The 71,328-nt window shown below is 44.2% G+C and overlaps 2 protein-coding genes and 1 non-coding gene across 3 annotated transcripts; 2 read left to right on the plus strand and 1 right to left on the minus strand.

The window, feature by feature from the left end:
* The first annotated feature begins 17,603 nt into the window (after positions 1-17,603).
* Gclm (glutamate-cysteine ligase modifier subunit) lies at positions 17,604-41,456 on the plus strand. Its single transcript, XM_057793404.1, has 7 exons — positions 17,604-18,147; positions 26,874-26,939; positions 30,908-30,992; positions 32,810-32,869; positions 33,412-33,614; positions 35,788-35,902; positions 37,117-41,456. Exons 1-7 carry the CDS (start codon positions 18,022-18,024, stop codon positions 37,284-37,286), a joined length of 825 nt encoding a protein of 274 aa, XP_057649387.1. The 5' UTR covers positions 17,604-18,021; the 3' UTR covers positions 37,287-41,456.
* A 3,110-nt stretch (positions 41,457-44,566) lies between these two features.
* On the plus strand, positions 44,567-55,051 carry Dnttip2 (deoxynucleotidyltransferase terminal interacting protein 2). Its single transcript, XM_057794207.1, has 7 exons — positions 44,567-44,668; positions 46,187-47,766; positions 50,015-50,153; positions 50,629-50,724; positions 52,349-52,513; positions 53,795-53,904; positions 54,797-55,051. The coding sequence occupies exons 1-7, from the start codon at positions 44,600-44,602 to the stop codon at positions 54,888-54,890; spliced, it is 2,253 nt and encodes a 750-aa protein (XP_057650190.1). The 5' UTR covers positions 44,567-44,599; the 3' UTR covers positions 54,891-55,051.
* An 8,020-nt stretch (positions 55,052-63,071) lies between these two features.
* On the minus strand, positions 63,072-63,156 carry Trnar-ucu (transfer RNA arginine (anticodon UCU)). The gene is given in 2 exon segments: positions 63,072-63,107; positions 63,120-63,156. It is a non-coding gene; the product is annotated as a tRNA-Arg (tRNA).
* Positions 63,157-71,328: the final 8,172 nt, after the last annotated feature.

Here is a 71,328-nt window from a genome sequence, read left to right on the forward strand (position 1 = left end):
TGAGCCTCAACATCAAAGCACAGACCCCAGCGGGACCCAGATGTGTACTGACACACAGTGAACAAATGACTCTCTGCTACATCTGTCTGGAACCTCGCATCCCAAGTCTGCTTAGTTAGGAGACAAGAGGATAGGGAGACACCTCCTACAGCATGGGCCTTTGGCCTCCATGAACTTTTTCAAGCCTCAGCACAATGGTAGGATCAAACATGGGAGAAGGACAGAGAAGTGCATGCAGAGTTACAATCAAGGACTAGACATGTAGATGCGTGTAAGCCTCTGTATTAGGGTTTCTATTGCTGTGGAGAGGCACGTGACCACAGCAACTCTTATAAAGCAAAAACCTTCAACTGGGGTGGCTTACATTTGCAGAGGTTTAGTCCATTATCATCATAGTACAACATGGTGGTATGCTGGGGTGAGCTGCTTGTTCATCCCAGCTGCCCAGAACCAAAATAATCACACAGAAACTGATTAATTAAAACACACTGCTTGGCCCATTAGTTCTAGCTTTTTATCGGCTAATAAATATTAATTTAACCCATTTCTATTAATCTATATATTGCCAGGTGGCTGTGGCTTACCGGCTAAAGTTCCTAGCATCTGTCTCTGGCAGCTCCATGGCTTCTCTCTGACTCTGCCTTCCTTTCTCCCAGCAGACAGCCTAGCTTTTCCTGCCTAGTTCTGTTCTGCCCTTGCCATAGGCTCAAAGCAGTTCTTTATTCATTAACCAATAAAAGCAACACATAGACAGAAGGACCTCACACAACAGTGGTGTGCAGGCAGACATGGTGTTGGAGGAGTAGCTGAGAGTCCTTACATCTTGACTCATAGACGACAAGAAGTTGTCTGAGACACTAGGTGTGGCTTGAGCAAACATGAGACCTCAAAGCCCACCTCCACAGTGAAGAAGACCACACCTACTACAACCTCCTAATAGTGCCACTCCCTTTAGGGGCTATTTTCTTTCCAACCACCACAGCCCCATCTTGGGATGCTTCTAGAAAGTACTGGAGGATATTTTGAGACCCTAGCAGGGGGTCTGGTTTTACCTACCTAGAGGGGCAAAGATAATGCCGTGAAAAATGACTAGACATACAATACAAGCATTTCTTTGAAGTTCGGAGAATAATGTTTGGGGGAGGGATGGTAAGAGGAAGCATGGAATTCTCCTTTCTGTTGTATACAATTCTGGGATGCTTGAGTTTGTATAAGGAATTTGTATGATTTGCATATAACCCATAAGAAGGTAGTCTCATTTAGAAAGCAAAAATTACCCAGGCTACAGCTTCTGCTCCCAGGGTCTGAGCCTTTCCCTGCAGCAAGACTCAAGTAGGAGCCCACAGTTGTGCCATGTAGGGCATGGCAGACCCTTGAAGAGGAATGAAGCTCAAAACAGCAGGAGGCTCACAAGCTCCCCTAGCTCCAGGGTCTGAAATGCAATCATACCTGAGTGCAAAAATTAGTTTGGTGACCATCACGAGGTGCCATGCTGAGAGCTGTCATCTCTAGCATAGACACCTGCTTCCAGAACTCTGAGCAGACACCCTCACACAGTAGCCCCCATGCAATTTCGAGTTTCTCACTCACATATGCTTAGGATGCAAGCGATAGAATGCAGTCTTGTGCCCTGCTGCTGCCATGAAAGCATCCGGTCTTGACCGTGGCTAATGTGGTCTGTTCCACTTTCCTCCCTGCCTCTCTGGGCTCCTTCCCAGCTCTCGGGTCAACCACTAACTGAGGTGCAAACATTTTGCAATCTGGAGTTCCTTGATCCACATCTATCCTGCGCCTCATTTTCCTACTACCTCTGTGTCATTGCCCTTTGCAGAGTCCTCTCCCTGGATAGCCTCTGAGTTAAACACCCTCAGCTCTCCTCCCAGCATACCCTGGGGTCATCCTGGGAAACATTCCTATGGAATGGTTCCCTGACTGCTTGCAGTGATCCCTATAAGACTGCTGGCTTGCTGTTGACAAGGGCTGTAATGTTTACCACCATTGCCACTGGTTCTGGGCAAAAGACTCAGAAAATGTGTACTGAATGAGTTAGCTGCTCTTGGCATCCTTGTCAAGTCTGGAGCAGAGCCACCATGGCTATAGCCCTCGCCTCCCTGCCTCTCCACCTAGAAGTGCACACTTACTCAACTGCCTTTTTCTGAAAACTTGCACACGGGAAGAGTAGACGCTGGCTGGGGTCCTGAGACTGGAGAGTCAGTCTACCAGAGCTGGATAAGGCTTGCACAACCCAGATAAATAGGTTTGGGGACTGAGGTTCTTGTCTGCAACCGTGAAAATCCTGCCGCCTTGCAAGCCTGAATGTCCCGAGCGTAAGGTTCAGGGCTGGGTGACTAGCTGGCTAAGACCCTCGGAAGAGGGGAGGCAGAAGAAAACTGACCTATCTAAATAGTACACAGGGCCCTGTACTGAACCCTCGGCTCAGTCATGGGTGCAGCCCAATCCAAATACCCCTGCCTGAAACAAGCTCTCTGGAATCACAGTCACGTTCTAAGTTACAGTGTAAAATCTCACAAAGGTCCTTGCAGTTGGTGCTTTTTATAAACGATTAATTCTAGATCGTTTAGGAGCCACTTTCCTCTAACGTGAAGGAAAGGGAACCATGCTTCCCCTGACCCCACTGGCCAAAGTTTAGACTTTACTCAGGCCGTGTTTCTTCCAAGATCAAACAATAACCAGCACCAGGTACTGGACTATGTCAGGAGCCTAGAGACCAAGTCCCTGGAATTTCTACGCTGGAGGAAACCCTCACTTCCTGCCTAAGACAATGGAGTTAGCAGGCTTCTGACTGTCGTAAGGGGAAGAAAACACATTTATGAGCCTGGCGGTGGTGGTGCTCGCCTTTAATCCCAGTACTCGGGAGGCAGAGGCAGGCGGATCTCTGTGAGTTCGAGACCAGCCTGGTCTACAAGAGCTAGTTCCAGGACAGGCTCCAAAACCACAGAGAAACCCTGTCTCGAAAAACCAAAAAAAAAAAAAAAAGAAGAAGAAAACACATTTATTAGCTCTGATTTCTCTCAGCAAGGGAAGGAGAGGGCATGTGGGGTGTTTCTTTTCTGCCTGTCTTTACCTTTACTGCTCATTTTCTTCTTGACTGGATACTACCTCACCCCAACATCCTGAAGCTCTTGCCTGAGAACTCTAGATCTGTTTTCAGGAGACTTTCCTCCTGTACCTTTTCCACTCAGGATTTATCCAGACCTGGTCACGCAGTGCAGGATTCAGGTCTTTTCATGTCACCCTTCCCACCTCACAGTTCTAACTACCTTTAGTAGATAACAAAGAATTCGGTTACAAAAGGGTGACATAGAGCCCTCTGCAAAGACTGGCCCATACCCATCACAATCCCTGACTTCAAACTCTACTACAGAGCTACAGTACTGAAAAGAGCCTGATATTGGCATAAAGACAGACAGGAGGACCAATAGAACTGAATTAAAGACCCAGATATCAATCCACACACCTATGAACAGCTGATTTTTGACAAAGAAGCAAAAAATATAAAATGATAAAAAGAAAACATATTCAATAAATGGTGCTGGCATAACTGGATATCAACGTGTAGAAGAATGAAAATAGATCCATATCTATTGCCATGCCCAAAACTCAAGTCCAAATGGATCAAAGACCTCAACATAAAACCAACCATACTGAACCTCACAGAGGAGAAAGTGGGAAGTACACTTGAACGCATTGGCACAGGAGACCACTTCCTAAATATAACCCCAGTAGCACAGACACTGAGAAAAACAATTAATAAATGGGACCTCCTGAAACTGAGAAACTTCTGTAAAGCAAAGGACATAGTCAACAAGACAAAATGGCAGCCGACAGAATGGGAAAAGATCTTCACTAACCCCACATCAGACAGAGGGCTGATCTCCAAAATATACAAAGAACTCAAGAAATTTTTCATTAAAAGAACAAATAATCCAATTTTAAAAAATGGCATAGAGACCTAAACAGAGAACTCTCAAATGACTAAAAGACTCTTAAGGAAATGCTCAACATCCTTAGCCATCAGAGAAATACAAATCAAAACAACTTTGAGATTCCATCTTATACCTGTAAAAATGGCCAAGACCAAAAACACTGATGACAACTTATGCTAGAGAGGATGTGGGGTAAAGGGAACACTTCTGCATTGCTGGTGGGAGTGCAAGCTGGTACAGCCCCTTTGGATACCAGTATGGGGATTTCTCCGAAAATTAAGAAACAACCTTCCTCAAGATTCAGTAATACCACTTTTGGGTATATACCTAAAGGATGCTCAATCGTATCACAAAGACATGTGCTCAGCTATGTTCATAGGAGCATTGTTTGTCATAGGCAGGACTTGGAAACAACGTAAATTCCCCTCTACCGAAGAATGGATAAGGAAAATGTGGTACATTTACACAATGGAGTACTACACAGCAGAAAAAAATAATGACATCTTGAAATTTGCAGGCAAATGGATGGATCTATAAAACATCATACTGAGTGAGGTAACCCAGACCCAGAAAGACAAATATCATATGTACTCACTCATAAGTAGCTTTTAGACATAAAGCAAAAAAAAAAAGCAGCCTATAATTCACAATCCCAGAGAATCTAGACAACAAAGAGGACCCTAAGAGAGACATACAATGTAATGGGAAGTACATATAATCTCGGTCAATTGGAAGCATAGGGACCATGGGAAAGGGAAGGAGGGGAGGGGAGAAGAAGGAAGAGGAGCGGAGAAAAAAATATAGCTCAATAAAAAACAATTAAAAAGACTGGTCCATCCCCTGACCACTGTGGCAGACAGGAAGTTCCAGGTCCCCTACAGCCCTGTGGTCTCTTTTCACCCTTAGAGCGCAAGCTCAACCATCAGGCCGCCCTCATTCAAGGCCCTGGCTTAAGTCTGCTCTCTGCCTTGGCAAGTGTTTGTTTACTCAGAGCAGAACCTTTGCAATGGTTACATTTTAATCTCATTTTAAAAAAGTCCCTGTAGCCTGGGGGTTGGGGCATGAATATCAGGAAGTTGGGAGCAGCATCAGGACATGTGACAATGGGTGGCATCTGGAATGAAGAGGCAGATCCTCAGTTGTCCATGCCAGCGCTGGGGCCAATAAACTTGGCTTTGTCTTTTTGTATTTAGAAAAAAAAAACAAAACAAAAAAAAAACCTAAAGGATCCAGATGGAGCTGGCAACAGGGTAAGTGAAGATTAATGCCCCAAATGTTAAGTTAGGGTCCTCAGCTCAAGTTTCCCTGACTCGGTTAATAAATAAGCCAATGATTAAGCTGTTCTGGCACATTCCATCCTGCAGCCCAGAAAGAATCTTCCTTATTGCCAACAGACACAGAGACTAGATTAGTAACTGCAGTCTCTAGCCAGCCTCATGGCTGTGGCTGCTGCACAGGGTGCATGGCAAAGCCACTTGCAACTCTGTCCTGCTGCCTTACATAGGTTTCTTTAGTTACCCTCATGACAAACAACCCTGTGTCACAAAATTGCTGGCTGGGATCTCCGTAACCTCCAGGGAACTTAGAGCTCAGAAGGGCTAGATAATAAAAGCAAATTCGCAGAAGCAGAGGTCCCAAGTCCCATGACCTGATGTCAGAGCATGGTGTACAATACCACCTTGAAGGAGTTAGTGCAGATCATAAAGGCTACTGCGTTTTTCCCAAACGAGGAGATTAGTGGGCAGTGGAGATTTCGTGAAGTTCAGTAAGTCAAGGAGAAGGATGTAGAGGGACCACAGGAAGGGAAGAAGGCCGGAACCTACAGACAGGGAAAGAGACTGCAAAGTTTCTCTGACATCTCGGCTGTGAGGTGTCTAACATGTAAGTTGAGACCTAGCGTAGCTTGTATGAACGCAGGCTGTGGACTACATCCTGGCCCAGACTCAGGGGGACTGGGAGCAGGCAGGTGGTCCCCACATGCATTCTTGATCAGCCTCTAGACTTTCTTTCTGATATCTGGGGCGTGGAAAACTGGGCCAGTTCCTGATACTTCCTCTATGCAAGAGCTTTAGACTCAAATATTCTTTCAAAAAGACATTGATCTTTTCTTCTACTTTGAACATTTTGTTCAGGTAACGCTTCAAGTTTCATTTTGTCACTCTTGAAGAAAAACCCTTTTAGTTTTTCGAGATGTGGTTTCTCTGTGTAACCCTGGCTGTCCCGGAACTCACACTTGGTAGACGAGGCTGACTTTGAACTCAGAGATCCCCTCTCCCCTCTGCCTCTAGAGTGCTGGGATTAAAGATGTGCACTGCCACCACCACCTGGAAGTTTTTTTAAAAATAAACTTCTACAAATCAAATATATAGTTTCTTAAAAGTCTTTTGAGTGTCTTGTTCAAGATCCAAAAAAAAGATGCATCGAAAGTGGTTCAAAGTCAACCAAGTGAGCCGGGCGATGGTGGCGCACGCCTTTAATCCCAGCACTCGGGAGGCAGAGGCAGGCGGATCTCTGTGAGTTCGAGACCAGCCTGGTCTATAAGAGTTAGTTCCAGGACAGGCTCCAAAACCACAGAGAAACCCTGTCTTGAAAACCCAAAAAAAAAAAAAAAAAAAAAAAAGTCAACCAAGTGTTCCAGCCATGAAGTCTTGTGGGGGAACATTGAGCCCCAGACAGCAGGACTTTCCTGCTCCTCTCTGACCCTCAGCCCAGGAACTGGCGTCCTAAAACCTCTGCTTGATTGCAGACCCTGGGTCTCTGTGACAGAACCGCGATACTGAAGTCTCCTAAGGTGCCCTGGGCTCCATCCACTCTTCCTGTGAATACACACCAATGCCTGCTAAGCGCCAAGTGAATCACCCCGCTGGGGCCAGTGCTCTAAGACAGCTCTGCCTCGGAAAGCCATCTGATTTGACACTGCAGACTTTGGCTAGGTTTCCCAGCTTGCTAAGATGTATGGCCCTAGGTATATCATTCTGTATCTTTGCAGAGGTAACAGCAGCCCCTTTCTCTTGGTGACAGGAAGTATCTATGTTTACATATGCAAAGCGTATCAGTATTTACCATTAGGATCAAGTGAGTCATTTGTGCGGTCACTGTGACATAGCACAAATTAGCAGTAGTGAGCAGACTAACACAATAGGAACACACACTTCTGGCAACAGTAAATAGAAGATGTTTAAGGAGAACACAAGAGGCATGTGGAAGACTTGCCAAAGATTCTCATCCTAAACAAGGTTTTAAAAAATCGGTATAATAATAGGAAGGGTCTGCAATGATAGGGAGAAGAATGTTCTAGATTGCTTGTAAAGACATTGAAGAAAGAATGCTTGCTTCCTATGGTGTGTCTGTACAAATCGTAAGTCACTAGGAACCCTGACTACAGAGTTTGTAACGTGCTTTCTGTTCTGTCTGTCATTGCGTCTAAAATGCCTTAGAATACAGCTGAAAATGAGGAAAGATTCCCTTTATGTCATGATTCCAGAAGGTTCAGTCCAAGGATGAAGATGCCTACAAAGGCCTGCCCCTGATGCCCTACTTCCTCTAGCTAGTCCCCCCCTCCAAATGACCACAACCTTCTAAAACAGCATCCCCAACAGGGGACCAAGCAAGGTCACGAGCGTGTAGAAGACACTTCATGTTCAAACCAGGACACTAACTATATCCATTGAACCACTAATGCACAATCCACAGAGAATTCAGATTTAGGGGTCAAAGAACAAGTCTAAACTTCATCTCCAGCAAGGTCCAAATGGCTCACAGATTCTCTTTTGTCTTCAGTGGCAAGCAGGCACATATGGTTCTCAAACAGCAGGTTAATTCCCCGGTTCCTTGGAAGATTTTCACTCGAGGCTCCCTGAGACGCAGTGTGACTGCTGTTTTTCTCTCACCACAGTGCCTTACACACAAAAACCTGCTCAATATTGTTTTCTTGTTTATACCTAAAAGTATTCAGTTTTAGTTTGCGCCCTAATTTTTTATTCTTTAAAGAACACCCGCTTTTATGGCCGATGTTCAGATGGGTCCTGCCAACCCTCACTGGCTCCTCTCTGTCCATGAAACTCACCAAAGGCAAGTTTGGGCCTGGCTCCAACCTCCGACAGTCTGCCGATCTTCAAGCTGAGCTCGCCACGGGGTTGTATTGTAGGATCAGCCAGCAAACTCAGCATGAAAAGAGCCAGTGTGAGAAGGACAATAAGCAAACTGGGTTGTGCACATCCAGAGTCCGTGTCAAGAGACCTCAGGGAACCCACCGGACCTGTGATTAAATGTCAGTTTTTAAAGAAGGGGAAGAAAATTTCCCAGCATGTAATAGCTCTTCTTAGAAGGCCAATAAAACTTCTTAATAAAAAAAAAAGCCCAGGAGATTATTATTTCGAGATAATAGGAGGAAAGGGGTTTTGTAATCCATCTGAACCCATGGTTTTCAAACACATTTTGGCTGAGGAATCCTTTGTTTAAATCATTACGAAGATGTGTAAACAAGCAAAAACACCACCCGCTCTGACTGAAAGTAGGGCCAGGGTTGCCTCTCAATCCCCTAAGTACATCTAAACCCACATTTTAACCTGCTAAGAACTCAAGGAGGAGAAAGGGAGATAATTCATTTAGCAAAGGGATCATGAAAGCAAACACTGAGTTCAGTCCTGGACACCCATGTAAAGTGTCAGGTACAGTGACAGGCATTTGTCCTCTCAGGGCAAGCGAGGCAGGGACAGGTCACTGGCCAGTCAGTCTAATCAGCAAAACCCAGGCTCCAGTGAGAGACCCTGGCACTTAGGGTAGAGTTCTGCTCTACTTTCTCGGTCTTGTGTGCATCTTCATATTTTCTATAGAAAATAGACCTTAGTTTTCTCCTAAGAAAAGTGGATGCTTCAGAAATCTTAGCAGGCAGATAGAGGTCGAGGTGTTACCCAGTTATCATCCCCCGGAGTCGTCCGTGGAGACTATTCTTTAACAGTTATTAGTGTAAAGTCAGATGCTGCTCATCCCAGCCACTCAGTTCTGGGGTTCAAACCGAGGCCTGGAGCATAGCAGGCAAGCGCTCTTCCATGAGGCAAACTCCAGCGCAGTCCCTCATACCTGGGAGGCCAGGACAGGAGAATTGTGAGGTCAAAGTCATCCCGGGCAACATGGAGAACATGGTAAGACCTTGTCCTAAAGAAAAAAGTTACTGAAGAATAATTTTAATAGTGTATGAGGAATGATTTGTCAAGATGTTAAACTTAAAAAAGAAGAAATGCAGTTGCCAAGACTACGGACAGTTGTCACAAAAATATTTATTTTTAAAAGATGACTGTCTTTGAAATGTGTTGATGGGTTTTCTTTTTTCTGCACATTCCAGATGTTACAATAAAATTAGATTATTTTGTAACTGGAATATGGGGCAGGCCAGATGGCGCAGCCAGTAAAGCATTTACCACCTAAGCCTGGTGACATGAGTTTGATTCCCCAGGACCCGTGTGAAGTGTGGAAGAAAGAACTGGTCCGTGAAAGCTGTGTCCACTGACCTCCACATGTGCAGTGGAACGCCCCCCCCACACTAAATTTTAAAAGCTAAATTTTCTCAGTTAGTGTCTTGTTATGTTGCCTAAGCTTGTCTGTAATGCGAGTGGTCCTCTTGCCTCAGCTTCTCAAATAGCTAGGATTATAGGCGTGTACCGCCACACCTGACTCAGAAGATATATATGTATGTATTTAAGGAGAAATGTTGGGCAAGACAATTAGACTCCTTAACAAATCTGTGACTGGGTGTCAAAGGAAAAAAATATATATGCAAGATCAATGGTTCTCAAATTACAGAGATTATAAGAGACACCAGCAAACTTGTTTTAAAAGTAGATTTTTAATCTTTGTTTTCCAAAAGCTAAGACAATCCACCTAGATTTTGCCAATCTCTGCTTCTAATAGTTCAGATTATATTTGATAATCCATATCAGGATTAGCTCAATATGTGAATATTAATATCTCAACTCAACCTTCTAATGGGAACAATTTCTCATTTTACCTCTAAATATTGGAATACAACTTATATATTTTAATCTTCTTATGAAAATAGCCCCTTTATAAACCTTGTTTTCTCAATTGCCAATTATTGAGAAGATTCTTTGGGGAAAGTAAGCTAGCTATGGAGAGTAGTATCCAGCTTCTTCACTTCACAAATGAGACTCTGAACATTCCCGGCCTGCCTGAGCTTTGTCTGCTATCTACTGCTTCTGCCCCTGCTGTGACTCTAGATTCTGGTCCCCGCAGCCTGGGGTTCTCTTTGATGGATGATGATGATTCTTCGTTTAATGGCAAATATATTTTCTGACTTTATATTCATCTTGAGGGGAAGTCCTATTTAGGAACGATCAATAGAGAATCCAGGTTTCCATATTCCTTGACCAATTTCGAATGGTCAATGGTAATAATCACTCCCTCCCTCCTTCTGTCTCTCCCCGATTCCTACTGGGTACCCCTGACTAGCTTAGAACTCACTGTGTAGACCAGCCTGGCCTTGAACTCACAGAGATCTGAGTGCCTCCCTAGTGTCTCCCTAGTGCTGGGATTAAAGGGATACACCACCATACCCAGAAATTTTTCTCTTCTCTATAGCAATGAAAGACAAAAATATTCAATATTGATTATTAATGAACATTAATTATTCTGCAAATATTCTTTGCTTCAAAGAGTGTTGTTTATTTCTATTTGTTTGTTTTTTGAGACAGGGTTTCTCTGTGTAGCCCCAGTTTTCCTGGAAATCAATCTGTAGACCAGGCTAGCCTTGAACTCAACCTCCAGAGTTCTGGGTTAAAGGCACGGGTCACCATGCCTGACTTTTTTGTTTTGAAAGTGAATCTCATGATTCTCACAGTGGCCTCAAACCACCTACAGAGACAAAGATGACCTTGAACTCCTGCCTCCATCTCCTAAATGCTAGAATTACAGGCATGCACCGCCACATCCAACATCTACAATTAACTTTTCCAATATAATATTTTTATTGGTTATTTGAGAATTTCACATAATACACCCTGATCACCCTCACTTGCCAGTCCTCCCAGGTCCAACCTCAACCTTGTGATTTCCCAGAAAAGAAGAAGAAAAATATACCAAGTCCAATTTTTGTTTCCCGTATACTCTTATTGGGAGCATGCTCAAACTCCCAGTGACCAGCCTCTAAAGAAGACTGAGTTCGTTCCCACCCTGCCTGGAGCCATCAACTTCACAGAGCTGCACGCCAGCATTTCTATCAAAATTGTGAAGAGTTCTTTACACATATTTGTTTGTTTTTTGAACAGGATTTCTCTGTGTAACTGCCCTGGCTATGCTGGTACACCCTTTCTAGACCAGGCTGGCCTTGAACTCATAGATATCTGCCTGCCTCTACCTCCCAAGTGGTGGGGTTAAAGGCGTGCGCCACCACTGCCCACCAAGAGATCTCAACAATTTTTTTCTCTACATATTTTTAATCATGGCATTTATTGCCAAAAAAACCTAATCTAACCCTATTCTATATTCTCTTTGAGACACTAATTCTAATTTAATTATTATCACTCACTGAGGAAGTTAAACTGGATGATTAGACAGGATTTTCATTTCCTATCTTGTACACCGATTGACTACTCAAGGTTTAATCTATACAGAACACTCTCCACATTGTTTGACAAGCTACTCCTGAGTTACCAAGCTCCTCATCTAAGTCGCCTATCATCAATACAACATTGACTCCTAAGTACAATAGAGTCACAGTGAAAACACCCTGCACGGCCTCTGCTTCGGCTAGCACCTGTACAAGCCCCAGTTACTCTTCAATCCTTACAGCTGCATCACTAATAAAGACAGGAGACTACAGCCTAGTAAAAATCACTATCATTCCAAACACCGACAGAACATAGAGCCTATTCATTCTTAAAGAATCCCAATGAAGGGTCCTCAGGCTCTACAAATATCAAGCTCTCCTCTTTCCCACCAAACAGACTGAAAATCCCCAGTCATGAGTTTGTCAAGTCATGAAGAGGTAATTGCAGTCATTCTTAGTCAAACATCATTAAGGTTTTATGGCGCCTCAGTCCTGATAGCCCACGGTCATGAGCTCTCATTGCTTTGTCTCATAAACTCAAACTATGAGCAAATCCATAGTCAGTCTGTACTACCAGCTTGTCTCTTACAGATTACATCCTTCAATAGCAATGTGATGATCTAGCTTCACTATTATCCTAGCAGAACTTAATATACTAGTTATGACCCTGTATCCCCACTACATGTTAGCCACACCATAAAAAGTATTCACCTACGACCTTAATAACATCGAGGCATCCTTCACACTAGAAAATACTTTGATGGTCATGCATCCACCTCCTATCAATTGATGCCAAAATTATTTGAAGATTTATGTGCCATAAATATAACTTAAAGTAAGCATTTCTTTGTAAGTCCAATAATAGAAGCTTAAAATTCCGAATTAACTGGCCAAGAAAGTATATAAGAACTGCTAAGACCATACCTCCATTTATAACAACGTGGCCATACCACCTTTAAGAGGAAAGTGTTGATCTTGGAGCCAAAATATTGGTGCAGCTCCAAACAAAAGCAATAGATTTATTCCCTTCCTTTATCAGCTACCACCTTAATGCTGCCAACTATTACAACATAGCAGCTCTCCAGTCAATCTTACATGACCATACTTGACAATGGATTCATTTATTACTGGTATGACTTTTATTATACTCAAACATATGGGATTATCAACAAATTTTCCTCTTTAATCCCAACTCGCACATTGTGCTCTTGGATCGTTCCCGCTTTGAAGCTGTGATTTTTGGGAAAATAGACTGTCTTCTCTCTTGCTTGATCTAAATCATAGTGCTTTTCAGCCCCGTCATGGCAACGTTACTTTCTCCTTTCTAACTAGGGCAAAGTGAAGGCACACACTGTTTTGGTGCATCTTCTTAGCTTTTGTATCACCATGGTTCTGGTTAAGCCACGTTAGATAATGGCCAAAGTCTTCTTGCGGGACTCCAGCTCAGCATTCCCTCCTATAATTTTACAAGTCACTTGTGGGTTTAATATGTTTGCGCCTTTCTCTGTAGCAGCAACCGCTGTGTAATTTTGCCTTGCTTCTAGTCTGTTACTAGCACCAGCCTCCTCTAAAGGGTTGCACATTACAAAAGAACAGGGACCAGTGCACACTCATGCAGACTTTGCCTACTAGCCTCCTACTGACCAGTTCTGGACACTTGAGACACAGCTACTGAGTAGTGTTTTTAAATAGAGATGCTTTGTCTGCTGATTGATTTCTGTCAGCTCTGCTTTCCTCAAGTGTAACAGGCTTCCCAGTGCTTCAGACACCAAACCCAAAGCCTCCTTTGCGTAAGCTCCCCCGTTAGCCGTAGTCTAGTTCACACGGATGAAGGGAATGGCAACCTCTCCCATCTTCAGTCCAGACCGACTCCATGGCACTTGCCTAGCTCTGGCACAGACCACATCCTTAAGGTGGTGTCACTCAGTGACTCCTGAGCACAGAAATAAACACAAGGTCACTGAGGGAGTTAAAATAAAAATTGAGAATTTAAATCTACTTTACTTTATAAGAATAAATACATCGGGCTGGAGAGATGGCTCAGCGGTTAAGAGCACTTCCAGAGGTCTTGAGTTCAATTCCCAGCACCCACAGGGTGGCTCACAACCATCTATAATGAGATCTGATGCTCTCTCCTGGTGGGCAGACATACTATATACATAACATTAACTCTTAAAAAAAAAGAGTAAATATATCAGGTAGCTATCTAATGCAAGAAGTAAGTTGGAGGGTCACAAAAAAGGTGACCACCGTTCCACGTTTGCAAGTTAGAAAAGATTCTCACTTGATATTTCTTACACCCGTTTGACAAAAGGAATTTAATTTTCAGATGTTGTTTATTCTTATGTATAGCAAAACAAAACAAAACAAAGACAGCAAACAAAAAACTAGAGATGAAAACGTTATCTCTTTCTCCAGCAAAGCATTCACCATGAGCTTCTCTTCTCGTCTCCTTTGATCTAAATACTTAGAACTTGGGAGTTTGTTGGACTTCCCAAAGAGCTCCATCTTCCACGCATTGGGGATGTGGTAGAGATTGTTACAGGCCCAGCAAAAGGAAGGGGTTTGAAAGAAAACCGCAAACAATGCTACCAGGTTCTACCAATGTCAAAGAAAATAAAAAGTAAGTGCTGAACAGCCCTGGGTGTTAGTGACTCCTGTTCACTCAGCTCTGCTGGCATAGAAGCCTGTGTTAACCTGAAAACAAAGCTTGTGGTGCACCTGCAGGAGGAAGTATGGTGAGCACGCCCCACGGGAGACAAAAGAAAAGATTCACAATGACCAAGCAACCAAGTTCTTCCGGTTTGTATTCCTTCCTTTGCACGCAGAATAAATTTAGAAGATTACATTTCTCTTTTCCCCCCATTCCACCCCAAGCTGTGGTGTTACAGCAACAATATCATTAAGTAAAATATGTAAGGCATTTAAAGCATATAAATCATGCACAAACACATAAAAGAATTTAAATTACCTGTAATATGGAAGAGTAAAGAATTTAAAAGGCAGCATCCTGGTTCTCCCCTCAACCTCGTCGTTGTTTGTTTTGAAATAGGTTTCTCATTTTGTAGCTCAGGCTACCACTGAATTCCTGATCCTCCTTGCTTCGGCCTGCTGAGTGGCAGGATTGTAGGTGTGTGCTGCCGCATCTGGTCAAAGGGTCTAGGTTTGGATCAGGGCTCACTGGGAATTTTCAACAAGTCTCTTAACTGAGTTGCTAAGAGTTGCTATGAGTTTAAACACGTACATCTCAGGAACACAATGTGTTATGGGATATTTGTACACTGTGTGAAGATATGTATCGTGGTTGATTTACTAAAGAGCTAAATGATCAATAGCTAGGCAGGAGAGAAGAGGCTGGGCTTGGGAGGAGGGAGAGAGAGAGACTGACTGTTAGTATCTGGTTCAGCAAGAGAAGCCAGCGGGACACCCTTCCAGAATGGAGGGGAGGTTAAAAAGCCACATGGCTTAAGATAGATTAATAGAGGCAGGCTAATTTAAGTTATAAGAGCTAGTTGGGAACAAGCCTGAGTGAAAGGCCAAGCTTTCACAATTAATAAGTCTCCGTCTCATCACTTGGGGACTGGTGGTCCAAAGGAAGTCTTGTTACAACAGTGTGATGGCTGCCGTGTGCTCATGTTCTGAACCTGCCAACCTGTGATAGCCAGGCTGTGGCCGGAGAGAGTAGAACAGGACAGACTGTGTGTGTGTGTCTACCAGGCATTTTCTCTTGGGCCACCAACCAGTTCCCAAACCATGACACAGAGGCTTATTAATAGTTATGAACGCTTTGCCCAGCTTAGGCTCCTTTCTAGCTTGCTCTTTTAACTTATTAATCTGTTTCTCTTTATCCACCTTCTGCCTCAGGGCTTTTTACCTTTCTTCCTTCTGCATGCCATATTTTTTCTTTTCTTTCTTTTTTTTTTTTTTTTTGATTTTCGAGACAGGGTTTCTCTGTAGCTTTTTGGTTCCTGTCCTGGAACTAGCTCTTGTAGTCCAGGCTGGCCTCGAACTCACAGAGATCCGCCTGCCTCTGCCTCCCGAGTGCTGGGATTAAAGGCGTGCGCCACCACCGCCCAGTTTATTTTACTGCTTCTTGTGTCTGGCTGGCAGCTGCCTGGCTGACCCTGGGCATGCCCTTCTCCTCCCCAGGCTCTCTTCTCTTTCTCTCTGCCCACCAACCCTGCCTATCCTTTCTCTGCCTAGCTATTGGTCTTTCTGCTCTTCATTAGAACGACCAGGTGCCTTAGGCAGGCAAGGCAAAATAGATGCACCACATCTTTACACAGTTAACAAATGCAGCAGGCACAAATGGGACACACCTTTGCACAGTTAGAGTCCACAGCGGAAACAAATGTAACATATCTTTGCCTGATTCAATAAATACGCCACACCACTCTCGGGCTAGAGGTGCAGGACATGAGGGTTAAGGCCCTGGTTTGTGTCCCAATGCCACAAAGATTAATTCTTACTTCCTGAGAATTTACTGTAAGCCAAGTGCTGAACTAAGAATTCCCCGGACCTTCCCTTATTAACTCATCACACCTACCCAATGCAGGAAATATTATTTGGGAAAATGGGAGAAGCATAGATCTATACAGAAGCATAGATCTATTACAACTATCAACAGTCCTGTGATAGCTAAAGTTACTGTCTTCCTGCTTTAGAGAAAGTGAAACTGAAATTCAGGTAAAATAACACAGATGGTACTTGTTGATGTGAGATTTAGAAGCCGATATTTCTGAACAGCACGCTGTATTAATATAAACTGGTAGAGGAGAGTGGCTACAGAGAAGGATCTGTGGTTAAGAGAGCTCACTACTCTTGCAGAGGACTGGGATTCAGTTCCCAGCACCCACATGGAGGATCTCTCGTCTGGCCCCCAGAGGCTCTGAACACATATGGTGCGCACAAACTCATGGAGGCAAACATATACAAGCATAAAGAAACATTTTTTATTTGGGCCTTTTTCTCTTCTTTTGAGACAGAGTCTCTCTACACAGCTCTGGCTGTCCTGGAACTCATATATGTAGACTAGGCTGGCCTTAAATTCACAGAGATCTATCTGCCTCTGGCTCCAAAGGGCTGGCCTCAAAGACATAGGTTAATCAGATTTTTTTAAAAAAGATCCTAGGAAAGAGAGAGAACTAACAGTTTAGGGAATATGACCACTAAGTTTTAACCAAATATTTTTACACAGGTTTAAGAGAATACATAAAAAGTGAACTATGATATCTCAGCAAATTCAGCAGAAGAGGCAGGTGTTTCTATGTATGAAGTAGGTCATGTTAGGCCTGGCTTCCGGCATAACCCTGTTTTCATCCACAGACTCTTATTCATTGGGCCCACAAATATTTACTCCACTTCAGCCTCACCTTCTTTGGTCTTATCTTGCCTTCCCTATTTCTTACAAGTTTACCAACTCCGATTCGTTTTTCCCTTTAGAAGATTTTGCCCCCTTATAATGAAAAGCTCAAGTGGTTCTAATATACCTGACCCGTGTCAACAGAAGCGAACGTTTCTTGAATGAAGCTTTATAAACGGTCCGTTTGATAGGATACCCTGTCTGCCACCCAAGGGGATGGAGAAGAATCACTGCTTTTAAGAGTGTAGGTGATAAAGTTTTCTCTGTCATCATCTGCTCCTTTCGCTTAACTTATCTGGAAACTAACCGCCCTTTGGTAGTCTTATTTAATGTTTTGTGGGTTTAGGCCTATAGGCTTCTGAAAGGGAAAGATAAAGTGTATTCTCTGACTTCATACAGTACCAACAAATAGAGTTACCAGTTCGGGAGAAACATTCTTGAGCAAAGCAAAACAAAAGCATAGCCGGGCGCCGGGAAGGGGACGCCGGCACGTGCACACCCGCCTAAGAGACATAAAACCAGGCGGGCTCTCCAAGATGGATCTCGGGCTGTTTAATCAAGAGGCCGTGCCGAGAGCAGCCATTGGCTGGGGAGCGCTTCCCGGGGGACGTGAACTCTACCGAGGCGCCGGCGCCGTAGGCCGCGCGCCGCGCTCTGGCCGGCAGGGGGCGCCCTTCCGCGCGCTGCGCTCCCCGCGGCGCCTCCCGCCCGCGCCCCGCTCGCCCGGCGCCACGCCCGCCGCAGGCCGAGGGCCAGTCACCCGCGGGCCTGCGCCCCGCCGGGCCTCCGCGCCCCGCCCCTGGGCCGCCGCGGGACGAGTAACGGTTACGAAGCACTTTCTCGGCTTCGGTTTCTGCTTAGTCATTGTCTTCCAGGAAACAGCTCCTTCCTGGCGGCGGTGGCCGCCGAAGCCGCAGCGGCCGTCCGCGCCAGCGCCTCCCTCCGGGACCGCCTCTCGGTCGCCGCCCGGCCTCCTCGGGCCCGAGCGCACACACCGGGCTTTGGCCGCGCGGAGTCGGCAGCCTCGCGCTCGCCTCTCGGGCCTGGGACACCGCGCCCTGCGTGGCCGCCGTCTTCCAAGCCCGCCCCCTGCGCGGCTTCGCCGCTCTCCGGTCTCCTCCACAACCCCCTTCAAGGCGGCAGCTGCCATGGGCACCGACAGCCGCGCGGCCGGGGCGCTGCTGGCGCGGGCCAGCACTCTGCACCTGCAGACGGGGAACCTGCTCAACTGGGGCCGCCTGCGGAAAAAGTGCCCGTCCACGCACAGCGAGGAGGTGAGCGCGGTGGGGCCGGGCCCCGGGGGTAGGGAGCGGCGGGATGTCCCGCAGGCCTCGGGCAGGTAGGGACGGGCTCGGCCCGCCCCGGAGCCTGTCCCCGGGAGGGGGGGGGGGATCGCGGTGAGCTGGGTGCTAGCCCGCGGTAGCAGGTGCCACTGCACTTTGGCGAGAGGCGAGGGACACCTTTGCCAGTCTCTTGGTTGATCCCCCAACTCGCCAGCTCACCAGGTCCCTTGCCTGGCTGTGGAAGTTGGACAGAGCCACTGCAGCCCGGCATCCTCATCGTCCTTCTCTCTCCCCTAGCCAGCTAAAGGAATATTTAGCTGATAGATGAACCAACAAGTACTCTGGACTTTGACATCATTGACTTTAGTTTCTTTATCTATTTTGCTGAGTTCGGATTTGGGGTACTTACTTTTATTTGCTTTAGAACTAACAGCATGGTGACACACGCCTTAAATCCCAGCCCTGGGAAGGCAGAGGCAGGAGGATTTCTTAGTTTGAGGCCAACCTGGTTATAAGCGAGTTTCAGGGCTAATCCTGTCTTAACCCCCTCCCCCAGTAAACCGTAATTACTGGAAGCGACAGAGTTTAATGTAGAATTTAAAACGTGTGGCATTTGTGTTAATGGCCCGTTCCTGGGCCAGTAGTTCTCCATGGACCTCGCAACTAATTGCAGAGGCATATTGCATATGGAACACGTTTGCACTTAAAACAAAACAGATGTGTTGGAAGTAATAAGCTGGGAATGGTGGTGCGCTGCTCCAATACCCAGACTAATGGGCTGAGGCGAGAGGCCAGCCTGGGCTACGATGTGAGACCCTGTCTCAAAAACTAAATAAGATAAATAGAAACGCTTTAAAAACAAAACTTTGACATTTAGGAGCTGTAGATTTTTGAGAGCGTCTTCCTGTCTGTAACTTTAACCCTGAGTAATATCCTCTCATCGAGTTGTGGGAAGTGAAAGATGGTATATGCAAATCCTCAGGCGTTTAATCAACCACACCATCAGAAAGGCAAACACATCCTGAGGAAAGAATACATTTCCGAAGTGATGTCATACTGTAACGTTAGTGTCTGTGATGGGAGACAAGCCCCGGATCTTCTAATGAGCAGACTATACAACGGCACCTGGCATCCTTCTCACTGTAAGCTGAGAGCCTGCGCAGTCAGATTTAGGAACCTGAGACCCTAGCCTAGGCCGTGTGTGTTCAGGTTCCAGCTAAGTGTATGTTTTGTTTGAGCTGCCCACTTTGCCTGTTTCTCCGGAAGGTATTACTGCACATTTGGTATAGAGCGCCCTCATTTCTCCCCGCCCTGAGTTCAGTAGGGCATTTCGCCATGAGTGCCAATGTACTGGGTGAAACATTCTCTTACCTTATCTGACCATAACACACTAGTGACTTTCAATTTTTTTAATGTTTTATTAATTCTGCGAGAATTTCAGTACCTCTCTCAATCATCATCAGAGAGGCTTTCAAAAATTTTTGACTGAGAATAATAAGTAATTTTATCCATTCAGTTCATAGGTTTCTGTTTCTATGTGCGTTGGGGAATATTTTAAGGTTTGTGACTTTTGTTTATGCTGCATTTGTTTAACTCTGTGATTCTTTGCCTGTCTAAAACACCTGATGGTCCTAATAAAGAGCTGAACAGGCAATAACGAGGCAGGAGGTGGGGCTGCCAGGCAGAGGAAATAAATAGGAGAACTGAGGAAGAGAAGGCAAACAAGGAGGGGAGGACATCAGGGGCCAGTCACCCAGCTACACAGCAAGCCACGGAGAAAGAAGTAAAGAAAGGTATACAGAAATAGAGAAAGATAAAAACCCAGAGGCAAAAGGTAGTTGGGATAACATAAGTTAAGAAAAGCTGGCAAGAAAGAAGCTACGATCAGGCTTTCATAACTACGAATAAGCCTCTGTGTGATTTATTTGGGAGCTGGGCGGTGGGCCCCTCAAAAAGACAAAAGAATAAAACATTATACAACATGTGTGTTTATCCCCGCATTAGGAACAGGTTGCACAAAAGATTATTAATCCCTGCATACTGTGTAGTAGACATTTTTTCAATCCTGTTGAACTTTGTAAAACTTGATTTTTTTTTTTTAAGCCGGGCATGGTGGCACATGCCTTTAATTCCAGAACTTGGAGGCAGGGATCTCTGAGTTTGAGGCCATCCTGATCTATAGATTGAGTTCCAGGACAGCCAGGGCTACACAGAGAAACGCGGTCTCAAAGAAACAAAAACAAACAAGCAAATAAGTAAATAAATAACCTGTGCTAAAGTGACCCAGCTAGTTCAATGACTCTTATTCCTCAACATTATTTGCCATTTATAAAAATATTATTGACTTTTATGTTCTGTGTTTGTGAATGTGAGTGTGTCAGATCCCCGTGGAATCACAGGTGACTGGGAGCTGCCTTATGGGTGCTGAGAATCAAATCTGAGCCATCTGCAAGAGCGGTAGGCGCTCATAACCACCGAGCCATTCCTCCAGCTCTTTAAAGATGGAGTCTTAAGTGCAGTCATGTGCGGTGTGAAAAGCACTATTCAGAGGGATTTGTTATGGTCTGTAGTGTTTTACTCAGGATGTTTCAAGAAGAGTCGGACGGAAGCTAAAACTTGAACATGTTGAGGAGAAGCCCCTAGAAGGTCAGCATGTTGTGAGGAAGCCATAGCAGATTCGTTAGAATACGGTGGGTGTGTTCTGTTTCTACACAGAATTCTCTCCAGCTCAGAGGCTGGTGGCTGATAATTTCCTCTATTACTTTCAATCTTGATTTTTAGACTGAGCCCAGAGCTCACAGATTGGTTAGACTAGCCTGTCTCCACTCCCTCATGCCGAGCTCACAGATTGGTTAGACTAGCCTGTTTCCACTCCCTCATGCCCCCCCCCCCCCCAGGTTCTGGCCCCCACCACCACGCCTGGCTTTCACCTAGGTGCTGGGATGTGAGTTCAGGTCCTCACGCTTGTGCAGCAGGTATTTACCTCCAGAGCCGTCTCCTAAGGCTCCGCATGAAGAATGTGCTGTTTGAAACATTTCTGCTTCACTGATGAGATTAAGGAAATTGGAAACAATAAAGAACCACTATTGTTTTCAAGACCTGATCATTTTTTTTACTTTTAAAGATTCTTAATTTTTTTGAATTTTTTAAGATTTATTTTTTATTTTTCAAACAATGCATTTTGATCATATTTCCCTCTGTGATTGCTCCTAGATCCTCCCCATCTCCCTACCCATCCAACTTTGTTTTCTCTTCAAAAAACAGAAAAGCCCACCAAACCTCAAAATGAACAAACAAAAGACCAGTAAGACAAAACATAGCAAGACAAAGCAAAACAGTCTACAAAAAAAGCCGAGGAGTGTGGGGCCTGCCCTGGAGCTGGGTTGATATTCCCAGGGACACTCCGTCGGAGAAGACGGGTTTTTTTCTCTTTGCCAGTTGGTATCAACTGCGCATAGCTTCAAGGTCCACTCCCTCTCAGTGCTGGGAACCCGTCTGGCTTGAACCTGTGCAGGTCTTGTGTGCTGCCACGGTCTGTGAGTTTATGTGTGTGCCTCAGTCCTGCTGTGCCGGGAAGACACTGTGTGCTTAGAGTCGCCCATCCCGCTGGCTCCTCCAGTCTCTCCACCTCTGCCCAGATCCCTGAGCTTTGAGGAGGTGAAGTCATCACTTAGGGCTCTGGCTCCAAGTCTGTACTCTGCAAACATTGTCCTGTTTAGTCTGTTACTTCCCATCTGCTCTCAGAAGTGGCTGCTCTGAGGTAAGCTGAACGAGGCACTCATCGCCAAGAGCTTTGTGTGATAGCCTACATTTTTCATTTTGAGTTTTATTTTAGTCTGGGTTGTCATTAGTGATTCTACTTCTTTGTTCAGTTCTACTTTAATATTCTGTGCTGTTTTCATATTCAGCTGTATTTTACCAGTCTTCTTCATTTTAAGACATTTACTCACATCCTCTTTAAGGTCCTTGAACAGTTGCTATTTTCAAGTCTTTGTCTTGTGCTTCAACTGAATTCCTTTTCTCAGGGCCTCTTGCAGGAGAGGTGGGCACAAAGGAGATGGGCTAGGAAGGAAGGCTCAGAGATTCTCATTTTGTCCAGACTCAGAAGTAGAAGCTCTCAGCGAGGACAGCCGCATGTCTTGGCAGTCTGTCCCTGATGTTATTCCTTGGCGTTCTTCATTCTCTTGTCCAAAAGCTTAGTGTATTCTGCAGCCTCATTTTTCCTAGTTATTGTTTCTTCAGAGCAGTTGGTGATTGTGTTCCAGGTAGAATGACAAGATGGCGAACCGTGGGTGCTTCTTGCCTTCTTTGTGTAAGGGCTTTATGACAGCGTTAGTGGACCTCATCTTCACAGGGCTTCAGAAGGCTGAGGGCTCTGCTAGCTCTTTGGGCCTCAACTGCCACAGCACAGTAGGATCTGGCAGTCCGGGAATAACTAACTCTCTCTCTCTCTCTCTCTCTCTCTCTCTCTCTCTCTCTCTCTCTCCAATATCCAAATTGAGAATGCTCAAATTGGCATCCAGAATGCACCCCAAACAGACATGTGCTTTCTTGCTGCAGTTCTCCTCGATCTATAGTAAGAACGCCCCTTGCTCAACAGCATGTCCACACTGATGAAGGTCAAGACAGCCTGCTTCTTGAAGAGACCTCATTTGCCATCCCCATCACTAATCACACCTTATTACCCTTCCACTCTTTACTCAGGGCATCGGCAGTAACTTTCTGTTTGTTTTTGAGACAAGGAATCACTATGTACCTGCCTGGTCTGAAACTCACTATATAGAGCTTGCTGACTTCAGACTCTTAGAGATCTGCTTCCACTACCTCCCACATGCCAGCACGCCCTGCCTCAACTGTCCATTCGAGTTTTTAGTAGGATTGAATAATAGGTACCACCAACCTCATATATCCAAAACTCACTTCTACAATTCTTTTTCATGCTTTATTCCCATCTCAGTGGTACGTGTCACCTAGCAGCTGTAGCTAAAAGCAATATAATCTGTCTCTACTCCTTCCTTTCTTTTCTCCCTTCCCTTCCTCTTCTTTCTGCTTTGCTTTCTTCCACCTTTCCTTCCCTCTCCTACACCCTCCTTTCTCCTTTATTTGTTTACTTACTCATTTCGTCATTCATTCTTTGAAACAGAGTCTTCAAATATGTTGCCCAGGCTGGTCTCAAAATCATGACATTCCTGTCTCAGACTCCCCAAGATTACAGGCTTGTGTCACCTGGACTAGGTAATTGGAGCCACTTTTCAGCTCCCTACTGATGCCATGAATGCACTTCCAGGACGTCCTGCTTCCCTCCACTGCTGTGGCTCTTGGGAAGCCATCACTATTTTTGAATTGCTGTTACTGGTGGGAATTCCTACTTTATCTTGGACAATTCAGTGGATTGTAGTAGAACAGCCAGATAGATCTCTTTCAGCTTAAGTCAGAGAGACACTACTTTCCCCCTAAAAATACACCAAGCTTTCAGGAGCCACAAGGAATCACAGGCAGATTTCTCTGTCTGCCTGCTCCCACTCCTTCTGTAACCACTGTGCGCCGGTCAAGCGCAGTCCACACTGCTTCCCTGCGTAGACTATACTTAAATACTCGGTTTTACTGCTCATCTACCTGAGTTTCTTCCACATAACCTCACTGCTCACTTACTTCCGCTCCGTCGTCTTTCTTCACAGTCGAGTCTTTGTGCACTCTCTTTTAAGTTGTGTTCCTGCCCTCGGGACATTCTATGCTCTTCTGGATTTTCCCACACTGCCCACAATTTATTTCTTTTAACTGTTGTCACTTCTAGAACGACAACTCAAAGGGTCAAAGGGCAGGAGGTTTTAGTGCCGTATCTGGGCCTGGTGTCCATTTACTAAATACTTGTTGCAAATATGGTTTCAGAAAAGAGGCCACTTCTTTAAAGGTGAGTTTGTCTTCTTGGGTTGGGGGATTCATCAGCAGGGCCTTACTGTATGAACCAGCTGTCTTCCCAGAGGGAAGGACCTTAGAATACTTCAAGATGGGAGCTAAAGCGCTGCTCATCGGTTGTTCACCTCTAATCCGTCCTGCTGTGTCGGCGCTCACTAGTTTGTAAGAGGACATTGACTTCTTCCATACATATGCTGTGTAAATAAGGAGCTGCGAGAGAAGATGGGCCATGAGGAGGACAGGAGGTGCTGAAGACGGCAGAGGTCATGTGTAGCAAGAAGTGGAGAGGAGTTGAGGAAGGAGGGTATGAGGGAAGGGGAGGAATGGGAATAAGGAGGAAAGGAACAGCAAATTCTGTTCTGAAAAACACAGAAATGAAACTTAATTCTTTGTAAGTTAAAAAACAAAATAAAAGCCTCCAAAACTTAAACAAACATATATAGTAATTGTGTGGAAAAGATTGTCAGATAGTTTTCATCTGACTTTAATTGTGCTTTTCATAACAATACAGATCTTGTAACTTGAATCTAGATGAGTTATTGTGGGTGGCACAAATATTAACCTAAGTGGCTCTGTTACCTTGAATGGTACCCTCTTGTCTCTTGTAATTATCTGTACTAAGTGGTAAAATGCATGTCATATTAATCTTTATCATAGGTGAAATAGTGAGTTCCAAAGTTTGGTCCCTATTGCCATTAAGAAAATGCTTTTGCAACTCGGACTTTTAGTTACTGATTTCCCTTTCCATTGATTGCCACGGCATCGGAACCTCTGTGCCCTCGCTGGCTTTAAGGTGGTAACTTTTAGCTGTAGAGTTGGTTAATGAGTGATCAGAAGTAATTTCAGGGCCAGGCCACACGGTGGCTCAGTAGGGCTTGCCTCCAGGCAAGACAGCTTGAGACTGACTTCTGACACACTGCTGTAGGAGAGAACTGCCCGTCAATACACAATAAAACAATATAATACATTTTAAAAATGAGTTAGGTGAGGGGTTGCAGAGATGGCTCAGCAGCTGAGAGCACTTGTTCTTGCAGAGGACTGGGGCTTGATTTCCAGCACCCACTTGGTGGTTCACAACCATTGTAACTCCAGTTCCAGGGGACCCAATGCCTTCTGATCTCCACAGGCACCATGCACATACATGGTATACATATATATATGCAGGCAAAACACACATAAAATAAAATTAGTAAATCTAATAAAAACTTAAAAGTAAGTTTAGTGAATAATGAAATGGCATATTTTTTCTAATAGATATTAGATATATTACTATATATAGTAATAAATAGCATTTTCTAATTTTTTCTGTTATGTGTATCTAGGTCTTTGCTCATTAAATAAATATACATCTTATATGAGACCACTATAACTGACATTGAGATAAATACAATGCATATTTTAATTTAGTTTAAAAATTATAAAAACACTGGAGATAAGGTAAGAAGTGTCCGGTGTATTAGGAGATGATTTACACATTGTCATGATGCAAGGTGATTCATGCTGACAGCTTTTCAGTCTGTAGAATTATGTAGCGATTGGAATGTTAAAATGAAAGTTCTGGTTGTTCTAAGAGTCTTTAGCAGATCCGTGATTAAGCTTGGAGTCTGAATGTTTACTTGTTTTGGTGCTGGAGACAGAATCAAAGGCTGGCCTCAGGGATGCTGGGCAGCTGCTCTGTTACTGCACTGTGTCCCTGAACCAAGATTGATTTAAAAAAAAAAAGTATATGTGTGTTTAACCTGTATATATGTCAGTGCACCACTTTGGTGCCTGATACCGTGGAGGCCAGAAGAGGATGTTGGTTCATCTGAAACTGGGGGTAACAGACACTTGAGAGCTGCAGAATGGGTCCTGAGAATTGAGCCTGGATCCTCTGAAGAATAGCCAGTGCTGTTAGCCACTGAGCCTTTTCTCTAGCCCTAGGTTTGAATTTTTAATAATCTAACTTAGGTAAATCTAATTTAGAAGTTCCTCTGGCCATACTTACTCTTTGTTACTTTTTAAATTTTTATTTACGTGTGTGTGTTTGTGCTGCTGGTCTGTGTGTGCACCACATGTGTGCAGTCGCCCACAGGCCAGAAGCAGGCATTAGTTCTCTGCACTGCAGTTACTGCTGGTTGTGAGCTGCCTGATGTAGGTAACCGACAAGTGCTCGTAACTGCTGAGCCTTCAGGGCAGCACAGTATTTGTTTTTGAGGAGCGTAGCGTAGGGACAGGGACTTACGTGATTTGTTCACACTCCACGCTTAGATCCAAAGGCTCAATTATTTAGTTCAGAGCTTGTCCTCCTGCATGCTGGAATTAGAGTTTTGTGCTCTACAACCTGGCCCAAGTCTTTTTATAACTTTATTCTTGAAATAAAGTCGTAGTTTACTTATAAATACTTTAATGTCTTAAAGTTTCACTGGTACAAAATCACCATCAAAATAATGAGATTACCACTTTCAGCCAGGAGCAAATCAAGGTCCAGGTGTGGTGGCACATGCTTTAATACAGTATTCAGGAGCAGAGGCAGGAGGATCTCTGTGAGTTTGAGGCCAACCTGGTGTACAGAGTGAGTTCCAGGATAGCCAGGGCTATGTGGACTCTGCCTCAAAAATAAATGAATGAATGAATGAATGAATGAATGAGAGCAAGGTTTGACTTTATAGTGTAGGAGACAAAAATCTTACAGGATTAAGCCTGGGTTGCTTAGTGTTTTCTATTAACACCTCCTCCCCTCCTTCACTTACTACTGTATCTTTACTGAGTACTGGGTATGGAGAGCTGTTGATTAACTTTGAAAACGATGCTTTTTGCAGCTTCGAGACTGTATCCAAAAGACCTTGAATGAGTGGAGTTCCCAAATCAGCCCCGATTTGATCCGGGTAAGTGGAATGTGAATACGGAAATCCTGCAGGCCTAAGCAGATGTGGTGTAAGCAGGAAGTTGACTTTCTCAGTTTGTTGAGTGAAGTCCAGTAGGCAGTTCGCCATAAAGCCAGCCCTTTGTGCTCTTCTGCTGAAGCAGCCATGGGGCCGAGCATCCAGCAGAAGTCTGGTCTACAGTCGCTTCCCCATTTGGTTTTTCCTGCTTAGTTCCTCACTCACCAGTGTCTCGGTCTAGTATAAGAATGACAGCCCACCTTGGCTGGTAGGTTGCTTTGGTAAAATGTCACCCCAATAATATAGCTAGGAACAACTTTTTTTTTTCTGGGGCAGAGTTTCTCTGTGTGGCCTTTGCTGTCTTGGAACCTACTCTTTTTAAAGATTTATTTACTTATTATGTGTACAGTGTTCTGCCTTCATGTATGCAAGTAGGCCAGAAGAGGACCCCAGATCTCATTATAAATGGTTGTGAGCCACCATGTGGTTGCTGGGAATTAAACTCAGGACCTTAGAGCAGGCAATGCTCTTACCATTGAGCCATCTCTCCAGCCCCTAGGAACAACTTTTTAAATGTCAGTTTCTCATGAAACAGTAAGGGACTATATTTCATTAAATGTACCTGGCCATTTCCAAAGAAGTTACCGGTCCCAGTAAGTATCTGCATCTGCTCTGAAATCCAGCTGAGACAAAGACTTGTGTTTAGTCATGCACTAGTTCAAAGCATGGAAGAGCAACCAGGCACATGTCTATGACTCCAGTCCTTGAGAAACTCAGTTCAAGAGAATTGAGTTTGAAGCCAGCATGGGCTATAGCAAAACTGTTTTAAACAATATATATATATATATATATATATATATATATATATATATATATAGTGGTTCCTTTTGGACTTTTTTAACCATCTAAGTGCTGTACAGAAATGGTTAATGTCTGTTTATCTGAAATAACCATTGCTATCTGTCTGTGTCTTTGTCAACACTTTGTACTGATTGTGATGGATATCATAATGTGTGCAGGAGCCACAAGGAAGGCATTGTTTGTTTAGTTAAATCTTAGGCAGTATGTTTCTGACTGATAGATGCTATCTTTTTATTGTTATCTTAATAGATTATTCATTGTAATGTATTGGAGTGGTCCTTGCCATTTATAAAATTACACTGAAGAAGACTGTAAACAGAGACTGTTCTTTCATTTTGCGGCCACCCAGACCCGAATAATCACGCAAAAACTATATTCATTACAACACTGTTTGACCAATGGTTCAAGCGTATACCTAGATAGCTCTTATATCTTAACCCGTTTCTATTAATCTGTGTATTACCAGTAGGCTGTGGCTTACTGTTGTGGGCATGTTACTCCTTCGGTGGTTACATGGTGTCTCTCTGACTCTACCTTCTTTCTCCCTGCATTCAGTTTAGTTTTCCCGTCTACCTACATTCTGCCCTGCCATAGGTCAAAAAAAGGCTTCTTTATTAACCAATGGTAATAAAACATATTCATAGCAAACATAGGGGAATCCCACATCAGAAAATAACTATTTTAACTTAAAATATTTGCAATTACAAAACTGAATATACTATTTATGCTTTGGTATCTGCCCAAAAGACCTGAATATTTATGCTCACAAAATCCTATACATGGATGTTTGTGCCAGCTTTATTAGCAGTTGATAACAGTTTGAAGTAGCTTAGATGTTCTTCAGTAGACAAATGGAGATACAAAGTGTGGTGCATCCAGGCAGTGATACATTACTGAGTCCTGAAAAGCAGTGAGCTCTTAAGCCAGAAAAGACATGAAGGAACTTGAAATGCAGTCACTCTGGGAAGGCTTCGTACTAAGTGACTGCAGGAGACGCACTGGGATGGGACTGTGGATAGTGGGGAGGCAGAGTATGTGTAGAAGTAGGAGGTGAACGAGAACTCTCCGCTCTTCCTGTTCAGTATTGCTATGAACCTGCAGCTGCTCTTTAAAAAAATCTAGTGAAGGAAAAGCAGCTAAGTTACCTTAACAGGTTAAAGCTTGATGACTTTGAAGTCCAAAAGAATGTTAATATGGTTTATTTGTTTAAATTGGTGTGGTGATTTGAATGAGAATGCCCCCCCCCCCCATAGGCTCTTATGTTTGCTGGGAAGGATTAGGTATGGCCTTGTTGGATGAAGTGTGTTCACTGGGGAGTGGGCTTTGACCTTCAGAAGCCCAGACTAGGCGTAGTCTGTCTGTCTGTCTGTCTGTCTGTCTGTCTGTCTGTCTGTCTCTCTCTCTCTCTCTCTCTCTCTCTCTAATTTTAGGGCTCACCACCAAAGCCTATAGGTACATACATGGGAGCAGAAGGCGTTGTAGCCAGAGTAGAAACCATATACATTTGGGAAACGTCTTCATGTAACTTGCTTGTGCTATGAGGGCCTTCTCGAACCTGATGATGTATATACACGCTTCCATTTGATAGTAGATTGGTGCTGTGCACTTCCTACTTTATAGCTTGGTGGTTCCGATAATACTTAGCTCATGATGGGCACTCAGATCTCATGGTAACTTGGTTACCCATTGTAAAACAGTCTGTTACCACCAAGGCTCAGGAGCTGTCTTTTCAAAAGGAGAACAGTTGTCTGAAGATGATGGCAGAGCCTTGCTCTAAAATCCCAAAGGTCTCTTCTTTGATTCACCTATAGGAGCCTGCCAAAGGCCCCAAACAGCATCTCTATCTGCCACTAACACAAATGCCATAGGGTCTGCTGGGTCATGTGGTTCAAGTGATAGAGCAGCCTGGACCCTCTGGCGAGCCTTCCCCTGTTACAGTCCCCCCCCCCCCCAAAGCCAGCAGCTTTCCTTGTCACTTGGTACAAGGGCCAAAGTCACACACACCCAAGTGAGGAATTTGCTGTCTCTAGAATCCAGATAAGCCCACCAACTGCTGTGCTTCTTTCTTGGTGGTGGGAGGGGCTGGGTGCAATGCTTCCCCTTCCCCTTAGAAGGGACATCTCTGTGTGGTCCACACCACAGGACTCCTAAGAATTTCACTGAGGTAGGAGACCCTTGAATTTTGGTTGGTTTTATTTCCCATCTTCTGATATACATAGGTGCTTCCAAGTCCCAAGTGTTGCTGCTTCCTGCTCACCTGGTCCAATCAGCATAATGTCATCAGTGTAGTAGACCAGTCTGATGTTTTGTGTAAGAGAGATCAGGATTCCTTCTAACTAAGTTATGCAGAGGACTGGAGAGTTGGATTTGTAAAGGTATACTGTCAACTGAAAGCACATGCTCCTGGTGGTCCTTGCAGACAGCCACTGAGAAAAGGCATTTGCTGGATCCATAGCTGCACATCACTAGAAGATGTGTCATTCCGCTCAAGTAAGGCTACCAAACCTTTGGATTAGGAGGTGTGGCCTTGTTGGATGAGGTATGTCGCTGGGAGTGGGCATGGAGGTTTCACAGGCCCATGCCAGGCACAGTCTCTTGCTCTTCCTGCTGCCTGTGGATCAGGATGTAAAGCTCTCAGCTGCTGCTCCAGTGCTATGCCTGCCAGCTTCCTGCCATGATAGCCATGGATTACCTCTCTAAAACCGTAAGCAGCCCCCAGTTAAATGCTTTCTCTTGGTCATGGTGTCTCTTCACAGCAATAGAATAGCAACTAAGACACTTTGTATATCAAAAATTTTTAAAAGATTATAATATGCCATTATTCAAAATAGGTAATTTTCATTGATTTTAAAGTAAAATTCTCTTCTAACACCTCACATAACTCTACACTCTTCTGCTTGTTTGCTTTTTTAATTTTTGGTAATACCTGGTCAAAATGAGACGTTTTCTCCAGAAAATAGATATTCTCTCTCTCTCAACATCTGCACTTTATGCTTATAAAGTACATTAGATCTCAAAAAGATCTTAGCGTCTGAAATGCTTAGGACAATCAGAGACTTTACCACCAGTAGGACTAACTTTATATCCATTGAACTTTGTGTTTCCTGCAGGAGTTTCCAGATGTCTTGGAATGCACCGTGTCCCACGCAGTTGAGAAGATAAACCCTGATGAAAGAGAAGAAATGAAAGTGTCTGGTAAGCGCCCCCTTTACCAGTCACTCTCCTGTGCTGTGGACCGAGGGACATGAGAGCGAATACTTCTGACAGCCAGGGGTCGGTCATTAGTGAGGAAACCAGACTAAGGCCAGTCTAATGTCAGCTCTGAGGAGTGGGTCATAGGAAATCAGAGCTGAGGACCATGGGGTCCTGATGTTTCTATTTCTTGTGATTTATGTGTACTCAGCAATGGAGAGGTTCAAGTAGAAAGCGGAAAGGAGAGGCGATGGTTAGGAGCAGCGTCTGCAGAGAGAACAGATCTCCCCTTCCGGGGTGCTGGTGAGCAGTGCAGACGCTGCCTGGAGTCCAGAAGGAAGTCTGGGCAGCCAGCTCTGCGGGGAGAGTGATGTAGGCATACATCCAGCAGTGTCCGTGACTGCTCTGGGTCAGCAGTGGGGAGCTAACACTTTCTGCGCTCAGCTTACAGGCAGCGTAGCAGAGCTCAGTAACTCCTGATCTTGCCTAGATTCAAGTTCCTGGATGTGTAGGTTACTGACTAGAACAGTCTAGGGTTAGCAAGTGTTCAGCCCCTCTGAGCCTCAGTTTATCTCTACAATGGGATTCAATTGTTTTACAGGCTTCTTTATAGTATGGATGAAAGAACAAAAGAGGCTCATAGCTAGGGCAGTGTTATTACTAACATTGGCAGGGACACGTATGACGGGATTATAAAATAGGAATGGCCTTTTTGTTCCAATCATAGTACCATCTGTGGAGTCCTGCTTTATGCTAAGCACTGAACTGTCCCTTTATTATTATATTTCCTCATATTTATCAAAACAAACCTATCAGGACTATTATCCCCATCACACCAGTAACATTAATTAGCATGAAAGTTAGCACATAACAGTAGTACCAGTTACTTGGGAGGCTGATGCGGGGATTAGGAGTTTTATCCAGCCTAGCAACATAATGAGACCCCACCAGTTACGAAAGAAAAAGACAGCTGTCTTTCAGCCAGTGGATTGATGAACCAGCAGACTATGAAGGTGTGCCTGACTCTGAAACCTGTCTCTTCTGTTACCTTCTCATCACTGCTTGTGTAGGAAATGAAGTAAAGCCAACATTTCTGTGTGGTTGACTGTATGTAGCTCATTACTGTATTGAGCCTTCTCCAGGTTGTCCTCCATTCCTGTAGCGTTTGAGAATCTTCATAGGTGATCAAATTCTTACCGTAAGAGAAGCTTGCCTCTTTCTATCTCGGTGTACCCTACATTTCAGAGAGAGAAAAAGCCATTCCAAATGGTGAAATATAAGAACCAAGGATTAGTAATGGGGGGATTTTCTTTGTTGCAAAAGGAGGAGGATAAGACCTAGGGCCTTACACACGTGAGACAAATGCGTTACCATCAAGCTGAACCCCAACCAGGGAAAGTTTTTCAGCGTGTATCGTGGACTCTTAACGCTAGACTTCTCTGCTAAGGGAGCTCCAGTGGCTGCTTGTCAGGAGTAGCAACAGGACCTAGATGTTTTAGGAAGATCTGGTAGTATAAAAGAGGGGACAGATAAACATATTCACAAGGACATTTGTTGCATATGTTGAACGCTAGTCACTCTATAAGTGTTGTAGTAGTTTGAATGTAATTTGCCCCATAAGCTCATAGGGAGTGGCACTATTAACTGGTGTGGCTTTGTTGGAGTAGGTATGGTCTTGTCAGAGCAAGTGTGGCACTGTGGAGGTGGGCTTTGAGGTCTCAGACATGCTCAAGCCATGGGAGTGCACAGTAGGATGTGGACACATAAGTAATAATGAGGTGTGGATACATGGGGTAATCAACTTTTTCTTTGTTACCCAGCAAAGCTGTTCATTGTAGGATCAAATTCTTCATCATCAACTAGAAGTGCTGTTGACATGGGTAAGCAAAAATTTATCCCTTTCATAAAAATGGACTTTAATTATTTTAGATAAAGAAGATGATTTCAATTTTACCATTTAAACTTCTAGCCAAACTTTAAAGACTTGCATAGAACCAGTTTTTAATTACATACAGTGATATTTTGATAGAAGTGTAAAAGATGTATTAATGTTATCTGCTTGAGGATGAAATTTCTTTGTAATCATTATTAGGCTTTTAAATATTATACTATAAATAAAATACTAAAATCAGAGACAACAGAGTACAAATACTGTGGATTCATTTCCAGCACCTGGTTAGATAAAAATAAAGAAGGAAAACTACAAGGAAGAGGGCAGGTCAGAGACTTCTTGTCTGCTGCACAGAGAAGTAGGTGAATGGGCATTTAGAGACCTGTTGTAAATGACAGGTAAATTATGCAGTAATCTACTGTACAGAAAACTAGTTCATGACGTGGAATTCAGTGGACTGTGCAAAGACGGTAATACTTGTTTCTAGCCTGTAACACACAGTTGTCCTTCCCGTGTCTTCCTTCCCGTCAGCGTGCTCAGTCCTTGGAGTTGCGCAGCTGGACTCTGTCATCATTGCTTCGCCTCCCATTGAAGATGGAGTGAACCTTTCCTTGGAGCATCTGCAGCCTTACTGGGAGGAGCTAGAAAACTTAGTACAGAGCAAGAAAATTGTTGCTATCGGCACCTCTGATCTCGACAAAACACAGCTGGAGCAGCTGTACCAGTGGGCACAGGTAGAGGGCGTCTGCATGCCGACACCTGCTACAGCTGTGGAGCAGCGTGCATCTAGTGCATGTTCACTGTGGCTGACTCTACACGTGGGTGCTTGGAGACGGGCTTTATCTAAGGCAGTAGGAGCTTAGGTTTGGAGTTGGGTATGTCTAGTTGAACTGAGTATTCATCCTGCTTAAAATGAATGAAGGAAACACTAAATGCTAAGTGTTCAGAGCAAGTGAATTAAAATCATTCAGTCAGTTTTACATGTGCTGAAAATACTACACTGTGGGCATTATGGCTCTGATTTCTTTTTTTTTTTTTTTAATATTTATTTATTATGTATACAATATTCTGTCTGTGTGTATGCCTGCAGGCCAGAAGAGGGCACCAGACCTCATTACAGATGGTTGTGAGCCACCATGTGGTTGCTGGGAATTGAACTCAGGACCTTTGGAAGAGAAGTCAGTGCTCTTAACCGCTGAGCCATCTCTACAGCCCTGGCTCTGATTTCTTAAGTAAGGAAATAAATGTAACAGTATTTTCCTATTAAGTAAGAGGTATTAGACTTAGTCTATAGAACCTGATGTGGAGAAGGAATCATAAAGCCATCTCTCCACTCTGTGAACCTACAAAGTTATGAGGGAGGTTACCCACACCCCACGTTTATTTTCTATATCTTGTCTCTATTTCTTTTATTTCATTCTCAGCTGCTTCCTCAGAGTAGATGACAAGCAGGATGATTGCATTGTTCCTTCCCTGTTGACTTGGTAGCAGTATGTGGCCAAGATACAGCTGGGGACTTAGTGATCTAGGAAGGATATAACAGCTAGCCAGTGCAGCTGCTGGAAGTTAGGAGTTTGCTTAAATGCCTGAGTAGCCACAGTTTATATCTTGAGATTCAGTGTCTACCTTGAAGATAGATTCCCTGTTGCTAAAACCATTACACTTAGAATCACTGCTTCAGAGTCAGATGAACTGGACTCTTAATTATTCCAGCAGGCTTTAATTTGAATCTTACTGGTAAGTATAATTATGTATTGGTTTTTCCCTCAACCTGGAACTGTTTTCCTCATCATCGCTAACATGGATTAGGAATGCATATATTAATACAGATAGTCATGCAAAAGTATTCTATCAGTGAAGAATTGTCAAATATGGCTTTATGTTCTAAAATTTATTGCTTTCTTTTTTAATTTTTTTTTTTTATTTTTTTTTGGTTTTTCGAGACAGGGTTTCTCTGTAGCTTTGGAGCCTGTCCTGGAACTCCCTTTGTAGACCAGGCTGGCCTCGAACTCACAGAGATCCGCCTGCCTCTGCCTCCCGAGTGCTGGAATTAAAGGCGTGCGCCACCAACGCCCGGCTGCTTTCTTTTTTAAAAAGTGGAGGCTAGGGAAGTGACTTAGGTACTTGCTATATTAGCATGAGGACCTAAGTTCAATTCCTAGCACCCCAAAAAAGCACACATTAAAAGTATCTATTGAGGTAACATCTACCTGTGATACCAGCTCCTGGAGAAGGCAGAGACAGGAAGATTCCCTGGAGATCGATGGATGGCTAGCCAGTCTAGCTGAACTAGTGAGCTCCAGGTTCAGTGAGAGACCCTGTCTCCAAAAATATGGAGGAGAGTGACTGAGGAAATTGCCTGATACTGACCTCTGACTTCCACATGCACCGTTCTACACACATGTGCAGACGAAGACACAAAATTGTGTAACTAAACATGCAAAGCAATAGCCTAGCATGATAGCATTTTCATATATATGTCAGTATACTAAGTTCTAATTAATTCCCCTCTCACCATGCTTCGTTGTGGGGTTCGTTCCTTTCCTCCTCCCTGAAGTCCATTCTTTCACCCCTTCAAGAGCTCTCCCTCCCCTTTCTAAGTAATGCCCTAGATGCATACACAGGTGTCCATAGAGCCTGGCATGAGGGAACATGCAGAAGGCTCTTCTGCGCCCTGCCTACTTCACTCACGTGATTGCTCCTGGTTATTGCCCGGCCAGTGTCAACAGTTTCCTTTCCTCTATGGTGACTGGAACTCATGGTGTTTGTGGATCATATTTTCTGTACGCATTCTGTTGATGGACATGTAGACTGGTTCTGTTTCTTAACTACTGTGACTATTAGTTTTCTGCTTTCTGTGTTCTATACGACATAATTTAATACAATTCATTTTATTTCCACTTTTAGGTAAAACCAAATAGTAATCAAGTTAATCTTGCCTCCTGCTGTGTGATGCCACCAGATTTGACAGCATTTGCTAAACAGTTTGACATACAGCTACTGACTCATAATGACCCAAAAGGTAAGACTGATGTTTTCTCTTATGGAGGACAAAAGCTGTTTGTTTGGGGGCTGGGGGTTCAGGCCAATGATGGAATGCTTGCCTAGAATGCACACAGCCTGGGTTTGATCCCAACATTGTGCACACAAATTTTAGAAACGCAAAAAGAAAACAAATGTTGAAATCTTAAGTGTGTGCTATGATAAGTGTACAGTGTTGTTAAATGTAAATATTATTGTTAATTTAAAACATACATCATTAGTTTTGTCTCTACAGTGGTGGAGTTGTAAATCAATTGGCAGGATCCTATACAAGAGCATGAGAATGAACTAAACCATTTCTCTAGACACCACTTGTTTTTTCTTTTTTTTCCTAAGCAATGGGAGTAATGCTCTGGTGAATGTACTTAGATATTGTGCTGTGGCCAAAGCAAAAGTTCAGAGTAAAACTAGATTTCTTTTCGCCATTGCTGAAGACTATGTTATGATATATACCAGATATACTAATGGGGAGTTAAATTCTTCTGTAGTTACACCTTTTTGTGCTTGTGTTATTATTTTCCCATGTAATTAAATATAATATTGTGCAAATCATCCTCTCTCTCTCTCTCTCTCTCTCTCTCTCTCTCTCTCTCTCTCTCGTGTGTGTGTGTATGTGTAGATGAGCACATACTAGAAAAAAATCCTGATGAAATATACAGTAATAGAAATGCTATTAATAGGGTTAAGAATGATTTTTTTTCCTTTGTACTCTCTTGTATTTTCCCTGGTTGTACATTAGAATCTCCTGGAGATCTTCAAAAATTTCAGACTCCAGACTCCCTAACCAAAAGTTATGAACTAAAGAGACTGGGGTGCAGGGATGCGTTTTAAAAGAACTGATGGCATTTAATATTGTAGTTCAGCCTAGAGGATACGTGTATTTTATATTCAGTTTTGTTGTTCGTCTTTTGAGACAGGATCTCCTGCAGCCATGCTGGCCTGGAGGCCACTATATAGCCAAGAATGACCTGAACTTCTGATCCTCCTGCCTCCACCCCCAAGTGCTTAATTTCAGCTCTGTGCCGTCAGAGCTGGTTTATGTGGGTGGGGCAAACAATACCAGATGCATTCTCGGCAGGCATGCTGCCGGCAGCTAACTTTCTGACCCTGTACTCAGTTTTGTTGTTGAAATGCTTACTTACATAATCAAGAGCTTTTGTCTTCAGACCTGACTTGTTGGGATTGCTGTTTTAGAACTGCTTTCTGAGGCGAGTTTCCAAGAAGCTCTTCAGGAAAGCATCCCCGACATCGAAGCCCAGGAGTGGGTGCCATTGTGGCTGCTGAGATACTCCGTCATTGTGAAAAGCAGAGGAATTATCAAGTCAAAAGGCTACATTTTGCAAGCCAAAAGAAGGGGTTCTTAACTACAACTCAAGCTCAAAACTTACTGACCTGTATTTATCTCAGACATAAGATAAAAAATTCGTAAGAGAAAATTGAGATGTGTAAAAAATCTAGCTCTTGCCTATAACAGGTGTCGTTGAGGCATTATCTTCAGTTGTCTGGCAGTGTGTTGTCGAGGTTTGAATACTTCTGCCTTTGCCTCAGCACTCACGGGAACCACTGTATTGTTTTCATTAAACTATTGTTTTCTAACTGAAATTGTCTATAAAGAAAGTACTTGCAATATATTTCCTTTATTTTTATGAGTAATAGAAATCAAGAAAATTTGTTTTTAGATATATTTTGGCTTGGGCATCAGGGTGATATATATATATACATATTTTTTATTTCCAAGATTCATTAATTGCTTCTTACTCTATACTCTATAACTAAGCAATTAAATTACAGTTGTTAAACTAGATACTGGAAGATATTTTTTCCTGTCATTGGCAAAATAATCTATCTCAGAGTAACTACAGCAGCTGCGATCGACTAGTAATGTAAATAAAATCCATTCTCTGGCCCTTGAACGGAAAGTTAATCCTGTGTGTTCTCACTCACAGCTCATCTGTGGTTTGACCGTGTGCTCTGTGTCATGTTCCTTAGACCTGTTATTTACAAAGGCAAGCCAAAGTGAATCTGAGAAAGGCTTGATGCTTTAGCACTATTGTTGGGGAGTTTAGAAAAAGAACCACTGTCATCTTCAGATTCTTTGGGGCTCTTAATGCATTCTTGCTGTGTTGCTGCACATTCAGGAGCGTTCACTAGTTCCATTGTACTCGGCACTGTGGCCCTGGGGAGACGATGTGAGTCAGCTAAGTGAAACGTGTTGTCTGTACCTATTAATTACTGACGCGGAGAGAATAAAGCCAGGAAAGACTGAGGGGAGTCATTCAGTTTAATTTCATACTAGTGTAAAAACTGAAAGTTTGCAAAGAAGCCATGCTGCTTACCTGTAGCACACCAAAGGGTCTTAGGCTACAAATCTGTGCTTGTTACCCAGTCTTGGTTTTTCTTTAAAAGAGATCTTGAATCTCAGTATTCTTAAAACATAGGCCTTGTAAAACATTTTGCTCAGAGATTTTGAACTTAAAACTATTGTCTATGTTAAGTCAACACAGTAGACCTTTATCCTAAGTAAGTCTTTATGGTAACTGGATGACTTTCTCAATTAGAATTATGTGAAACTAGCTGAGTTGCCTGCTAAAACTTACATAGAATTCAAACTAAAAGCCTATAATCACACTGATTGTACATAATACTAAATATACAGGTAACTTAAATTTGGAAATGTATGTGTTTTCATATGGCATAAGTCTCATTTATAATGTTGTAAGCGGAAGTTGCTCTTTTGTTCCCGGCTGCCCAGACCCAAATAATCACACAATTACAACTGTATTAATTACAACACTGGTCAATAGCTTAGGCGTATTCCTAGATAGCTCTTATATCTTAAATTAACCCATTTCTATTAATATGTGTATTATCACAAGGCTGTGGCCTATCACTAAGGTTCTGGCATCTGTCTCCTTTGGCAGCTACATGGCAACTCCCTGACTCTGCCTACTCTATATCTCTGTTCATATTTCCTGCCTGCCTTTACTCTGCTAAGCCATTGGCCCAACCAGTTTTATTCATCAACCAATAAAAGCAACATATATACAGAAGGACATCCCACAACATGTTGTATTTTAAGTCTGTGCAGTGAGTTGACCGAACTACTCTGAGGGGAACTTGGTATCACCTTTATTGTTTTTAAAACCTGGATTTTTGAAGAGTTTCTTTGACAATGTGAGAAAACTTTCTTTGCTGATGTATCCAGATGTTAGCCAGAGCTTGTTTGTGGTCTTCTGTTCTACTCCCAACAGGAAATAAAGCACAAATTATGGGTTCACTTTGTGAAGGGATCATGTGCAGGAGAAAATATTTATAGATGGAATTGTTACATGATTCCGGTGTTCTTTTGTACCAGGCTTTTTCTTTTGGTTCACCAGCCACCTCCCAAATCATGACCTGGAGACTTACTATTAGTTTTGAATGCTCAACCTAGCTTAGGCACATTTTGGCTAGCTATTTTAACTTAAATTAACCTGTTTCTTTTTATCTACCTTTTTGCCTCGTGGCTTATTACCTTGCTTCTGTATATCTTATTTTCTCTATGTCTGACTGGCATCTGCCTGACTTCGTGTCCTGGCCGTGCCCCTTGTTCTCTCCTCTTTTCATTCTTCCTCTTGAGCCTAGATTTCTCCTCCTATTTATTCTGTCTCCCTGGAGCCCCGCCTGTCCTTTCTCCTTCCTGGCTATTAGCCGTTCACCTTTTTATTAGACCAGTCAGGTGCCTTATGCAGGCAAGAAACAAAAGCAATACATCAAATAATTAAACAAATGCAGCATAATCAAAGGAACACACCTTTATGCAGTTAAAGTAATATTCCACAGCATAAACATATGTAACACATCTTTGCCCAGGTAAAATATTCCACAACATTCATTTACTCTAAATCCTTAAGTTATTGGATAACCTTTAAAAATGAGTCTTCTGGGGGCTGAAGAGATGGCTCAGTGGCTAAGAGCATTTGCTGCTCTTGCAGAAGATCCAGGTTCAGGTTCCAGCACCAACAAGGTGACTCACAAACATCTGTAACCCCAATTTCAGGAGATCCAGTGTTCTCTTCTGACCTGGAGGCACCAGTCACACACATGGTACACACAAATCTCAAAATACTCCCCAAATAGCTGCTAAAAATGAAAAGCTGTTATCAGTAGTGTGTACAGATATATTTGAATGCAGTGACCCAAGGTAGAAAGATTTTGCATATAATTTCTTATAAAGTAAACACAAAGATTTTTACCTATTACATTTCCAAAATCAACAGGTGCCCTTTTCAGCAGCAGTCTTTTACGTGGGGTTTATTCCATGAGATTACCTTAAATTTCCATCCAGGAGACTCTAGACACCGAAGGACCAAGGTCTCTTATAAGTTAGATTAATGTGCTATATATTCTAAAGACCTTTTTCGGCTTTTTTGAGACAGTATCTTTGTAGTCCTGGTTGTCCTGGGGCTTGCTAAATAGGCCAGGTTGGTCTCAAACTCAAAAGAGATTTGCCTGCCTCTGCTTCTCCGAAGTGCTGGGACTAAAGGTGTGTGCCACCATGCCCTGCCCCTGAAGACCATATAGATGCTAGAATACTGATACAGTATCCTTTTAAAGGGACCAGTGATGGAATGTGAGTCACAAGTAGCTAATAGAGTTTCAGTTCTGAAGAATGATCATCTGGACATGTGAGCTGTATGCTTTGTTTTTGTTGTGTCAATGGTGGGACCATCTTGGACCTAAAGCATTGAACTATTTGAATTTAAACAGCATGATTTGAAAATAAATTATTTAAAAATATATAAATGTAGGATGAAAACCTAAGTTATTCTGTATTGCACAAGCAGTTCAGGTTTTCTGTGAAAACCATAAAGCTATTTTGTCTATTTTGCATGAATAGATCCTACTTTCCTATGCCAGGACCAAGCAGTAACCAAAATTAGGATCTTGCTTTTGAGGGACAAAAGTTGTAAGGCTCATCTTAATTATGTCTATCTAAGTGTTTCCTCCTAGGTCATCCGGCAAGTACTCTGATCTCTGAGATATAAGCCCCCAGTCACTGGTGTATGTGGGCAGCTGGCAGCTCATCCTTCTGCCAGATGTGTGGAGAGAGAATGGTGAAGTTTTTCAAAGAATTTAAATCATTTGTGCAGTCTGTGTTCTTATACTCAAGCACACCAGCTTTTGATTCTAAACTTATTTTTCCAACCCTAATGTCCAATGTTCCAAAATTAATTACCTCTCTTTTCATCAGAAAATTGATGAAGGAATATGTCAGAGTTTGACTTTTCTCAAAAATATGTATCAATACTTTTATAGTTTTTGGATTGAAGGAAACGGAAAATGGAAATAACTATTATGCACCTGTAGTGTACTAAAGCAAATATAAGGCATTGTTAAAGATAATTTTTATTTTGTTTATATTAATGTGAGTTTTATGTTTTTTATTTGAGTTGTTTGAAAATGGGAACATCTGAAAACATCACATTGATTTTTGAACCATTTGAATTCCAACAGTATGATTTGAAAATAAATTGTGAATTACTTGAAAAAGATGTAAACCATAAAGCTATTCATTCACTCAGCAGAGATGTGTGCTGTGTGCTACACAAGAAGCTACAGATGGACACAGATTAAACAATCTCACCTATAAAGAGCTTACAATATATTCCCAGGGAGGAAATCAGGCCATGAAGAAGAGAAAGAGCTGTCTTGGTTGATAGCGGATCGGGGACAAGGTTGGGGAATGTGGAAGAAAGTGGCTATGGGTAGAGGGTAAGAACAAGAAAGACTTAACTAAAGGAATTAACTTTGAGGGTCAGGTCGAAACAAAGTGTGCTCAGCATTGTGGGCAGATCTTTCTCTGCCTGATTTGTAAATATTTTATCAAATGGCATGAGTTTGGGTCCCCAGCATGACTGTGGTCTGGTAATCCCAGCACTGGGAGCATCCATCAGCTCCACCAATCAGCAAGCTTTGGCACACTCAGGTCTGTCTCAGATAAGGTGGAATGTACTAGAGAAAGTTACCCGGTGAAGTAGATGTCTGGGCTGTGCATGCATGTGTGAGCACACAAGTACGGAAACACCTAGTCACACATACAAAAGACTTGTGCTCTGGTCGGTGAATGCATGTGTATTGGAAAAGTCACATTGTATAAAAGAGAATAAAGCTTGTCACCGCCTCCCCTCCAGTTAGTGTATGGTTATATATCCATTGCCAGAAAATTAAAACAATGTGTTTTTCATATTTCATGTATTTCATATATGGATTCGGTATGTCCAACTCTCATCATTTTAAGATGGCCCATGTCTTATTACTTTGAGTCAGCTCTCTTCCCTGTCTTTGCTCAGTCCTGATTCCTGTACTATACTCATTAGATTCACCTTTTCTCCTATATCCTTAGTAATTTTCATCAACATCTTTGGAGTGATGTTATGGTTTGGATCTTAAAGACCCCGCAAAGGGTCATATATTGGCTGCCTGGCCTTTGGCCAACAGTGCTGCAGGGACTTGGGAGGAACTTTAGGAAGGTGGGGCCTGGCAGAAGTTAGGTCATTGGAATTCTTGAAAAGGGAAGAGGGCCGTGCCCCTCCACTCTATGCAGCTCAGCCTTCAGTCTAAAAGGACAGAGAAAAGAGACATGGACCGCAACCTCTGAACTGAGCCCAAATAAATCTCTGAAGTTGTTTAAGCCAGAAATTTTAACATAACAGACAGCCGACTAGCACATGCAGTAAACTTCGTGGTTCTGTTTCTCTGAAAATGTATTTCATATTCAGTCTTCATTTTCAATGGTGATGGAGATTGAACCCAGGGCCCTGCAACTGTTAAAACATGTTGGACATTATTATCATCAGGAAAGTGCAGATTAAACTATAATGAGATGTCACTAATGATGAAAGACCGACAACAGCAAGTGCTGGTGAGGATACGATGCAAATGTAACTCTCAGATGTCGGTGAGACTGAAACCATCACTATGGAAAATACTCAGGCATTTATTTTGTTTTTGTTTTCAAGACACGACCATGCTAGGTAGTTCAGACTGGCCTGGGTCCTCCTGTCTAAGCCTCACATGTGCTGAGGTTGTAAGCCATGTATCACCATCCCTGACTTTGGCATTTCCTATTAAATCAAATGTACATTTAGCATATGACACCATTCCACTCTTAGACAGTTTATCAAACTGAAGGTCTCACTGGCTATTTTGGCCAGAAACTTCCTTCCCTCATAGGCCTCACCCTAGCGCAGCACTTCGTGCAGTGAGCTGTCCCCAGATGGCTCAGAGAACAAGAAGGAACTCTTTTAAACCAAAACTGAAAAGTAACAGCTCTCATTGTTACCAGTGTTTTCACTAAGCCTCGCCTGTCTTAAAGAGCATGAAGACAGGAGATTGACTCAAGTCCCAGTTAGAGGAACACATGTTCTTGTTCTTCACATGTATGCGACTCCCAAAGCACAGGCTGCATCCTCATGGCACCCAATGGCTGCTTGAGAAGCAGAGACAATTCTCCAGGAGAAAACAAGCCACTTTGCTAAGCACGAGTCTCATTTTTAATTTAAGACAACTTTAAACAATCAAAACTTGGTCATGGCTGGGCGGTGGTGGCACAAGCCTTTAATCCCAGCACCCAGGAGACGGGTGATCTGTGTGAATTCGAAGTCAGCCTGGTTTGCTGAGCAAGTTCCAGGATACCCAGGGCTGCAAAAACCAAAACAAACTTGGTCACTATGCAGAAAGAGGAGCTACTTAACTCAGAAGAAATGTGCCCACCGAAATGTGTGTTTTTAAGAAAAATTATTTGTGTTTAAAAGTTAAAGGAAAATATATTTGATGAACCACATCTCTTCTTGCTCCCATCATCATTAATTCCTTTACCCCTTCCTCAATTGCTTTTGTAGCCTCTCAGTATATTCTAGTTCTCCATCTTTCGTCTGCAAAACAAAATTGAACACCTCAACCGGGTGTGAAGATGCATGCCTTTGATCCCAGTACTTGGGAGGCAGATTTTTGAGTTCGAGATCAGCCTGGTCTACATAGTGACTTTCAGGACAGTCAGGGCTATGTGGAGAGACCTTGCAAAACAAAGAAACAAACTAAGCTAAAACCCTTTCGATCTGGGACAGTCATTCCGTTGGGGGGGGGGGGGAGTTTTATCTCTCTTTCACAATTTATTTTCTTTTTCTTTCTTTCTTTTAAACGATTACTTCAAATCCGGAGACATCTTAGTTAAATCCCGAGCTTTCTAATTATTCTCCGAGATCCAGGGTTCACTTGACACACATCCTTGTATCCCAATCAAATCTCGAAGTCTCATTTCTATTTAACTTCACAAATACTGTTTTCTAAAAGTACTAAATGAAGTCTCCCTTTGGCTTCAGTCGAGACTCACGCCAAAGATCTTACAATGACTGCACAGGAGAAGACCGATGGAAAGCAGGGTAAAGAATGCGACTCCCTATTTTGTGTAAAACGCAAGCCTCTACGGCCGCGGAGAGCACCGTGGAGGACGCGCGGAATCAGAGGCCGGCGGCGGCGATCCCTGTCTAAAACGGCACGCGAGCCCGAAAGGAACCATTCTCCCGAGCCGCAGTTTCCGCGGGGACGCGTAAGCGAGACCCTTGGGTCTGACGCACTTCCGAAGCGCCGGAGCCGAGGAAGCCGCGCTGGCTGCCGGGAATACAGAGTCGGGAGCATGGTGGTCACCAGGTCCGGGCGGTGTCGGACTTGGGTCCCAGTCGCGTCAGGAAGCTCCCAGCACAAGGTGAGGACCCCATGTTCCCCGGGTCTCCTCGCCGCTGGGCAGGAGAGACTCTGCCGGGTGGAGGAGAGCGAGGAGTCTCGGCGGGGCGGAGGAGGGTGAGAGCGGCACGAGCCTTGTGCGCATAACGCTGCGCTGTGTCGGCCTGGAACCGGGTTGCGCCTCGGGGTCTTTCAGGGCACTTACGAGCGTGTGGATTGCTTGCCTCTTAACTTCCTGTTGAGCCAATACCTGGGAAGATTAATTCCTGCCCCCGCTCCCGAGCCTCATTGGGGATGGGAGGGAGCATCGTTTTCACGTGGGGAGACTGGCGGTGGTCTCGCACCAACTCCTCTGGTATATTCAAGGCGGCTGTGGCGTCTCTGAGGGCCTCTGGCAGTCTCTTGCTGCCACACTCTTTATATCGTGTGGTAAAGGATGTAACGCAATCTTTCCTGTACATAAAAACCCAGGCAAACAGAATTCCCTTATACACTCCTAAGTGTATATACATTATATCTGCGCAATCAGTACTTAACTCCCCCGCCCCCTGGGCCTCTATAAATGATTTGGGTTCTTTTTCCCCTCAGAGTGGAGAAAATTCTCTTCAGTTTTGCTTTCTGAAGTCTAGGATGAAGCAAGTAAAGGAAAAAATTATTTCATCATGAGTTTAGCTTTGTTTCGTGCCTTATTAAGTTTTGCCTTTTGAGGTCCTGCTACATTTGCTTGCTCTTGTCCCTGCCGTATCTCAGTTATACTGTTGAAAGACCCCCCGAAGGATGTCTTTCTTCTGGAGAGACCCCCTACCCAAGGACCAGTCGAGACCACTCGTGCGGATGCAAACAGCAAGAGGATTTTTATTCTGTCATGACAGGGTCCCTCAGGTTCGGGATATGAAGGACATCCACAGCTGTTACAGCCCATTTTTAAAGCAAAAAGCCACGGGGGGGGGGGGGGCACGACACGACATACACCTGTAGGTTGTTTTTTTAACTTATTGGATTGGCTTATTCAAAAAGGCTATTACCAGTAATTAGCTGGAGAGTGATTACCAGATCAGATGAGGTAAAGGGAAACTTCTGAAGGTCACTTTGCCCCTTCCCAGGGACTAAGTCAAAACATCAGTAACTGAGTCAACACCTAAGGGTTATCATGCCCCTATTCAGGGAGATGGAAAGTTTCCAACATCTCAGTACGTGCATGCATAGCTGTTATGTCCTTGGTTCCCAGGGGAGGTGGGGAAGTACTGAGAGTCATCAGAAATGACTTTAGATTTTTCTTTTTTCTTTTTTTTTTTTTTTTTGTTTTTTTTCGAGACAGGGTTTCTCTGTGGTTTTGGAGCCTGTCCTGGAACTAGCTCTTGTAGACCAGGCTGGTCTCGAACTCACAGAGATCCACCTGCCTCTGCCTCCCAAGTGCTGGGATTAAAGGCGTGCGCCACCACCGCCCGGCTAGATTTTTCTTAAAGTTTTACATTTTCTTAAGGTTGAGGGGGCTTACAAATGCATTTAGAGTCTTTCACTGTTTGTTTTTGCTTTGCAGGGTTCTACTCCTCAAGGTATCGAGACACATCTAGAAAGCAAGAAAGATGACAGAAGTATTGCTGATTCACAGACAGCTGAGAAACAAAGTCCAGCCCTCTCCAGAAAGAGGAAAAGTCGAAGTCCAGGGCCCCCAGCAGAGATAACAGAGCCGGCTACTGATGCGGAGGTCTCTGAAGCAGAGTCTCATGCTTCGGGGGTTACTTCTGTGTTTGAGGTCGAGGAGCCCATTTTAAGAATAACTAGGAAGAGGCAGATCGTAAGCGCACCCACGCCAAAGTCCAGTGTTAAGAAAAGGCAGAAAACCCCTCAGTATGAATCTCTCGATGAAGGAATGGTTTCTGAAGCAGAATCTCACGTTTCAGGGGTTTCCATGGTTGTGCCTTCCACAGAAAGAAGCAGCAGAAGAAATAAGGCTAAATCTCAGCGAGATTCAAGACCACAGTCACAGGCAGAAGCCGTTTCTGATACTGAGTCTTCATGCTCAGACATTTCGTCATCTGGGGTCGCACCCAGAACAGCCAGGAGCATGCAGAGGAAATTAGAGGCCCAAGCTGAGAAGGAAGGTGCTGAGCTTATACCAGGAAATAAAAAGCAAAGCATGGGTACCTCTGTGAACTCAGAGGCCTCTCAGTTACCAGCGAGAACACATTCTCAGGTTGATAGGCCAAGTTTCTCTAATAATGAGACTGATGACTCCATCCCCAGAGGTTCAGAAAAAAAGCTAACACCACAAAACCACCAACATTTGCATATACAAGAAGAAAAAGCCAGTGTTGCATCTCTTACAGAAATTAGGAAGGAGAATTCTAAGAGTCTGGATGAAGAGGACGCCAAAATAATGGAAGACAAAGAAATTACTGAGAAGGATTCCCAGTTGACTCTTTCTGAAGTTCAAGACACCAGCGTTCGGCAGTCAGTTTCTCAGAATCATTCAAGCACCCCAGGCAATAAAGCCACACCACAGCCTTCAAGTCCCCAGCGTGAGGCTCTGATGAAATCATTAGAGCACAAGTTTGCAGTTGTGAAAGTCGCGAGACTGAATGAAGACAGAGTGGGCAGCCTAAAAATGAGTGACATGGCCCAGTCCAGTGATCACGGGGATGGCAACGACGACGAGTCCACAAGTGCAGGTGACTGTGAGAACGAGGACGGCCAAAGTGACGTGGGTCTCAAATCTGATACCAGACCCTGGAAGTCTGAAGTCAGCATGTCGCAGGATGTAGATAGTTCTGTTCTGTTATTTCTTAGCAGTGATGAAAGCCAGCAGTCTGAAAACAGCGAGAACGAGAAGGACACTGTGTGTTCCATTGGAAACAGTGGCCAGAAGGAGTCTTCAAGCGAAGACGTGGAAGACACTGTATGTGGTAGTTCCCTCTTTGTAATCGATAGAACTCCAGGGTTGAGCGCTGACAAACAATTTTACCTGGAAGACAAGGCCCCGAGTGAAGTTGCTGTTGAGGAAGAAGAGGAGGAGGAAGAAGAAGAAGGTGAAAATACCGAAGAATCATCAGACAGCGATGAAAATAAAGATGAGTCTAGTGATGAGGAAGATTTATTAAATAACACAAAGTCAAAGCTGTAAGTACTGCCTTTAAAAGTAAATAGGCAAGGGCATGCTGAGGATTAAACCTGTGGCCGCAGCCCTTTGCCTCTGAGCTATACCCAACCCCCAAGATAATTTTTATTAGTATATATTATTTATAATGTTTCAGTATGATGTTTTCATTCTTGTGTGTATACAGTGAGTTTTGAAGTGTAATTACCCCTTGTATTCTTCATCCCCCTTTCATTCCCACTGATACCCCTTTTCCCAGCTAGTCTCTTTCTGCTTTAGTGACTTTTGGGGACATAGGTGACCCAATGAGTTTAATTGCTTATAATTAATAGTATAGGTGAGGGGTTATTTATAGGATCGTGGGAAGCTTACTAGTGCTGTACCATTGAAAAAAATGCCTCTTCCTCCGCCTGTAATCATTACTGCCTAGAGGTCCTCAGGGAGAGGTGGGGCATCATGATTTCCTGGACCCTCTATTTCAGAGTGTTGACTGGTCCAGTCGTATTCCATAGGTGATCAAGAGTTGCTATCAGTTCCTGGTACAACTACCATGACATACCCAGAGAACAGTATTCCATGTCGATGCTCCCTGCCCCTCTTCTGCAGTGTTCCCTGAGCTTTGGAAGAGGAGGTATAGATGTCCCATGTAGAAACGAGCACCTTGAGATTCTTAGCACTTTGAAAGTTCCGAATCTTAGTAGTAACTGCTGCCCACTACAAAAAAATAAATAAATAAATAAAAGCATCTCACCATACCTGAACATAAACCTAGATATTTAGAAGGTATTTTTTTTTTAATGAATTAAGCATGTCTAGCAAAAAAAGTAGGCGCTTCCTCACTAGCACCTGTGACCAACCACAGGCTTCTTTTTGATGAGGTGTACAGAACCAAGTATAAATTCCTGTAAGTGGGCCTCAAATTCATTTAGAAGTGGTTGGTTACCCCTTTAACAGTGCTCCAGTAGGCAGGCATAGCTTTTCTGGCAAGTCAGCAGTACAGTCCCCACCTGGGTCAGACCATTGATAACTTCCCACAACCTGTATAGTCTTCCAACACTATAGAAGTTAGCCAACAGGATTCCAGTTCAGTTGCCAATTGATTTCTGTGTCCTATAGCCAAAGCCTGTGAGATCTTCAGCAGTAGGGTCTTTTGATTTTTCAAGACAGGGTTTCTTTATGCTCCTGGCTGTCCTGGAACTAGCTCTGTAGACCAGACTGGCCTTGAACTCACAGAGATTTGCCTGCCGCTGCCTCCCAGGTGCTGGGTTAGTGGTTTGTGTCACCACTGCCAGGCTAGCAGTAGAGTCTTAACATCTAGTTCGTGGGAGGCCATCAAGAATCGTGTTGATAGCCTCTTGTTTTAAGGGACCTTAGGGTGTGCAACACCATGCCTGGTTAATTTGTTTGCTTGGCTCTTTTTGTTTTTTAAAAAAACATACTCCTTCCCACATTAAACCCAATATGCATTCATGATGGGAACCACTGCCAAGACACTGTTAATAGGAAGACTCCACTTTTCAGTGGAGGCTCGTGTACTTTGGACTACACTACATGGTTTATGGGAATGATCAGAGAAGAAACTGGCTTATAAAAAGGACTCTTGGTTATTTAAGGTAAAAATTCTCACTATTAGGATAGGAGCCGAGACCGGATGTGGAAGAGGCGGATCTGGAGTATGCCGTCTTTTTTTCTGCTTCTCCAGGCTTGGTGCTCATTGCCAACTGAGATGTAGTTAGAAACTACCATTAACTCATCCAGCAAGGGAGTCTGTTTTTTTTCACCCATGATCTCTCTGTAGCTTGCTTTAGACCAGAATGTGCAATCCTCCTGTCTCAGTCCTCTGAAGACTGAGATTATAGTCCTGTACCACACTTGGTACAGGTCTGCCTAGGAAAGAATCTAGAATTGGGAATTAATTTCTGTTAATTTCAGAGTCAGAGCTAGTCTTTCTTCCTAGAGACATAGTGTGTCTTTCTGAGCTGTGTCCTCCCGTGTGTGAAGTCAACTGAATGACTTTTCTTCAAGTTCTTTATGAAATCTGTGTACATGTTATTTGCTTAATCCTCTTAGAAAATCTGGGTATCTTCTCTAATGGTGTTGATTTATTATTCATCCTTGACTTTATTCTGAGTGAATGTATGAGATACACATTTATTGAGTGTTTCAGGGACTGCACTGTAAATTAGGAACTCTGTGTACATGTGTGATTTTACCATGCAATCTCATTCCCATTTTGTCTTAATTGATCTTTAAGTGATATTTCTCTTTCAGTCTGAAGTTGACAAGTAGCAGTATAGACCCTGGACTAAATATCAAGCAGTTGGGTGGCTTGTATATTAATTTCAATGTAGACAAACTGCAGCCTCAAAAGAAAACCCTAACACAGATCAAGGAGAAAAAGAAAAATGAGGTAAGCTTATGAACGGTCTCATCCTCTTTAGTCCTTGGAACATTACTGCTTTCCCTATGGCAAACTATATTTTCTGTTGTGCTCTTTTTCCCTCTTGTTAAAAAGGTTGTTTTTTTTTATGGAAGGGGTTTTATCTGTAAGAGGATACTTGAGCCGGGTGGTGGCACAAGCCTTTAATTCCAGCACTTGGGAGGAACATTCATTTCTTTGTTTTGTGTGCATGTATGTGTAGAACACATTTATGCTGTGGTATACAGAGGAAGACTAGAGGACAATCTGCTGTAGCTGTGTGTCCCTACCCTATGGGTTCCAGGGAGCAAGAGCAAGGCCAGGAGGTTTGGCAGCAAGTACCTCTTTAAAGTGCAAAAAACATTCAGAAACATAGTAGTAAATTTGCCTACACAAAATTTAAAAGCCTAAATTTTAAATGTTTAAATGGGGAAGAAAGATAAAAAATAATTTTGTATTTTCTTAGCTTCTGCAGAAATCTGTCATTACACCTGACTTTGAAAAAAACTATTGTGTGCCACCATATAGTGAGTCGAAGCATCAGATTCAGAAACAGCGCAGGGTAAGTAGGACTCACTGTTTGGATTGTTCATGCGTGCTTTGCCTCTCTGTTTCCAGGGTGTGTAATGCTGTGATCATGCAATTAAGCTCTGGCTATGTATTCATCTATTATAGATAGGACCAGAGTTCTTAGATACTAAGGGCCATCAAATGTGGTTCCATCAATGTGTTTAGTGTGACTTTTCACATCTTTGCACACAAATACAGTTTTTGGTTTCGTTTGTTTTTGTGCTTGGGAGTGAAATCCTGGGGTCTTGTACATGAGGTAAGCATGTGCCTTGCCACTGACATGTGTCTTCCACCCCCAAATACAGCTTTTGACAATACACCTTAAACAGTGACAGTCAGCACAGGCTCACCATCCATGTCATTTAGGTTTTACACGTATCACTGAAGCCTAGGCGCTCTGCTACACAGAGTTAATACCACCAACTCAAAACTCTGGTTCATTGGTCTGGCAGACAAGGGAATGGAACAGTTTAACAGTGGAAGCAAACCCTGCTATTTTACTATTTGAACTTCAAGGCAGTTCCAAAAGGTGCTAATAACGCAGTACTGGATATGGCAGACACCAAAGCATTTTGGATGAATGAAACAAAATGCTTAGTAGAGTTGTCAAAAGAATAGTAATTTTGTTTTATTTTGAATATAACAAAGTTCTGGACTTATTAAGCATTAAGTTAGTTTCTCAGACCCTTATCTGAATAAAAAATAATACTTATATAGTAGCTCCTAAAATAAAATGTTTTTATACATTATCTCTTGTATGAGGTCTTTTAGACAAAAAAACAACAAAAAAACGGAAGCTGCCTGTTCCTTTCCCTTAAGTCATCACCAGCGAACCATCATTTATAAAGCTGATGATGCTTTTTGTTTTGTTTTGACTTAATACTTTTTATAAGGATCCTAGAGATAAGTACTTTCTGTACAGTTGGGGTTTTTGCTCTTTCTTCAATTTTTTTTCGATTTTTTTTTTTTTTTTTTTTTTTTTTTTTTTTTTTTTTGAGACAGTATCTCATCTGTCCTGGGTTGGCTGAACAGAGGATGACCTTGAACTTCTCATCCTCTGGGGGTACACATGTACATTATTACACCCAGCTCATGTCATGCTGAAGAATAAGCACCAAGGCTTCATGCATACTGGGCAAGAACTCTACCAACTGAGTTCTATCCCCAGCCCTATTAAATGCCCCTTCCCAGAGTCTGAATGGGTAGCCCAGGTTGGCATCTTGAATTCACAATCATCCAACCTTAATCTCTCCTAAGTATTGAGTTCACAGCTATGTTCTACCACCCCCAAGTAATTCACACAATTTTCTGTTGCATAATTTTAGGGGAGGGCACCTTTATTGCACAGTAGGGAGTGTGTCTAATTTTAGGAGGAATTAGACTCTCTACTCTTAAAAGTCAGAATGTTTATTTTGGGGGGCTGGAGAGGTGGCTTGGTGGTCAAGAGCACTCGCTGCTCTTACAGAGGACCAAAGTTTGTTTCCCAGTACCCACATCAGGCATCTCCTAACTGCCTTTACCTCCAGCTCAGGAAATCTTCACTCTCCTCACCTCCATGGGCACCTACATACGAATCTTTTTTTTTTTTAATTTTATTTTTAAAACTTGTATTTCAGAAAGAGCGACAGAAGACAGCCGGTGATGGTTGGTTTGGCATGAAAGCTCCAGAACTGACAGATGAACTGAAAAATGATCTCAAAGCACTGAAGATGAGAGCAAGCATGGACCCAAAAAGATTTTACAAGAAAAATGACAGAGATGGCTTCCCTAAGTACTTCCAGGTATACAGAGTACTGGTTATGTTGTGTGGGAACAGCACAGCAAAGTAAGTGAGAGCTTACTTATGCACAGCAGGCCAGTGGTCAGTGTCTGCTTAGGCTTTATCATGACGCTAACGCAGCTCATCCAGCCAATGGGTCCTCGAAAGGGGGTAGGGTTAAAAATGGTAGCTGGGATCAAAGGTAGTTCTCTTAAACTCACCGAATTTTTGTATCGGAATGTATTGCTAGTACTAACCTAAGAGCAAGAGTTCATGCAGCATGTAGACAGAAAGGAAATTCTGTGTTCCGTTCCTTTCCTTTTCCCCAGACAGATGGTAAAAGTCATTCAAAAGTTGCTTTTCCGTGTCTCCCAATGAGTGAGCAAGTTGGTCATCTTTCCATTCTTCAGCCCTTTCTGCTTATGTGGCTCTTTATACGTTTCTCAGTCTCTTTCCCTCTGGCCTCATGTAGCTAGTGTGGATGCAGAGTAAGAAGGTCCAAAGGAAGTGATCCAGATTACCCCAAAGGTCACCAGGAATTACTCAAGTTTCTCAGAAGTATAACATGAAAAAAAATATGTAAGGAAATTACAGATTATAACACTAGCTACTCTGCACACAAACTAGCTTGCCACCCCTATGTTATTGAGCCCTCTTCAGCCTTCTCAGAACATGAACCAGCTTTCACTGTTCTCCGACTTGACTCTACCTGTAGAGAGCCAAGCTAAAATACTGTCTTTGTCATTCTTACCTCCTTCGGTCAACCTGGTCCCTAGGTCTCCAGAGTATAGTCTTTTGTCTGTGTGTATTGTTTGTACTGTGATGATTTTTAGTTTCTGCATTAAGATTGTAGCTCCTTACTGGCATGGACTAGACGGCCTCAGGCCTTGTTTTCCCATCACCTAAGCACATAGTAGTCGTCCTGTAAACGTCAGTCAGTTGAGAATAAATGGAGAACCTTTACTAAACAGGTTCTAGGTTGGCAGTGTTTATGCTAACCTCTAAAATAGGCATATAGAATTTACATGTATGTTATTGAATTAAAAAGCACAATTTATATTACATTGTGCTATTCATCATGAATTCACTGTTGAGCACTGAAGGACTGGACCTACCGTGCTCTGATGGGAAATGCCACCGTAGCACCAGTGTACTGGCTCCTGGGTGGTCTACATGACTTGAAGACAGGCGTGATGGGGGCTCATGCTGTCTGTTCCTTTCACAGAAAACCTTTAGACCTACAGTGACATATGAAGTGACTTAACATCCACATGCTACATTATTTATTTCTCAATTTTCTTAGATTGGAACTATCGCTGATAATCCAGCTGACTTCTACCATTCAAGAATTCCCAAGAAACAAAGGAAAAAGACTATTGTGGAAGAACTGCTGGCTGATTCTGAGTTCAGGAGGTAATAACAGTTTACTTTATGTGTGCCTTTTTAAAATACACGTAAGTTTATAGGTTTTCAGATTACATTTTGGTGACTGTTTTTATGAGAATAACAAAGCAAAAATAATTTAGTATCTGGAATAGTTAAAGTTAGATTCTCATCTATTTCTGCCAAACTGTATGTGTTCTGTATCCTTCAAACTGCACATGTTGCCGCATGAGAATGTGGGCGGCGGGGTGGGGTAATTAATGCCTTAGTGTTCCTGTGAGAACACTTCTTACCTAGCAGACCTCTGATCTGGAGAGCAGACTTTGAAAGTCATAACTCTTTGTTTTTTTTCTATGGGGGGCAGGAGGCAGTTGAGACAGGGTCTCTCACTGTGTAGTTCTGACTGCCCTGGATCAGAGATCACCTGGCTTTGCCTCCCAAGTGTGCCAGCACACCTGGCTTTGAGCTTCTAAAAAGTCGTTAATACTGCTTTCATTAAGTAGAAATTGTTCTGCTTTGTCTTTTTTGTGTTTTTATCCCACATTTATACCCAGATCCAACACCACCTGGTAAATACAAACTGGTTGAGAAGTTCAGTATGTCCAATGCATAAGAAACTGAGAAAGGAAGGTTGTGAGTTCGTGATCAGCCTAGGATGCCTAGGATGCTCAAGGCCAGCCACTGCAAGACACCATCTCAAAACCTTAAAACACATACACACACCCCTGAGGACAGAGACCATTGCTGTCCTCAACCTCCTGACATTTGGTAGCAATGTGATTTACACAAGACAATTTACACAATGCGCAGAGCGTAGTGAGAGTTAGTGCCTCCCTAAGGCTATATTAACTGCTCATACCTGATATACCTCTTAAATTATTGTGCTTTAGGATTAGAGATAAAGTTTGTTTTTTCTTTTCAGATTTAACCGAAGGAAGTATTCAGAAATCATGGCTGAAAAAGCAGCAAATGCAGCAGGAAAGAAGTTCCGGAAAAAGAAGAAATTTCGCAATTAAAATCTACAATGCAAGCCATAACATTTTATAGGTCCCCTTTATTTGCTGAAGGTCATCACATAATTTATATAAATAATGTATAAATATTTAGTGATTTCTTTTTGGAAATAAAGCTGACTTTATTTTGACAAAATCAGTCATGTGCCTCTTGGAATAAAAATAGGTGTGTGTATAATGATACATCTGATTTCAATTGTTCAAGGGAAAATCAACTATTTCACTATGTTTGTCCAGGTTTTGGTATTGGTTATTTAAAGAAAATGTAATTAGAACATAAATAGATAGTATGTTCAAAGAACTGTTATGTTCAAAGTATTTTTTGAAGTGATCAAAACTGTTTTGATGTGAAAACTACTGTGGTGTGTGTGGAAGGTGTAGACGCGGCTTCTGCTCACCTGCTTCTGTGATGTGTGTGGAGGGTGTAGATACGGCTTCTGCTTACCTGCTTCTGTGATGTGTGGAGGGTGTAGATGCGGCTTCTGCTTACCTGCTTCTGTGGTGTGTGTGGAGGGTGTAGATGCGGCTTCTGCTCACCTGCTTTTGTGGTGTGTGTGGAGGGTGTAGACAAGGCTTCTGCTCACCTGCTTCTGTGGTGTGTGTGGAGGGTGTAGACAAGGCTTCTGCTTCCCTACATCTCCAGTGAAGGGTGTAGACACTGCTTCTGTGGTGTGTGTGGAAGGTATAGACGTGGCTTTCTGCTTACCTGCTTCTGTGGTGTGTGGAGGGTGTAGACAAGGCTTCTGCTTCCCTGCATCTCCCAGCGTACAACTACAGTATGGGGGTAAGAAAAGTGTTCCCTGGAGAAGTGGTGCTGGTGCTGGACAATTCTGTATTCTGTCAATTGTTTTAAATAAACGCTGGTTGGCCAGTAGCCAGGCAGGAAGTAGAGGCGGGACAATGAGAACAGGAGTATTCTGGGAAGAAGGAAGCTCTTCCCTGAGTCCTGTCCAGACACTGAAGAAGCAGGATGTGCTGCCGTGCTGAAAAAGGTACCAAGCTATGTGGCTAACATATACTAGAATAATGGGTTAATGTAAGCTATAAGAGTTAATAAGAAGCCTGAGCTAAGGGGCCAGTTTTATTTGTAGCCATGAGATGGTCAGCTGTCCTACCATTGCTGTCCTGCTATGGGCCTAAAGTGGTGTTTGTTTTTTACTCTTTACTCTTTGGCTCCTTGGTCTTTTGTTTTTTGGGGGTCCTACCACCTAGCTCCCAAATAAATCACATAGAGGCTTATTTATTACTTATAAATGACTGGTCTTGGCTTGTTTCTTACCTTCTTTTCTTAAATTATCCTGACTACCTTTTGCCTCGGGGCTTTCTCCTTTCCTTACTTCTGTGTATCTTGCTTTCACTCTTACTCTGTGGCTGGCTGGCCCTGACTTCTCCCTCTCCTTGTTCTCTATTGCTCCTTCTTTCCAATTTGTCTTTCTATTTATATGCTCTGCCTGCCATCCCCGCCTGTCTTTTCTCCTGCTCTGCTATTGGCCATTCAGGTCTTTATTAGACCATCATCAGGTGTTTCAGACAAAGAATCACAGCTTCACAGAGTTAAACAAATGCAGCATAAACAAAAGTCACACACCTTAAAATGATTTGCTACAACACCAAAGTGACCACAGATGGCAACCTGTAAAAGAAACTCGCATTGATACCAGGAATTTTGTTACCACGTGGAAAGTTTTGGTTCCACTTCATTTGTTTTTTTTTTTTTTAAATATTTATTTATTATGTATACAATATTCTGTTTATTATTTATACAATATTCTGTCTGTGTGTATGCCTGCAGGCCAGAAGAGGGTACCAGACTCCATTACAGATGGTTGTGAGCCACCATGTGGTTGCTGGGAACTGAACTCAGGACCTTTGGAAGAGCAGGCAATGCTCTTAACCTCTGAGCCATCTCTCCAGCCCTTCATTTGTTTTTTTAAAAATATTTATTATGGATACAATCTTATGTTTGCATATATGCCTGCAGGCTAGAAGAGGACACCAGACTTCATTACAGATGGTTATGAACCACTATGTGGTTGCTGGGAATCGAACTCGGGTCCTTTGGAAGAGCACACAATGCTCTTAACCGCTGAGCCATCTCTCTAGCCCCCTTTCCACTTCATTTGTATAAAGTAGGGAATGTTTAACAAAATAATTACTTCTATCAAGGAAACTGAAATTAACTAAAAATACTCTAAAATCACCTAACATTCATTCTTGATTGAATATGAGCTTTCAAAGCAAAGTAATGGTACAAGCCTGAAATCCCAGCACCTTGGAAGTGGAGGCAGGGGCATCAGACATTGAAAATTGCTTCAACTACATAATTTGTTTTATATGCAATGTCCCAATAAACAAATACCTTCCAAACTGTAAAGAATAACACCTAAGGTTGAAGCCAACAGAAAGACTGTATTAGCCAACTGGTGACCACACTGGTGTTTGGGACCCAGTGCGGTCCTGAGCTTTTCTCAGAGGGGTTTTAAGCATAAAAACCACACCCTGGGTTGACACACCTCAGTTGGTCAGATGTGGAACTACAGAAGTCAAAAGGCAGGGTTAGTACATTTAGGGACTTCCCAGAACTATGGACTTTGATGGATTAGGTCTTTGTTCTCATTTTGGCAGGTGTTGCTGCCTACTTACATGCTGGATTCTAAGGTCTGGATGGTACTTCCATCATGGTGTCAGTTGTGTTAAGTCTGGGGTCCTGTTACAAAGGTAGGAACTGCTGATTTTTTTATTACCTTTTTGTTTGTGTATGTGTGCGGGGCATGTGCATATACTTGTTTGGTGGTCAGAGGACAATTGTGAGGTTCCCTTTCACCACATGGGTCCCAGGGACCAAATCCAGCCCATCAGCCTTGGCCACAGGCTTTATCTACTAACCCATCTTGTAGCACAAATTCTAATTGTTCTTAATAATAATAACTCAGAGTCAGCTGTCAGGGGGTGAAAGCTGAAGGATCGGAGGGGAGTGGCCAGACATTAGAGTTCTTACCTCTACCATGCTTAGAGCAAAGGGGCCATCCTGTCCTCAGACTGCTGGTCCTGAGTGCTCTGAGCTCTTCCCACCTTATATTCATTCCTCTCTGTTCAGCCATGTCACTCCTGTCCCCACCTCCCTAGTGCTGGGATTAAAGGCGTGGGATCCCAAGTGCTGGGATCACCTTTGTGTGAGCTCTGCTTCTCTCTTGGGCAGATTCAGTCTTGGGTAGCCCGTGGTAACCTTGAACAGAGATCCATTTGCCTTGTCTCCCGAGTCCTGGGATTAAAGGTGCTAAAGGTGTGTGCCACCACTGCCTGGCCTCTAGTGGCTTAGCTCTGCACTCTGATCTGCAGGCCAGCTTTACTTGTTAAGACACAAAATATCACCACACATCTTATCTGCCTGGAACTTCCGCTTTTGGTTTCTGTCATCTTAACTTACAAACACTTGTATACTTCGATTTAGGATCGGGTTCACAGAGCTTAAGGTGAAAGTAGTCCAAGCTGAAGATGCATTCGATCTAATGTACCAAATACAGCCTTACCTAGTTTCCCCGAAATGCTCAGAACATTTCAGACAAATGCGTTTGTCTGCAGTTGCACAATCTGATACCTGATTATCTCATCGGCCAAGCATGTCGAGAATCATCACTAGCCCAGGAAAAGTAGCTCCTGCTCAATACAAGTGGCTTTCTCTCCATTGTAGTCGGTTCTGAGGTAGACTTGTCAGGAGCCATCGGTGTTTGAATAGTGGACGAAACTGTCTTGGTTTGGTGAGCATACACAGAATTTAATTTACTCAACTATTAGTTTAGGCTCAATGACTGCCAAAGTCGGGCTGCTACAGCCGGGTGTGAAGAAGATCAGTTAAGGTTGTCCAAAGCCTGCATCTGTCTCCTTAAGTCCTAGCTTTCCCGTCACTTCATGCCTTCAGCTTGGTCTTGCCGTGCCCTTCCATGTAGACATTCACAGGGAACTTGTTCGGGGCTCAGCATTGTGTCTGAGTTCCAACAGTAAATCCCCAGGGTGTCCCAGAGATCTCAGAGTCAACACATACCCAAACTCATCCTCATACACTCCCTCCTGCGTTTTTCTTTTTTGTCTCAATTACGTCAGCATGCATCCACTGGCCCACGTACAAACAGCCGCGCTCTGGCACTCCAGCGGCTTCTGCTCTCTCCTGCATCCCTGCTTGTCCTGGGAAACAGCTCCAGTTACATTCTCGGCCTCCTCTTCAACCACCTCCCCATCCCAGCTCTCAATACCTTCTTACTTTCGTGTCTTCAGTAGCCTTAGTCCATGTCTATCCTGCAGCAGAGCAATGATATAAAACCCATGATATTGCTTCCCAGCTAACAACTGTCCAGCACTTCCCCATGGCCGTCAAGTCCACGCTTGACAATGGTGTATGAGACATTTGGAATATGGTCCTGTGTGGACTCGTAAAGTTTGGGACTTTGTTCATTCATCTGTTTTGGATGGGGTCTCACTATGCAGCCATAACTGTCCTGGAACTCACTAGACAGATTAAGCTGTCCTCAAGCTCCGAGAATCACCCAGGCTCTGCCTTCCAAGGCTGGGATCAAAGTACTCCACCACACCCAGCTGCGTCTCAGTTCTTAATAACAGGGGCTCCTACAGGTGTGCATTGGGTGGGCTCCTATAGCTTAGTAATTCAGACAGGCTTCCAAAGGGCCAATTTATCACTGAGGCCTGCATATAGAGGGCTTTGATGCATCTATGGGTAATTCTTTGATGGGCTATTAGACGGCAGTGGAAACTTAGGACCTTGCTGAGAACATGTCTTTAGGAAGTCTGTTATCTTGAGTCTGCTACCCCTACCCCCGCCTTCCATCTGCTGGTGTGCCCTGCTTTGTTTTACACGCGTGCACCCATCATGATGTTCTGTCTCAATACAGACACCGAAGCAATCAAGCCAAGGAACCACGGACTAAAATTGAGATTGGCTAGCAGGATTTATGGCTTAGGAACAACAGAAATGAGACCAAGCCGTGACATTTGCTTTTGGGATTTCTGGGCAGTGTACATGCTCTGATGTTGTAGGAACTTAGCAGATTAGACATTAGAATGAGCAACTGGTTTTCAGAAGTTCTTTGAGTATTGGATAATAATATATATATATAATGCAGAGTAATTCAGATTCTAAACCTGTGCCTCTAGGCTCCATTTATTGGCTCTTCTGCCTAAGAATAGAGGGAAGCTAAAACTGATTGGGCTGCTCACTTAAGACAAAACAGCAGACTTTGATTCCTCTTGGATGGGCTATTGTTTGGTCATTGTTCCTTAGTTCTAACATGGTTGCAGAAGACATGCTTCTTTTGTAGATACACACACACACACACACACACACACACACACTATCCTTTTATTTGGTAGGCTAATGAGTAGTCAGCTTTGCTTGGAAAGTGCTGACTTCCTCGTGAAACATTCTAGTCTCATGGTTTATAGGGGCTGTAGGTGTGTAAGCTGTCTCGAAAGCACAAGGGTGGGGTAGAACAAACACCAGCTACATTGGCAACAGGTCAAGTTATACTAGTCTTGGACAAAACATTTTTTTTTTTCAAACGATGAACATTTACTTAGAGCTGACCCGGAAGTTAAGACGGCAAAAGGGACAGACGCTGTAGGAAATCCAGTGCCAAGGATTTTCTCATGTTTCTCCATCTGGTACTGTGGACTCTAGTGCAGAATCCGTCTTAGCAAAAGTTCAAGTTTCCGCAAAGTAGCCCAGGCAGCTGTTACCATGACCCACATGCTGGAGGTGATATTTCTCATAAACTAGCAGGGAGCTAATACACACTGCTCAGCCATGTGATTCCCAGAGTATGTCAACTAGGGGTAAATGAAGCCACCTGCTGGCAGCCAAGGCGATCTGAAGGCTTCCTGAAGGAGTCTTGGGGATGAAGATTTTACCTTAGTAACAGTTTCTCCTTGTCTTCCTCACATGGAAGCTCCTCAGTCCCTGCTAGTTCTCAGCTGATGAGGTCATAAGGAAACTCTAGCTCCGCAAACATTCTGACCTTTGTAGTTTGGTGTTTTATGAAGAAGTTGTTGAGAGCATGCCTGTAATGAACACAAAGGTAAGGCACCAGCCTTTGCCTCTTGTCCTTGGACAGACAAGTTGGTGGTTCCTTTTCAAAATCACCGAGTCAAAATCAATTTAAATCTATCATATTTTGCCACAGAAACAAAAAGATCTCTGACGTCCCAACTAGAGACTATCGTTTTAGTCTCCCCAGCAATGTGTGAGAAGGCCTGTTTCCCCACAGCTCACGTGCTATCAAACATGTGGACAGCTTATAATTGTAAACCACAGCAGGTATAGCCTCAGCTTCATTAGTAAGCATTACATTAATGAATAATTTATGATTAGGAAGGGGAAATCTCTTAAAACAATAACAAACACCTGACCTTACTAAACTATAGAACAGCACGTAGAAATTTCAGACCAATGCAGCAAACTAGAAAATTCAGAAACCAAAGTGTATGCAGGAATTTAAACAATAATAAAGGTGCCATTTCAAATTAGTATGGAGAGACAGCGGGCTCATCACCAGCAAGTCTGGGCCAGAACATCCATTACAAAAGACATTCCAGATGAAGCAGAGGCTTAAAAATGAAACCATTAAAGGGAATTATTTAACAATCTGGGACCCTAGCAAGCATTGATAGATCACAATAGATGAATTTCTGTGAGAGAAAAATAAGAGTTTATAAATAAAACCAGCACAAGTGGACTGGAAAATAGCATTTATTGAAAACATAGAGCTGTTTTCTCTTACAGGTAAAGAACTACAAACAAAAATATTTTTTATTATAGCCATTCTAAGCAGGTGCGAACGACACAATAGGAAAGTGAGCTCACTACAAGGACAGGTAAAGCACAGAGAAGGAAAAACAAGTTACACTGTTTATGGAAAAGTGCTCAGAGTCATGCATAACAATAAAAACTGAGTTTAAAGCTACGATTAGTTCCCACGTTTGGTAGCATGGGCTGTAGGAAAACTAGCTTTCTCGCACATGGCTGGGGGAGGAAAGTGAAGAGCCTAGGAAGGGGATCTGCCAAACCTTGTCAGTGAAGGCACAGATCAGGGATCCTGGAACAACCCTTGAGCCAGCGACACAACTTCCTAGGGAACTACCTTAAAGATGCACTGTGCACAGAGGACAGGCAGTTCACTGAAGCGTCGTCACGGGATATAATGGACATCTAAATGTCTAAGAATTGGGGGCTATTAAATCAACAGGATACAATGGCACAAGGCAGCTCTACCTGTATGAGCTCAAACAATGTGTTTTATAATATCACACATGGCCAGCAATACTAAGCAATGTACACAAAGTGCTAACTTCTGCATTTAAAATATTTTGAAAATGATCCCTACTGGCTTGTGAGAATTTCAAGCCTCAGATACAGGAATAACAAGGGTGTGTCCTCTTCCCTGGACCTTAACCGACTGTTTTGAATTTCCTAAGTTTTGCATCAATTACGGTTTTGTCGGCACAACACATTTTTTAAACTCCCTTCATTCCTAGCTTATTTGTATTTGGCAAAGTGGAACGCTAACCTTGTGCAAAGTTAGACCTGTCACTAGGGGACAAGACTTTTACTCCCCTTTCGAATTGGCAGGCAGAACGTGACCACTCCAACTCTTTGCACCAAAATCGTGGACGAAGAAAGCAGTCAACCCCAGAAATGCAGATTTCTGGGCCTCTTCCCATATCCACCGAAATGGTATCCTGAAGTGACGGCTGAGGTCTATATATATATATATATATATATATTTACAAGATCCCCTCGAGATTCGGGGGAAGGGGAGCGAGGCGTGTATTTAGAATGCCTTCCGGCTAGCCTGGGCAGCGCGCTTCCTCTACCCTGCTGGTAGCCACTGTCTAGCTCCACACGTGGGATGTCACGCGAGACCCAGGCCTGCCTCCACGCTCACCGAGGCCCACAGCGAGCGCCCCGCTTCTTTATCGTCCCCCTTTCTTCCCTTTTTCTGATTGAGATCGGCTAGGCCTGCAATGAGGAAGGGTGACCGCGGGAGCTGCAGCTCAAGGTTGTCGTTGCAGCACTCAGCGTCCGGTGGCCGGGCCGGGAGCAGAAGGTGTTTGCACAACCGAAAAGGAATAAAAGCAAAAATCAAAAACAATTTCCCGAGCGTTTTAAAAACACTCCGACTCCGCCGGGACTCGAACCCGGAACCTTTGAATGCCTTCAACCTCTAGAAGTCCAATGCGCTATCCATTGCGCCACGGAGCCACCTGTTGGAGTTTCCGCGCATCTGCCCTATTCAACCAGAGGCAACGGCCCCACGCCCGGCCCACTGCAGTCTCGGTTGTCTCCGGAGCCGGGCCGCCGCGCCAAGGTGTCCCCAGCAGGACCGGCGAAGCCAGGCGAGGGCGGGGGGCGCCCGACCTCCCGGGAGCCGCGGCGGCTGAAGGGCGGCTGCAGGCCGCGGGTCCGGAGAGCGCAGCGGGAGCCCGCCCTTCCAGGCCGGTGGCGCCCGTCCCTCCCCGGCTCCCCGCCCGCCCCGCGCCCCCGCCTACCAGCTGTGTCCGGCGGCCGCTCCCGCCCCGCCCAGGCCGCCGAGGCTGCGGGCCCAGACCGGCCGTTGCGCCGTTGCTCCGGGCCGGTGACGCCGGGCGCTTCCGTCGCCCCTGCGAGCGGTGAGGGCGAGCGGCCACGCCCGGGGCTGCCAGGCGAAGCCGGCGACCCCTCCGGGCCCCGGGCTCTTTCCTTCCCTGACGCCGGGACCCCGCGGCTGCGAGTGCGGGCCTCGGCGACGTCTGTGTGCGTGCTTGTGCGTGTTTATCTGCGCGGGGCTTCGGGGAAAACGGGGTTTGGGTTGCATTTCGCTCCCCACAGACCCAGAGCCGAATTTTTGAGGTATCCGGGCTCTGGTGGCCTGAGGGGGGCGACGCGCCCCACACCGAAGCATCCTCCCGGGAGCTGGTCCGCTCTGCCTCCGCGGAGGAGCTTCCGCGCAGCCGCCGATGCCCGCGCTCTCCCCACGCGCGTCGGAGTGGGCGGCCTCCAGAGGCCGACGGGGAGCGTGGGAGCGCGCGTGGGAGCGCGCGGGTGCGGGCGCCGCGGATGCAGGGCGCGAGGCCGAGCGCGATGGAGGTGTCTCCCTCCCGGGCGCCGCCGGCAGCGGACGACCTGGCACCTTTGCTCAGAAGGACTGGGGTTCACCCAGAGCTGCGGCGTGGGCAGGAGTGGGTCTCCAGCTCCCCCCACTCACCAGGGTCTCCATCACAGCGACCCCCGAAGCCACGCGGAGAGAACTAGCTAAATAAATCCCCGGTTGCTAGGCAACGGCAGCTGCCAGACAAAAGCCCCGGCTTGGGCTCCAATCAGCCTGCGGCTCTCCGGGCCCCGCCTGCGTAGGACCCGCGTGTCGCGACCTGTGTCGCGACCTGACGCTGACACCTTTACACCAAACCCGCATCAGTCTGCGGCCACAGAAGCAGGCATCAAACGACAGGTCCTTGCCTAGCGCGGTGCACTAAAGGGAGAGAGGGAATTCTCTGTAAGCTTCTAGTGGGGGAGGGCATTTTTCTATTAAAGGACAAGTACCAGCATCCCCCTTCGAGGAAGAAAAACCGCAGTTTAAGTTAAATCATACACATTGGGGCCCCAGCTAGTGAGGCGAAGTGTGGAGAATCAGATTTTATTCTACCTTGCAGGCTAAATATCTTCCGCAGCTTTATCGATATTGACAGAACACGAGTGGACTATTGACAACAAAAGCAGTAGCCAGAGGGTCAGCATGTTCATGTTGGCTCTCTGAACTCGGATTCTTTCCGAATAATGCATATGGGCTCCAGATGCATGCTTGAACACAAAACGGTTTTCATTATAGGCGAGGAATGCTGAGCTCGGAAACTACTATGTTTTATAGCGAGCAGTAGGCAAGCCTGTTCTTTGTTCCACAGAGAGACATTACCTCATCTCTCAAAATTGCTCCTTGCAAACACAACTCCGAAAAAAAAGGCCCAAAGAAAGAGTGATCAATCTTGCATTCTTGGCACACCAATGAGAGCGTGCACGGGCACTGCTGGTGAATTGTCTCCACAAACAGTGACCGAGTCCTGCCTGATGCCAGGCCCATTTCATTCCATATGGACAATTTAACAACAAGGACTTTAAACGTTGTTATGCCTCTGAAAACGGGCAATGCCCCTTAAAATAGAATAATAAAATAAAGCTAGCCATTTATAAGTAGTATCTTTATAAGGGTTGCGGTGTGTCATGCGATGGTGACATTTTAAGTTCTCCAGTGGTTCACAACTCAAGCAGGGAAAGAGATGCTCAGTGCTGTGTGGGAAAACCGCACAGAAGAATTTTGTCTGGCGGCATTGGCACACATCTCAGATTTTGAGGAGGCATTGACATGATTAACAATTATGACCCATATTCTTAAAGTTCTGAGAAAGAAATAGAGAAGACCACATGCTAAGAAATATGTGCCAGTAATTAGTTCAACTGAACAAGTCAAAGAATTGTAGATATTTGATTCCTTCCACTGGTTGAGACTTAAAAATTCTTATCTGTGACAAACAATCCCGAGCCAGCATTAGCGGAGACTGCGGCAAACCGGGCTTTGTGGAGCGCTGCGGATAATCAAGGCTGTAATTGTCGCGGCAGAATGTGTGTCAGGTATGTGGAGCTTCTCTGACAGCAGTGTACAGAGAGCCTGGCCTCGGGGACGCATGTGCTGTCTTCGAACAAGAATGGGATGTGTATTTGGTTGCTGCAAAAGGAGAAAGAGTCAATGGGGGTGGGGGTTGTTCTCCTTTATAGACTAAGAACTGACTGGGGCTGGACACTATAAGCAATTACACACCTGAACCAAGAATTCCCGCAGACACAAACAACCTCCTTCTGCCAGCAGAGGGCGCCAACGCATGTGTTATCATCCCCTTCCACAGACCCCTACTCTGCTTTTCCCGAGAGCTTCCCAGACAAGACTGCTCTAGCATATGGGACATTGCTTGGGCGCTCAAAGCCAGTTTGGATCTTTAGGGTCTGTAGTAACACTTTCCATGTTTGCCCCACAGGATTATTTCCAAGTTGCTATGTTGTTCTAGTGCACTGCTGAGAAACTAAAATTCTATATTTCTAACAATTTTTTAGCTTGGCTTTACTCTAGAGTGTAATGTTGGTGAGTATTGTTGTATAACACAGTTAGGCCCACTGTGAGAGGTAGAGTATAAATTTAAACATAATTTTCACATTCAAGGACACTGAAAATTTCTTGAGAAATTTGTGGCCTATGGATATGAAGCAATATGAACATAATACAAGGTAACATATGAAAAAGTGGCAAGTTGCAATTGGTTTTCTGCAGTAAAATGTCTTTTTGTTTGACGCCCCCAAATAAACAGACTACTATATTGATTGTAAAATATACCCCAAGAGAAATTGGCAAAGGATAGATTTTTAGAAAATAGACGTCTCAATAAAACAAACTAACAAAAAACAGAAAACAGAAATAAGCAAAATACCCTGTAGTGGTTTGAGATTATGGGTGATGAAGTTGGATTGATGTTCAAATCTCCCCTCTGCTTCTTGGTGTCAAGACTTGCTTCCTAGCTTCTCTGAGCCTTCTTTTCCTGATCTGAGAAACCGTTCAGTGCTCTGAGGAGTATGCTTGTGAGGATTTATCTCAGTCCTGGCACGAGGCAAGGATGACAAGCGGCTTTTGTTATTAGCAAACATCTCTCAACAAAGAAATAAAGAACTCTCAGTCCTGGAGACGAAAAGTGAATTTGCTACAACTCTAGCAACATTCCTCACCTCCCTGCCCTGCCCTACACAGCACGGACACCATGTGCCATGCGTGGTGTCACTTATCCCCTCGCCCTGGAAGCGTCTACACTGAGCCTCGAGGTTTCCCACGGTTTTCCCACAGGAAGTCTGAACGCTGATTGTTTTCATTTGTTCAACTACACGCTTGCCATAAACACGCGTGTACCACCCCGAAAGGACTTCTGAAGACAAGTGTCTTGTCAGATAAAATCTGGGGCAACATTTAAGGGACAGGACTTTTTACCCTAAAATATTTAGGTGCTGAGTTCCAGCCAGGCAGATAACCCAACTATGCTCAGCACCAAGATGGGAGTGAAGGAGGGTACAAGTTTCAAAGGAGAAGAAAGTAGACCTGGGCCAGAGGGAATGTTCACCTTGTAAAGGTGTCTGTTGTCAAGCCTGAAGACCCAAGTTCAACCCCCAAGATCCACGCACTGGAAGGAGAAAACTGACTTCTGAAAGTGGTCCTCTGACCCCTGACTCCCCCACCCCCACACACACCATGCAAAAATAAATTTTCAAAGAAATTTAGACATTAAGACAGAAAAATAAAAGGAGCAGAAAAAATGGAGGTGAATGGATCCTTGTGAAAGGTATAGGGTAGGGGTTAGAGGAAATGAGGAGGAGGAAGATATTGTTGGCAGAGTACAGGCCAGGCCCGGCAGAGGAGTTGGAGCAGGCTTGAGTCAGATGAGATGTGGGCTTAATGCAACAGGCAGCGGGAACCACTGGCTTCTTTAGATTGGAAATTCTGTCCTTTAGAGGGAATAGGATAGGAGATGAAGCGTGAGCTGAGAAGGGTGTGGCCAGAGGGCCAGTGAGGCTGTTATACTCCATTTACTATAGTTAATGTTTGTCTATACTTTCTTCATTCCTTCAGCAAATAGTGATAGGGCGTCTGGTTGGCACATTAGTGACGTCAGGGGCACACAAAGATGGAGAAGCTATGTGCTTGGTTTATATCTAAAAGAAGGGATGGCAGCCACGTGGGCAGCAGTGAAGCGAGGTCTTCAGGTGAGGTACCAGTGTGGTGATACAAGATCTGGGGTAGTGGATGGCATCCTGACAAGGGGGACTAGGAACGGAAGCTGATACAAGATCTGGGGTAGTGGATGGCATCCTGACAAGGGGGACTAGGAACGGAGGCTGATTTGAAATGAGCCACCGAGCTCAGGACAGATCTATATGCAGGGCATGCTGGGTGGGGTGTGGTCCATAAACAGACTCGGGGATGTGGTGAAGATGAGGGCACACAGGCAGGGAAATGGGAGAGGCTGTGCATTGAAGTCACAGTGTGGGAAGGGTGCTACGGACTTATCCCTGGTTGCAGCTGGCAGAGAAGGTCATGAAGGTTTAGAGTTGTCATAACAAAGGTGGGCATGGATGACTTCCCTGGTTCTGTGCCATCAGCTTATTTTTTAAAAAAGCTAAGGATAAAGAGGGTGACATCCAGTCCACAAGGGGAAGGGTTGGGGAAGAACTCCTTGGATGTCTCAGATAGATTACACAGAGAAACTGAGGCAAGTGTAGAATATAGCCCAGCTGAATCAGGCAGCGTACCAGTCTCCGACCTCACAGCTAGCACTCTATGGCTGCTAACCAGGCTTCAAAGTCTAGCAGAGCTCAGAAGAGACGTAGGACCAGTCTGTGAGTGGTAATTGCCTCTCTGCTGCCAAGAAGGTTGGACAAAGGCCCAGACTGACCTAGGTCCTCCAGGCTGGGCAAACGTCGTATCCAAACAAACCAGAGAGCACATGTGTCTGACTGGTCCCTGGGAAAGGATTTCAATTAGCAGTAATCACGCCAGGGATAAAGTTCACTGGGGATGGTATTCAGCCACTGCACAAGGCGCGGTCTTCTGGAACACTGATGAAAGAGATAAGTACGCTCCTTGTTCTCCCCAGCCTTGCGAACTTACAAAGTCAGACAAAAGAGCATAGATAAGCACAGGAAACGGCTTCGGGGTTTAGGTGTTAAAACTCATTACTTCACTAGGGCTTCTCTTCTTTGCTTTAAATCCGTATTAAGCAGATCCCAAGATTCCATCACCAATCTCAGAATTAATCTGATTATCTTCCCTGCTGCCCCTCCACAGCATTAGCGTAATTGTGGCCTTCTGCTGTGTATTGGAGGGAGGTTGTGGGCTGGGGAAGTGTAGGAGACCACAGAAGTGTGTCCCTCCGTTCCACCTTGGCTAAAGGTCAGAGTTCAGGCCTATTCCTGCTCCTTCAAGGAGGTTTGACCCAGGGAGTGACTGCCTACAGGATGCTTGGCCTGAGGTGTGGTTGCCGCACGTCCTGCCTAAACCACAGAACACTTAGCTCAGGGTATAGTTGCTTGATGCTTCAGGTATTAAAAAGGTAATTGCTCTGTTTATTCTTTGTATTATGTTAACGAAGTTTTTTGACTTCTGTCTCCCAGCCTCCCCCCTTTTAGGTTGGGATATATAAGCATATGGAAAGTAAATATGGGCGAATTCAGTATCCACTGGGTTGTCCTCTTGGTTCTATTCCGTGTCTCTATTCCTTTTGCATCTCTGTTCTGTCTGCCTGGCGTTTCTAATTCACCTGCCGCTGCCCTGGAACATGAGAACCCCATCGAGGCTGGACCCTGACAGGGGAGTATAAGTTGCATCACTAATGATATTCACCAGAACCTTTCAGTACATCGTTAGTGTGCTGGGCCAGGGAAACAGCAGCTCCATTATGAGTAAACCAGACTATGACCATACCTGGGCCTGCAAGATGATGTATAAAGATGCCCCTAGAGCTGGAAGTGTCTGTTCTTTCAGGTCTTAGTTGTTTCCCTATGCCATGTCTCTGTCGTTGACCCCACAGATGACTCCAGCAAGCCTTTGCCCCGGTACAGGTCCTTTATTTGTCGTTGGGTTTCTTAATCTCTCTGGAAGTAGCATCTATTTTTAATTCCTTCTTGCATTTGCTATTGCTTTATAAGAATCAGTTCTCTGGTTTATTTATGTGTCTTTAATAGTTTCCTGTGCCGTTCTCAAACTGGCTAGGTAGACAAAGATGGCCTTGCGCCTGCCTCCGAGTGCTAGAATGGCAGACAGGCTTGCACTTGTACCACCAGGCCCGTTTGTACTTGGTGCTGAGGATGAACGCAGTGTTGTGCGTATGCTGGGCAAGTAGCATTTGAGCAGCTAAGCTACACCCTCAGCCCCCATGTGCCTTAGCTTCCAAATGCCATTCGCTTTCCCCTCTCTCTGCCAAGTTCCAGCAAGTTATGGGAGAACTGCAGGCAGTGGCAGCTTTCATAACCTCGTTTATTCCACACCCTGTGATCATAGCATCTTCTTTGATCACAGCATCTTATCATTAAATTCGAGACCAGCTGCTGGTGAGGTAGGCTGGCTGGCCTCTGAGAGAGGGAGGAGAGGCAGAGGATGTTTCAGAGAGACATGCACAGCTGGGGGCAGGGACTGGGTGCGGACCGGAAGTGGTGGGTTTGGAAGGGGTCACATGACAATGGGACATTAACTTTTTTCACACCTCTGAGAGAAACCTTGTCCTCTCTTCCTCTCTCCCTCCTACTGGGGATCAAACCTTTGTCCGCTCCCATCTTGTCTGCCCTGCTTTGTTTTCTGAGACAGGGTTTCTTTGTTGCAAAAGTTGGCCTGGATTTCACCATGTAGCCCAAGCTAGCCTTGAACTTTTTATGCTTCTGTCTCAGCTTCTCAAATACCCGGATGCCAGGTTTGTGTTGCCATGCTTGGGTACAGAAAATCATTTCTGTTCCTCAGGGCTGTCAGGAGGGTGAACGTGAAATGCTGACACACTAGATCTAATAATAGTGATTTATTGTTGGTTCACAGATTATCCCAGGCCCTAGCAGCTTAAAACAATAAAAATGTGTCATCCTCATCACTACGGGTCATAGAGCAGCTTGGCTGAGGGGTTCTGGCTCAGGGGACCTTGGGAAATTGTCTGGGACTGTAATTATCTGAAGATTTGTCTAAAGCTGGGGATCTGCCCCCAAGATGATTTTCATTGCTGTAGGAAGGGGGCCTCGGCTCCTTGTCACATGAAACTTACTGTAGGGGCTGGGTCTAAGAGAGAGATTTACCTGCTAGAGGGTCGAGGGGACACCTGGGGGGGGGGGCGGGTGATGAGTGAGAGAGTGCACTATACTCTGTCTTAGCCTAAGAAGTCATAAATCCTCCCTCTTACCTACTAAGCCACAGCATGGCGGGGGCAACACAGAAGCTTGTGAATGCCAGCAGGTGCGGGATTAGGGTCAATCTTGGAGGTCGACTTCCTCAGTATTTATAATGTTAGATCCTACGTGTCTGTGTGTGTGTGTGTGTGTGTGTGTGTGTGTGTGAGAGAGAGAGAGAGAGAGAGAGAGAGAGAGAGAGAGAGAGAGAAAGTCTCACTATGTATCCCCCTAGTATCGGACTCACAGTTCTACTGCCTAAGACTCGGGCCTCAGTGCTGTGTGACAAGCATGCACCATCACTCCTAGCTCAGCTCCTACCCTTCTAGAACACGACATTTCCATCCTTCTCCCTTCTCTCCAATCCATACTACACACCGAAAAGGAAGATAATTGAAGTAATCATTTTTTCCCCACACTTAATTACTTTACTGAGCTGGAAACATC

This window comes from Chionomys nivalis, chromosome 18 (assembly GCF_950005125.1).
Source record: "Chionomys nivalis chromosome 18, mChiNiv1.1, whole genome shotgun sequence".
Classification (NCBI taxonomy): Eukaryota; Metazoa; Chordata; class Mammalia; order Rodentia; family Cricetidae; genus Chionomys; species Chionomys nivalis.

Excerpts from the sequence above, each read along its gene's own strand:
- Dnttip2 (XM_057794207.1), top strand. The coding sequence starts at position 44,600 with ATGGTGGTCACCAGGTCCGGGCGGTGTCGGACTTGGGTCCCAGTCGCG. Across the intron at positions 50,154-50,628 it reads AGGAGAAAAAGAAAAATGAG|CTTCTGCAGAAATCTGTCAT; the intron begins GTAAGCTTATGA and ends GTATTTTCTTAG. Across the intron at positions 50,725-52,348 it reads AGATTCAGAAACAGCGCAGG|AAAGAGCGACAGAAGACAGC; the intron begins GTAAGTAGGACT and ends CTTGTATTTCAG.
- Gclm (XM_057793404.1), top strand. The coding sequence starts at position 18,022 with ATGGGCACCGACAGCCGCGCGGCCGGGGCGCTGCTGGCGCGGGCCAGC. Across the intron at positions 32,870-33,411 it reads TAGAAGTGCTGTTGACATGG|CGTGCTCAGTCCTTGGAGTT; the intron begins GTAAGCAAAAAT and ends CCTTCCCGTCAG. Across the intron at positions 33,615-35,787 it reads AGCTGTACCAGTGGGCACAG|GTAAAACCAAATAGTAATCA; the intron begins GTAGAGGGCGTC and ends TTCCACTTTTAG.